This window comes from Rutidosis leptorrhynchoides, chromosome 1 (assembly GCF_046630445.1).
Source record: "Rutidosis leptorrhynchoides isolate AG116_Rl617_1_P2 chromosome 1, CSIRO_AGI_Rlap_v1, whole genome shotgun sequence".
NCBI lineage: Eukaryota > Viridiplantae > Streptophyta > Magnoliopsida > Asterales > Asteraceae > Rutidosis > Rutidosis leptorrhynchoides.
Genome location: NC_092333.1, coordinates 719,972,513 through 720,044,601, shown reverse-complemented (window position 1 = coordinate 720,044,601; position 72,089 = coordinate 719,972,513). Strand labels below are relative to the sequence as shown.

Sequence of the window (72,089 nt, the reverse complement as noted above, 5' to 3'; positions counted from 1 at the left end):
TAGATAAATAGTGACATCACCATCTCATTTCATGACATCTGCATCCACAAATTTGTTAAACTCTACACATGTGAATTTTTTTTGACTGACCAAGTCTATGAACTTAGAATCCATCACGTATTTTTTTAACTGTAAATATCTTCAAACTTGGATTCTGTCTGTTGCAACTTTGGAATTTATGGTTGGGCCTTGAAGTTATTGGGGCATCATAAGAACAGTTCAAGCCCATGTTTTGTGTTATTCGTTGTATTTTTATCCATATCCAAGATTCTACGAATTTTGTAAGTTTTTAATCTTTTGAAAGTTTAAAAGAGTTCAATAATGGTTCCTAAATATGTCATTATGTATTTATGTTACTGTACCAAAACCTAACATAAACCTTTATAGTACAAAGCTAGTCACAAACTTCTTTTGATTAACTTGTAAAAATAAAACATTTGTTTTCTTACTTTAATAGTTAAAGGATAAAGTCTTTTATTTTCATACTATACGAAGAGTGTAATATTTTTAATTAGACTATTCGGGCTATCACGTGATCGTCTTCTAACCTTTTCCCGTCAAGGCAGGAGATGCTGCTAATAAATTTGGAAAGTTAGTTTTCTTATAAGGATCTCAGAACGTGTTTAACAGCAACCAGTAGACTATTTTGAGAATGTTTTTAAATTTTAATAAAATAAACAAAAAAACCAATTAGCCTACGTACAAAAACAAAGCAAAACCATGTCATTTGTACATTTATTGAAGTTGCCAACAAATTGTTCAAAATCATGTGACGACCCGAAAATTTCCGACCAAATTTAAACTTAATCTTGAATGTTTCCGACACGATAAGCAAAGTCTGTATTGTTGAGTCTCGAAAGTTTTGAACTATTTCATATATCCATTTAACCTTTGACTATTCCCGACGATTCACGAACAAGTGTTGTATATATATATATATATATATATATATATATATATATATATATATATATATATATATATATATAAATGAGGGTATTGAAAATAATAAAATATAAATGAATCATTAGAATTAAAATGTAAAATAATAAATAAAATAATTAAGTTCTATTAGGATAAATATATACATAAATATATATATAATATAAACCTATATATGAATATATATATATATATATATATATATATATATATATATATATATATATATGATTTCTATTTATAACTATTATATTAAAAGAAATATGAAATATATAAATATTCAATATTCAATAAATATTATCATATCATATATAATATAATTATTACATAATTAATAAATTAAATGTAATTACAAGTTGAATTATAGTTGTTATATTATTTTCATCATTATTATTGTTAATATCAATATTAGTACTATACATATTAATAAAGATTATAATATGAAATATGATACATTTAATTTGTTATAGTATTATTATTATTAATATTATGGTTATCATGGTTAATACTGTCATACTCCCAAATAGGGCCGGGGAAAATATGACTTCACAATATCACAACATTAGTATGTATAAACGAGAACGACTCTAAATGAGACGTTTTAACAAAATTTAATTTGTTACATAATGAAATTCAAATGATAAGTCTAATATGTGGACTCCAATGCAACAGCTAACTAAACATCATAGGGCAGCACACAAGCTAATCTTCACCCGAGACAAACATGCTTAAAACGTCAACACAAAGGTTGAGTGAACATCATAGGTTAAACAATCATAATAAGTTTTAGACCACAAGATTTAATTCAAAATATCAAAATATCAATATGCCATGAGTTATAATATCGAACTAAACATTAACCCCTGACACTGTACGGGTGTCGGCAATCATTATTATGTACTCCCTTGACGATCACGCCAATGGGTAGAGACGTCACTCTCAATAGGCCTACTCACAATAATTAAGCTTGCAAAATTTCAATTCCAGCAATTAACGATATTATGGCTGGGATTTGCATGTAAAAATAAATACATGTTTAATAAAAGTCTCACGAAATTGAATATCAAATAGTTTAGGTACTTGTGTCTAAATTATAAATCATTTAAAAGCAAGCATGTGTCTCACCCCAAAGTTTATAAAATAATTAAGAAATAGTAGAAAGAGGGGCTACGAAGTTCACCTTAGTAGCAAGTAAGATATTCCACGCAAGAAGTATGAACGGAGTATGAAATCGGAGATCTCAACCTAAAGATATAACCTTTGATTAGTTAATGTCTAATAGACATAAAGTTAGTTTATTAATACAGCAAGCTATATTAACAGTGACGGTTTTCGAGAAATGTTCCTATTTCTCAAAAGTTTCTATATTTGGAAACTTACTATTTATGGAAAGCTTCCACTTAGTAATCTTCTAGTTTAAGAAGTCCGGGTTATAATCCTTAACAAAGATGTTGTACAATCTTGCCCAAAATTCGTTGCTAGTATGCAAGTCACTCGAATGATCTATTGTTACCGAGCGGCCCAGGACCTCTTGACCAGAATCTAAGTCATGGCATTCGAGATCCACAAGCGTCCCATAATGGTACCAAGGATCACCCTAGGCCACAAGTATCGGTGATGTTTGTAGTCTTTGTACGCTATCTTTAATTATAACCTTCACGTTATATGTGTATACATTTATCAAGTTATTATTATACTTATTAGTTATATATATATATATATATATATATATATATATATATATATATATATATATATATATATATATATATATATATAAGTGATAATATATTTAGTGTAATTAAGTGTTACTATATAGTTAAGTGTATAAGTTATACTAATAATAGTATTATTATTTACATTAATAATCAACTATTATGTTACATGTATGAATATACCTATATGATACATACATATATATTCTTTATTATTATTATACATGTTCATAACTATATAGCATATATATATTAGGTGTAGGTGTTACATATATATATTTATAACTAGATGATATATATATATATATATATATATATATATATGTAAGTGTTATATATACATAAGTGTAAGATGATACATATATAGATATACACTTATTACTTTTTATTATTATATTTACTAACTTTATATAATACTTTCATAATACACATTCATACATACATACACACGTACATATACATACATATATACACATACATATACACGTATGTATATATTTACATACACACACCATATACCTATAATGTATACATGCACATACGTACGTATGCATGCATGCATGCACGTACACCATGATCATAATTACTTTACTAAGCCATAATCATAACCTTTTATCATAAACTTAACCTAGTAACTTTAACATAAAATCATAAGTTTTTAACAAAATAACTAATCATGATCATTAACCCTAAACCTTTTTAATCATACATAAATCATCTTCATAATCTATATCATAAATTCAATTAACCTTAACTTTTTAATCAATTCATATCCAATAATCATGATCATACCCTTTATCTTCAACTATTATTATTAACTTGCCTTATAAACTTTACACATAAAATCATAAACTTTTTATTCATATTCATAACCTAAACTTTTTAATAATCATAATACTTTTAACCTGATCATACTTAATAGTTATCAAATTATTAATACCTCATAATCTTCATTATCTTTTATCTTTATTCAACTTGATTTTACATAATATGATACTTATGACAATATACATATAATCTTAAAAGTAATAAATTTAAAACAAAATCAAGCTAGGGTTTAGGCTACCTTAAGAAGACTAAGATCAACAATGATGATGATTATGAAAACTGAATAGCAGCAGCAGGAAACACGACCCAAAAGGGGGTCTGTTTGGGTCTGAATGGCTAACAGAAGGTAGCAACATAGCAGCAACCTTGATCCGATTCTGAAGCTGGTTTGGATCAGAAAATCGGGAGGATTAAAGGAGCTATTGATGGCGTAATAGAAGTAGCAAAACAGTCGACTATGGGCTGTTTATGTGTCACGATAGCAGCAGCAGAAACAAGCTGCAACAAAGGAAGTGTAACAGCAGCAAGAACAGCAGGTTTGATGGCTGTTTTAGGGGCTGAATAGAAGTAGAAACAATGGCGACTGAAGGACTGTTTTGGTGAGGTTATGAGTCGACTACAGCAGGCTGAATGGTGATGATGATTGGCGACTGCAGGCTAGGGGTTTTGAGGTTGTTTTAGTCGACTGAAAAAGCTGGATGAGGTGCAGTTTAGTCGTCAGGATTGGAGGGAAAACAAGCTGGATAATATCGACTAATGTTTGCAGTTTATTTGTGGTGAAAAGCTTGGAAGATCATGAGGGTTTTTATAAGTATGTTGGGTTTCCTAATCCTACACAATTTACTTGAAGAACAAGGACTAGAATTTGTATTAGGCTAGGATTAAGAAAGCTTAGGGATTAAGTTAATTATTTCTTACAAATGATACAGCCGATTACTTTGTTATTTTAGGTATTTTTATATATATATTTTTTACGGCATTACTTATTTATTTATGTATTTTATATTTTTTTTATTATCATTAATATTAATATTAGGGTTACATTTTATTTAAATATTAGACCCTAACTTTTATAAATTTTATTTGGTTCCATTTAGTTTATATATGTATATATATATATATATATATATATATATATATATATATATATATATATATATATATATATATATATTCTTATTTGTTTGAATCTTATAAATATTGTCACATTTTAATTTATGACATAATGTTTATATCATTTATTTAGTATTAGGGTTAGAGTTTAATATTCAATATTAAATGTTATTAGGGTTTAATAGTTAATAGGTAGGGTTAGATTTAGAGTTTCAAATAGTATTAGAGTTTTAGTATTAATTACTATATTAACTTTAACCGGATAACATCCCTAGTGCTAAAACACAGCATACGACAATGAAACCCTAAGGGCAGTTTAGTAAATTCAGAATGGAAATGTGAGGGTTGCTATAAATACTATTATAACCAGTAGTAAAATTTTAATTTTTGATATTATGATTAATATTAGAAATTTTTATTACCATTACCATTCAGAATCATTATTATAAAAGTAATACAATTTATTCTAAATATCATTAGTAATATCATTTTTTTATAAGTAGTGTTATTACTAGTATTAGTTATAATATTAGTGACATCATTTTTATTATGATTACTATTATTAAACTTATTAACATTATCATTTTTAGTATCATTATTCTAATATGAAAATAGAATACATGTAACTTGATATTTTTTTTTATATATCACTTGTATTATTAGATATTATTATCATTATTATAAATTAATATTATTATTAGTAACTAATACCTTTATCATTATTAACATTTTTATTATCATTAATAATATTACTATTATCATTTTATGATTTTAGTGGCATTGTTAATTATTATTATTAATATAATAATATTAATAATTATTAATAATATATTTATTAATTATTAATATTATTTTAATTAAATAAATTAGGAAAAGTCATGAACCAATACAATTCTTGTTTAACATCACGATCGAATATTTTTTCTTTTGTCTCATGCCTTTGATTTTATTTTAAGATCGAATTCAATCACAGTACGATAACAAATCTGTTAGCAGTCAACATCTGCTTTTAATTCTTTTATATATATTTTTAGATTCCTGTCTACTTGAAATCGGCTGTTGTCGATTTTTCACTATAAACAATTGTTTAAACTAGACATAGGAAAGAAAACCATTCAATTATTCGTTTTCCTTATCAATTTAAACCTACTACAGATTTCATTCGAGTGAATAAAACCAAGAAAGTTCAAAACGAACTCTTTACCTCTGTTCTTGCTTTATTTTTCCAAAATGCTTGAATTTGAAATATATTTCAAAAAGTATAAATGTGGTCTTGTTAAGAATATTTTGTTTAAGCTATCTACAAATTTACAACTTCCAATTTCCATTAACGAATCCAAATTTACGAGTCAAAGTTTGTTTTCAAAAAGTCAACCAAATTGTTCTTGAGAAAATTCGCAATCTTTTTTATGTTTCTGATGAAATTGATTATCCAAAAAGTTTCCATGAGGGATTTAAAACATATCTTGTGTAGGAATCGTGAGCTGAAAACATCTAGAAATCAAAAATCAAGTTTGAGTTCATCCGGGTTCATAATACGTTGTTCCAGTTTTTTTTTTTTTTTTTTTAATTAATTTCAAACACATCCAGTTGAATTCTGTTTCAGTTAGCATTCTAAAATAACACTTAAATTGTTTTTAGGATTGGTTTATTGTTTTTGGTCTCTGATCGATTTAGGAGATGAAGAAATAGAATAACAGATATGAAGGGTTAAGTAAATTTGAGTGAGGGTTTTAATCAGATATGACGAGATAGAGGAATGGTTTAAGGGGTGTGCGGGTGAGCGGGTGGTCACGGGTTCGAGCCCGGGCGGGGGCAATCTTTTTATAAAAAGCTTTCAACAAGGGTATAATCTGTTATTCTTTTATTATTATTATTATTATTATTATTATTATTATTATTATTATTATTATTATTATTATTATTATTATTATTATTATTATTATTATTATTATTATTATTATTATTATTATTATTATTATTATTATTATTATTATTATTATTATTATTATTATGATTATTACTATTATAATTAGTATTATGATTATAATTATTATCACATTTATATCTATAAGTATTATAACTATTATTAGTGTTAGTATTATAATTATCATTATTATTAATATTATCATAATTATAAATATCATAATCATTATTATTATTATTATTGTTGCTATAAAGTATTATTAATATGTGACATAGGATATAATTTCATTCCTCGTCCCTGAACTTTATATCAACTTTGACTCCCTGTCCTTTTTTTTTTTTTGTGCATTCCTCGTCCCTAATGTATTAAAGATCTACATCCCTCGTCCTCCCGTCTATTTTCTGTCTATTTTGCCGTTACCCTCCTATCTCGTGCACAACATGTGAGGGTAAAAAGGTCATTAAACTACAAGGACGAGGAGCGTAATTAAGTTTCTTCAATATTCAATTTAGTCCCAACATCATAAATCATAAACCTTAATAAAAAGGCCTAAACCAAATTTTAAAGCTCCTGAGCTGTAATTCTAATTTAAGAGGTTGATCACGGGAAAGTAGCAATACAATAACCAATCAGTCATAGTTACTGGAATCACACAAATTCACGGATTTCATGTTGAACAATTTTTAATTTTTATAATCACAAATCCATTTTTCAGATAAAAAAACTTTAACCAATTAATAACTACGGAGTACCATGTATTATGATTATTAGCTAAAAGCAAATGGGTATCACAAAGAACAGCTTTTTAAAAGGATCGATCTCCCATTCCTGTCTTTTAATTACGGCAGATTTAGACGGTGGTTTGACATCGGTGACAGTGGCGGTGGAGTCATCGAATACCGGCTTCAGATCTTCAAGTTTCGGCTTCAGATCTGAATTGAAGGTTCCCCAATTTCATTGATAATGACAGCTCCTCATCAGTAATTTAAAGCCTGAACTTGAATCCCCAATTTCACTCAATCCTTCGATCGGATTCATCTTCTCCGTCGAACTCCGGTGAACTCTACCACCGTTGTTATTGTTGTTGCACGTGAGAAACAAGATGACGATGAAGAAGACGAGACGATGTACGATGTTGAAGAAGATGAGATGACGTATGATGTTGATGAAGAAGAAGACATATGTTGTGACGATCGGATGTTAACTGATCTTGTTTTTGATTATATTAAAATTAAAGTATGTGACACGTGGATTACGCTCCCCATCCCTGAAAATTAATGACCTTTTTACCCTCACATGATCTGCACGTGATAGGATGGTAACGGCGAAATAGACAGAAAATAGACGGGAAGACGAGGGATGTAGATTTCTTATACATTAGGGACGAGGGATGCATAAAAAAAAGAAAAAGGACAAGGAGTCAAAATTGATGTAAAGTTCAGGGACGAGGAATGAAATTTTATCTTAATATGTTGATTATTGTTAAAATTTATCATTATGTATTATAGCTATTGTTACTAATATATGTATTAATATTATTATGATTAGGGTTATTATTATTATTATTATCATGAAAATAATACAATTTATTATTATTTTCATTAGTATTGGTATCATTTTATAATTATTAGTATTATTAATACCGACATAAGTATTATAATTATTATTATCATTATCATTACTAATAAACCTACCTTTTTATTGAAAACTACTATTATCTACTAAAATTATTATTTTGTTATCATTAAAAACTATCATTGTTTTTATTAAAAATTTTCATTATTAAAAGTAACATTTTTATTATTATTATTACTATCATTATTATTATTATCCTTAACTTAGTATTATTACAATTATTAATTTCTGCAAACATAAACTATTTATATAAAAATATAATTATGTATACTAATATTACATAATATTATGGTTTAACTAATATAATATTATTTATATGGATGTAACGTTAATTAAATCATATATCAAATAAACATTATAATATAGTATAAGTATTAATAAAAATCATATATAAATATTAATCATAATACATAACTAAATATATATATATATATATATATATATATATATATATATATTTGTTTGATTACGATTATATGTTTTAATATATATACAAATGATATAGGTTCGTGAATCCGACGCCAACCCTGCATTGTTCAGTATCGTCGTATGAATATTTTTACTACAAAATATTGTATCGTGAGTTTCATTACTCCCTTTTTAAATGCTTTTGCAATATATATATTTTTGGGACTGAGAATACATGCGCTTTTATAAATATTTGGCGAAATAGACACAAGTAATCGAAACTACATTATATGGTTGGATTATCTAAATCGAATATCGCCCTTCAAGTCTGGTAACCTAAGAATTTAGGGAAATGGCCCCTAGTTGACGCGAATTCTAAAGATAGATCTATGGACCTTGACAAGTCCCATTCGGGGTACGAATGCTTTAGTACTTCGAGATTATTATTATACAGACGAGATGTCTGTGGGGATATTCTATGCATTAAAGTTAACGTCGGTTACCAGGTGTTCAATCCATATGAATGATTTTTATCTCTATGCAGTTTGCGAAATGCCTGATATGAGATGTATATTTATAAGAAATGAAAATGAAAATCTTGTGGTCTATTAAAATGATTGAAATGATTGATTACGATAAACTAATGAACTCACCAACCTTTTGGTTGACACTTAAAAGCATGTTTATTATCAGGTTTGAAAGAAATCTTCCGCTGTGCATTTGCTCATTTTAGAGATATTACTTGGAGTCATTCATGACATATTTCAAAAGACGTTGCATTTGAGTCGTTGAGTTCATCAAGATTATTATTAAGTCAATTATAGTTGAATATATTATGAAATGGTATGCATGCCGTCAACTTTCGATGTAATGAAAGTTTGTCTTTTAAAAACGAATGCAATGTTTGTAAAATGTATCATATAGAGGTCAAGTACCTCGCGATGTAACCAAATGTAATGCATTCGTCCAGATGGATTAGTACGGGTCTTGACATGTGGTATCAGAGCGGTGGTCTTAGCGAACCAGGTCTTGCATTAGTGTGTCTAACTGATAGTTGTTTAGATGCATTAGTAAGTCTGGACTTCGACCGTGTCTGCATGTCAAAAGTTTTGCTTATCATTTTTAGTCGAAAATCATCTGCTTATCATCCTTAGCAAATTACCTGCTTATCATTCTTAGTCTAGACACATCTTACTGCATTGATTGCATGAATAGTGTATAGACAAAAATTCATATCTTAGCGTATATGTTACTGTAAACTTTGCCTGGCATATTCCATAATCCCTCTGTAATCGTAATCTACGAAATCTTTTATTCTATATATATATATATATATATATATATATATATATATATATATATATATATATATATATATATATATATATATATATATATATATATATATATATATATATATTCTATGTAACTAGAATATATATATAACTAGAATATATATATATTCTATGTAACTAGAATATATATATATATATATATATATATATATATATATATATATATATATATATATATATATATATATATATATATATATATATATATATATATATTCTATGTAACTAGAATGCCATCCGATAGCCGGAAATCATTTCATATCGAAAAACTCTTTACTCAATCGTACGAAATAGAACTCGCCACTAGTTCAAGTTCTTCGGAACCTGACAGCTATTTCGACATGGATGTTTACCTAAACTCCGGAAGCAGCGTCACCAGAATGAATCAACCAATCAGCCATTCCCAATTCATCTGATGGGTTCGTAGTTGACTTAATCAATGGAGACGCGAAGAAGGCGATCTCTTCCACCAACCAAATTCACCTCTTAGCAAAGAACCTGAAGCACTTACCGTCGAACCTGTTCGAAACACCATTTTCTCTCTCATTTCTAGAGTATCTCATCACGATTATATTCTATCCCTGTTCGAAACACCATTCTCTCTCTCATTTCTAGAGTATCTCGTCACGATTATATTCTATCTAAAATTCTAAATCTTATTCATTCGCTCGTTCTGACTGACAATAATCCCTGAATAATAGAAGAAGTCAACGAACTTCGCGCTCGGGTAGTGACTTTGGAGAATATTATGCAAAGGTTACAAGCACCAGCGGCAACACCGGCAGTAACAGTACCACCATCAGCAGCACCAGCAGCATAACCAGTACCACCAACAACAACATCCGCATTATACGCATCAACATCACAATCTACACCTCGAACTTAATCATCGTTCTACGAATCGTTCTACATCATTTATCTTCGTTCTGCATGACGATTATGTAATTTCTAGTGTTTTAGAGATTATATATGTAACAGACTCGTCCCACATCGGTGGGAGAGGAAAACAAAGCACTCCTTATAAGGGTGTGGATACCTCTTCTGGTAAGACGCGTTTTGAGGGTGTTTACCCGAGAAGCAAATCCGTGAGGTAGAAGTGCGATCCGGGGCAAGTTGGCCTGTCGGTGATTGGCCTGTGGCCCAGAGCGGACAGTATCATACCAGTTGTGCTGCGCACTCTGACATGACGCGTTTTGAGGGTGTTTACCCGAGAAGCAAATCCGTGAGGTAGAAGTGCGATCCGGGGTTGTACTCGTGCGCGGGTATCCCGTCGGTGATCGGCTTGTGTCCAAAGCGGACAATATCATACTACGGGCTGATGGTGATGTTACTTATGGTATCAGAGCTGGGGCCCGCATCGATTTTCACTGCGGGGACGCAGTGTCCCGAAGGGGGGGAGAGTTGTAACAGACTCGTCCCACATCGGTGGGAGAGGAAAACAAAGCACTCCTTATAAGGGTGTGGATACCTCTTCTGGTAAGACGCGTTTAAAGCCGTGCGGGTAGGTGCGATCCGGGGTTGTACTCGTGCGCGGGTAGCCCGTCGGTGATCGGCTTGTGTCCAAAGCGGACAATATCATACTACGGGCTGATGGTGATGTTACTATATATATTCTAGTTCTGATGAAAAATCAAATGAGATTAATATCATAATTGACTCATTAAATCCATGATTACATCTGAAGAAAATATATATGTATATATGTTTTCATAAGGATTATAATTAAAAATTCTTTTGTACAAACTGTTAATGGTGAAAATATTTTAACGGGTAGGTAATACCCGAGGAATATTTGGATTTCACCTTAATAAGTTACACTGTACATTCTTCGAAGCTGATTCAACAGTCATTTACTATCATACTTATATCCACAGATATACGAATCCGTTCACCACAGAATAACCATTTTCATTCAATTTCATATTTGGATTGTGACTTACCAGAAATCCAACAAGTGGCATAATGAAGAAAACATTGGACAAAATAAAATTTGTTAGAAACAAACAAATTAACTACGAGAAATTTTGTAAAGAATCCACGCTAACTATTCCTAGCTAACTGTTCCTAGCTAACTGATTAAATTTTATTTATCGCAATTTAATTATCACAATTTATATTCTCGCAATTTTATTTTTTGTCATTTAATTTCTGTTATTTATTTTACGCACTTTAAATATCGGGACACGTATACAAAGTTTTGACATATCATATCGACGCATCTATATATATTATTTGGAATAACCATAGACACTCTATATGTAGTAATGCTTGAGTTATCTATACAGGGTTGAGGTTGATTCTACAATAATATATATACTTTGAGTTGTGATCGAGTCTGAGACATGTACACGGGTCACGATACATATTAATTAATTCGAATATTATATATTAAACTATATATTAATTATTGAATTGCTAACTGTGGACTATTAACTGTGGATTACTAACATTGGACAATTAAAATGAATTAAAATATTGATTATAACATATGAAACTAAACATTTCTTCAAGTTTGCCACTTGATTTCATCTTAAACCTCATTTGTACTTTGACGATTACGATCTGCGTTCAAACCTTTCATGATTCTTGAAAACACCTCAATCAAGAGGGTGAACCAACCGCACATCATCTACAAAAGAAAAGATTTATGCATATAGTTATGTACCTGAAAAACACTCGGAACCTGAGTAAACGTTTAACACGTATCTGTGCTAGCTCCTTTGGCGTTGTTATTACTTAAAATAACTTTGCAATCCCTTTCCAAAGTAGCCAATTTTGTCACAGCTCCAGCAAATCAACTTCGACTTTCGACCGAATAAGCCTTGTTATAACCTTGATATATAAGATTACCCCTACGTCATCGTTACCGGAGAACCGTTTATATCCCACAACATTAGCAGTAAACTTACCAGCAACTTCATTACTCATTGGCCTAAGTCTTTCCGAAGAACCATTATATTTGTTCATTAAAACCTTATCATATACTCATTCATATCTTGTAACAAGAATTGCCATACCAATTATCTGGAATCAGCAATTAGTATTTTGAATCTCGCAACATTTCTACATCAACAGTTATATGTATACATATAACATCTATCCATTAGAATTATGACCTTCCATTCTGAAATTCTGAAAAGAACACAGTCTATGAACCAATACTTTAAATATTGAAAAAGTTGAATGAAGTAGCAAAAATTATAAACGACCTTAACAGCCAAAAGTTTGATGATAAAGAATTATGTGTTGACAAAGCTCAAAAGAAGGTTTGGAATTGGAAAACGGATTGAACAAACCATGAAGGAGGCTGTGGATAAATCACAAAGACTAAACCTGCCTTCAAAGAATCTAAATGATTTAATATCTACTGAAGTTATTAACGAATACCTTGCTCCTGACTCTAAACCTTTACTAACAAATCTTCTTCATCATCCATCGATATTAGAAATTCTAAGATGTCATCGTATCGTTCATTATAAATATCCTCGATATTTCTGAAGATAATTTCATAACTATTCCTATCTGAAATCATTTATCTTCTCGCGTTATCAGCGTTACATCAGAAAGGAAACTATTTTCGTTTATAAATTCTGAAAAATTCGAATCAAAATATGAATGTTTTTGAAGTAGTGTTGGGAATTGAAGCATGAATTAGTATAATATAATGACACTTGATCAACATGATTATATTACAGTAAGTCATGCTGAGTTTCTAATGAAACATGATGATTCACAGACCATAACGTCATCATGTGCCATTTTACACGACTCTTACATTCTATCTAATCTATAAACATATCAAGAACATATTTTCTATCTTTCCCGTGACTTTTAGTAAATTGACAAATCAAGAACATGCTACTTCCATTTCTTTCTTAGAATATTAACTATGTTCATATCTACGAATTCTGGATCATTATTTGCTACTTAAAGTCGAGAAGAGAAAATAAAAGTAGGAATTGCGGAAGAAAGTTTTAAGAGTGGTGAAAATAAAGAAAACGGAAGAGGTAGAGTTATAGTGAAATATCCGACAGAGCAATCAAAACAGATTATCGCATTAAACCAAAGAGGATCCTAATTTCTTATTCACCGAAGAATCAAATCTTATGGATTTCGAAGATTTTCTTTAAATCCTTGAAATTTCGGAAATCAATCGTGACTACGTCACCGGACAAGACGAATCTGCATTTATTCATTTCACTCTTTTGTGATAGCTTCATTTGTATGCTTCGAGTAATCTAATTGTTTTATCTATATTATCCAATGATGATAAAACTCTAATTACCAACTCATATTTGTCATGAAAACATTTTTATTGTTAGCCATGACCACCTCACTCAAATTTCGGGACGAAATTTCTTTAACGGGTAGGTACTGTGACGACTCGGAAATTTTCGACCAAATTTAAACTTAATCTTGAATGTTTCCGACACGATAAGCAAAGTCTGTATTGTTGAGTCTCGAAAGTTTTGAACTATTTCATATATCCATTTAAACTTTGACTATTCCCGACGATTCACGAACAAGTGTTGTAAATATATATATATATATATATATATATATATATATATATATATATATATATATATATATAAATAAATATAAATGAGGGTATTGAAAATAATAAAATATAAATGAATCATTAGAATTAAAATGTAAAAATAATAAATAAAATAATTAATTTCTATTAGGATAAATATATACATAAATATATATATATAATATAAACGTATATATGAATATATATATGATTTCTATTTATAACTATTATATTAAAAGAAATATGAATTATATAAATATTAAATATTCAATAAATATTATCATATCATATATAATATAATTATTACATAATTAATAAATTAAATGTAATTACAAGTTGAATTATAGTTGTTATATTATTTTCATCATTATTGTTAATATCAATATTAGTACTATACATATTAATAAAGATTATAATATGAAATATGATACATTTAATTTGTTATAGTATTATTATTATTAATATTATTGTTAACATGGTTAATACTATTATAACTAGTAGTAAAATTTTAATTTTTGATATTATGATTAATATTAGAAATTTTTATTACCATTACCATTCAGAATCATTATTATAAAAGTAATACAATTTATTCTAAATTTCATTAGTAATATCATTTTTTTTATAAGTAGTGTTATTACTAGTATTAGTTATAATATTAGTGACATCATTTTTATTATGATTACTATTATTAAACTTATTAACATTATCATTTTTAGTATCATTATTCTAATCTGAAAACAGAATACATGTAACTTGATATATATTTTTTTATATATCACTTGTATTATTAGATATTATTATCATTATTATAAATTAATATTATTATTAGTAACTAATACCTTTATCATTATTAACATTTTTATTATCATTAATAATATTACTATTATCATTTTATGATTTTATTGGCATTGTTAATTATTATTATTAATATAATAATTATTATTATTAATAATATATTTATTAATTATTAATATTATTTTAATTAAATAAATTAGGAAAAGTCACGAACCAGTACAATTCTTGTTTAACATCACGATCGAATATTTTTTTTCTTTTGTCTCATGCCTTTGATTTTATTTTAAGATCGAATTCAATCACAGTACGATAACAAATCTGTTAGCAGTCAACATCTGCTTTTAATTCTTTTATATATATATTTTCTTAGATTCCTGTCTACTTGAAATCGGCTGTTGTCGATTTTTCACTATAAACAAGTGTTTAAACTCGACATAGGAAAGAAAACCATTCAATTATTCATTTTCCTTATCAATTTAAACCTACTACAGATTTCATTCGAGTGAATAAAACCAAGAAAGTTCAAAACGAACTCTTTACCTCTGTTCTTGCTTTATTTTTCCAAAATGCATGAATTCGAAATATATTTCAAGAAGTATAAATGTGGTCTTGTTAAGAATATTTTGTTTAAGCTATCTGCAAATTTACAACTTCCAATTTCCATTAACGAATCCAAATTTATGAGTCAAAGCTTGTTTTCAAAAAGTCAACCAAATTGTTCTTGAGAAAATTCGCAATCGTTTTTATGTTTCTGATGAAATTGATTATCCAAAAAGTTTCCATGAGGGATTTAAAACATATCTTGTGTAGGAATCGTGAGCTGAAAACATCTAGAAATCAAAAATCAAGTTTGAGTTCATACGAGTTCATAATACGCTGTTCCAGTTTTTTTTTTTAATTGATTTCAAACACATCCAGTTGATTTCTGTTTCAGTTAGCATTCTAAAATAACACTTAAATAGTTTTTAGGATTGGTTTATTGATTTTGGTCTCTGATCGATTTAGGAGATGAAGAAATAGAATAACAGATAGGAAGGGTTAAGTAAATTTGGGTGAGGGTTTTAATCAGATATGACGAGACAGAGGAATGGTTTAAGGGGTGTGCGGGTGAGCGGGTAGTCACGGGTTCGAGCCCGGGCTGGGGCAATCTTTTTATAAAAAGCTTTCAACAAGGGTATAATCTTTTATTCTTTTATTATTATTATTATTATTATTATTATTATTATTATTATTATTATTATTATTATTATTATTATTATTATTATTATTGTTATTATTATGATTATTATTATTACTATTATTATTAGTATTATGATTATAATTATTATCACATTTATATCTATAAGTATTATAACTATTATTAGTGTTAGTATTATAATTATCATTATTATTAATATTATCATAATTATAAATATCATAATCATTATTATTATTGTTGCTATAAAGTATTATTAATATGTTAATTATTGTTAAAATTTATCATTATGTATTATAGCTATTGTTACTAATATATGTATTAATATTATTATGATTAGGGTTATTATTATTATTATTATCATGAAAATAATACAATTTATTATTATTTTCATTAGTATTGGTATCATTTTATAATTATTAGTATTATTAATACCAACATAAGTATTATAATTATTATTATCATTATCATTACTAATAAACCTACCTTTTTATTAAAAACTACTATTATTATTAAAAGTATCATTCCTACTAAAATTATTATTTTGTTATCATTAAAAACTATCATTGTCTTTATTAAAAATTTCCATTATTAAAAGTAACATTTTTATTATTATTATTATTACTATCATTATTATTATTATCCTTAACTTAGTATTATTACAATTATTAATTTCTGCAAACATAAAATATTTATATAAAAATATAATTATGTATACTAATATTACATAATATTATGGTTTAACTAATATAATATTATTTATATTGATGTAACGATAATTAAATCATATCAAATAAACATTATAATATAGTATAAGTATTAATAAAATCATATATAAATATTAATCATAATACATAACTATATATATATATATTTGTTTGATTATGATTACATGTTTTAATATATATACAAATGATATAGGTTCGTGAATCCGAGGCTAACCCTGCATTGTTCAATATCGTCGTATGAATATTTTTACTACAAAATATTGTATCGTGAGTTTCATTACTCCATTTTTAAATGCTTTTGCAATATATATTTTTGGGACTAAGAATACATGTGCTTTTATTAATGTTTGACGAAATAGACACAAGTAATCGAAACTACATTATATGGTTGGATTATCTAAATCGAATATCGCCCTTCAAGTCTGGTAACCTAAGAATTTAGGGAAATGGCCCCTAGTTGACGCGAATCCTAAAGATAGATCTATGGACCTTGACAAGTCCCATTCGGGGTACGACGAGATGTCTGTGGGGATATTCTATGCATTAAAGTTAACGTCGGTTACCAGGTGTTCAATCCATATGAATGATTTTTATCTCTATGCACTTTGCGAAATGCCTGATATGAGATGTATATTTATGAGAAATAAAAATGAAAATCTTGTGGTCTGTTAAAATGATTGAAATGATTGATTACGATAAACTAATGAACTCACCAACCTTTTGTTTGACACCTGAAAGCATGTTGTGATGACCCGAAAATTTCCGTCCAAATTTAAACTTAATCCTTAAATGATTTAATGTTTCTAACATGATAAGCAAAGTCTGTAAAACTGAATCTCAATATTTTGAACTACTTTCATATGTTCAAATACCCTTCGTTTGTTCTCGACGATTCGCGAACAATTATATGCAAATAGATACATATATATACTATAACTAGAAAGCGTAACAAAGTATTAATTGTATGATACTGTGCATTAAACTTATTGGTTTATATATCTATTTAAATATATATGATCAGTTGGAATATTAATTGTATGAATATATTGTGACGTGTATTTAAAACGTGTTTATGAATATTGAATATTTATTAACTTGGTCATAAAATGTTTTGATTTAAAACAATATTATTAAATATACTTTGATAGATAATGAGACGATGATTTATAGAAGTAAATGACTGATATCGCATATTTCATACGCGTTTTTCTTAGCGATATCGGGCACATTTTGGTCCTTTTGGATACGATTTGGTGTTATTTCGATAAGTGTTGTGAAAGTTCGAGTTCTAAGACTAAGGAGATGAAATTTGAAGTTATTTGATGGTTTTAGTAATTTTCTATGGAAACGAGTGAAAGAGATTGGTTCGATTCGATTTGGGTTCGAAAACGAGTGATTTTATGAGTTTTACAGTCCGGATTCAGCAAAAAGGGTTTGGAGCGCCGCTCCAAAACATGGAGTTCCGCTCCAGTAGGCAGGATTTTCAGTTCAAGGGGTTTTAGAAATCCAAAAACCAGTTTTACAGCATATGGAGCGCCGCTCCGTATTTGGAGCGCCGCTCCACCTTCAGTCGGTTTCAGATTTTACCTATTTAAAGGCCGAATTTATACCCTAATTTATCATTATTGCTTCCAGACGAATTCCAGCAGCTTTTTGACGAAAAAGAGTGATTTTTGGGGAACCTCAAGATCATTCTAACACATCAATCATTCCGGAAACGCGTCTCGATCCGTTCATCATTCAAGAACACAATTTTCATTAGGTTTAATTCTTATCATCATTATGAATACTCTTAATTGTATATTTGTGATTTTGGTTTTAGCCATGGTTGGCTAAGCACTTAAATGTTTGTCTAGATTGAATATTCGTATGTTTTTGGATGATACTTTAATGTTTGATTTGATTAATGCATGATAATTATGAGTTTTGATTAAGAACCATTCTTGTGGGTGTTGATTATTGTACTAGGTTGATTAGTGATCTTGTTTGAACAAAGGGAAACCTGTTTCAATTTAGTACACTAGTTTTTAATTGATTTGTCTTAACCAATTGGGTACTTACTGGACCAAGGGGGTAAACCGGGAAACAAAGATTAAACAAAATAGGGGTGAATTGTGTGGAGCGAACGCGTAACCAATTGAATCTTAATCTTATAATTAGTTAATTACTAAGTCACAAACGAAAGAGGTCTTTGGTGAAAGGGAACCCTAAGCCAATAAATCCTAGTTTGACGTGTTTGCTAAAAGAGAACTCTGGGTAAACCGACTCTGTAGTTGCATGTATTGATAAATTGAACTAGTGCTTAATAACAAATCATCCGACACTGCGAATAGGAGATCTAGGTGAACATTCTTTTATCTATTGAATTAAATATCTTTACTTTTCGTTGAGTCTGCATTTATTTCTTATAAACTTAAAAACACAAAAATATTGTCTTTTACTTTAAATCAATCTTTGATTTGGCTAATCGTTAAATAGTCACAAAACAAATTATCTCGTACTTTTGATTTTCATAGATTAACTTAGTTTATTTTATTAGTTGCAATCTTAATTCTCACGTTTAAACTGTCCTTGGAACGATTTCGGAATTACCAACTTTATACTATTGTACGATCGGGTACACTGCCCGTTAGTGTGTAGTAATCTTTAAACCGACATTTTCCAAGATAAATTATATACTAGATTTCACACATCAAGTTTTTGGCGCCGCTGCCGGGGACAGTTGTGTCAAAAATTAAGATTGTTATTTAATTGTTCCTAGTTTAGTTTTAGTTATAGTTTATTATTTCTTTTCGTTTATTCTCAGTTGAATCGGTGCGTTTAATCAGTTGTTAGTTGTGATTTCGCAGATAACAGTTAGTGCATGCCACATATGCGTTCTTCTAATTCTCCGATTCTTCAACCGTTTGTCGAACCCGAAAAAGAGTTATTCAGAGCGTTAAGTCAAGGGCAACAGTCTACAGTAGATTCAACTTTTTCTTCGAGTGCTAATATAATTAATTTGAGTAGTAGTTCTGAGACTGTGGTTCCCGATACACCACCTGAAATCAGAGAAGAAGAAGAAGAATCTTACGTTTCATTAGATCTTTTTGAGACTGGAGATATGGTTGACCAAGCTGATCAACCAAATCGTACTCAGACTATGGCAGAAAATTGAAGGCCACCCGAGCTGGCCAAGGCAATTCGATTACTCAACCGAACATCGCTCAGCCTTTTCAAATTACAGGTCCGATTCTGAGTTTGATTTCTTCTGACTGCCAATTTCATGGCAAGGATAGTGAGGATGCTAACGAGCATCTTCGTATTTTCAATGATGTTTGCAACTTGTTCAAGTTGCATGAGGTTGCCGATACTTCGATCAAGATAAGACTTTTTCCCTGGACTCTTAAGGGAGAAGCTAAGAGATGGTTAGATAAGCAGCCAGATGGAGCGATTACCTCTTGGGAAGTTTTGGTGGATAAGTTTTTAGCAAAGTTTTTCCCTGCGTCTCGAGCTGCTAGTCTTCAAGCAGATATTTCGCAATTCAGACAAAAAGAGCAGTGAGACATTGTTTGATGCTTGGGACCGTTATTCTAATATGTTACGCTTGTGTCCGTAACACGGGTTGAATGATTTACAAAAGGTCCAGATTTTCTATAAGGGGTGTGATATACCAACTCGTCAGAGTATTGATCAAGCAGCAGGTGGAACTTTAATGGATAAGACCGAAGAATAGGCACTAGAGATTATTGAAAAGAAAGCTGCTTATACTCACGAATGGCATCAAGATCATGAGTCAACTCGTTCAGCGTCAGTTAAGAGAACCGAAACCACTGGTGCGTATGATGATTATGGGTCTATTAATGCTAAGTTAGACAAATTCGGTAGACACTTGGAGAAGTTGGAGAAGGACATGCATAGTATTAAGGTTGGTTGTGAATTTTGAGGGGGATTATACTTAGGAAAAGATTGTGATGCGGGTTTGACTATGAATCAGAAAGAAGAGATCGCTTATATTAGTCAACAGAACAACAATCAGTTTCAGGGACGTGCGCAGTTTAATAGGAATTTCAAAAATCCCTATAATCCTCAAGGTAATCAAGATTCGAGGTTCCAGCCAGGATCTAGTAGAGGATATCAACAGCAAGCTCCCGGGTATTTTCAAAAGCCCCAAGTCGAAGAGAAAAAGTCCAACCTTGAAGTTATGATCGAAAAGCTTGTGATGTCTCAAACTCAGCTTGTTACTACTGTTACTCAAAACAATGAGAAGAATGATCAAATGTTTCAAAATCAACAAGCGGCTATTCAGAATTTGGAGAAACAAATTGGTCAACTTGCTAATCAGAATAATGAGAGGAAACTGGGGGAGTTACCGAATAAGACAGATAATAACTCGAAGAATGGGCAAGTTAATGCTATCACCACCCGCAGTGGTTTAGCATATGATCCACCGAGGAAGCCTGATGAGTATGATTTGCGAGTACAGTTGGTTAAGGTTAGTGAGCCAGTTGTTGTTAGTGAACTGGAGGGGGATAAGGAGCCGAAACAGGTGATTGAGAAAGTTGTGAGGGTACCGGAAACTGTTGCTGCTAAACCGGTAGTTAAAGAGTATCAACCACCGCTCTCATTCCCAAGAAAGCAGAGATTGGAGAAGCTGGAGGCAGAAAAGTCCAAGTTCATGGACTTGATTAAAAAAGTTAATATAAATTTGCCTTTTATTATTGTGATTGCAGGTATGCCCAAGTATGCAAGGTTTCTTAAGGAATTGCTAACTAACGGGAAAAAGCTGGAGAACGTGTCTTCAGTCATGTTGAATGCCGCATGCTCAGCGGTAGTAGCAAACAAGCTTCCCGAGAAGCTTGAGGATCCTGGGAGTTTCACCATCCCTTGTTTACTGAGTAATTTAGATTGTATGAGGGCGTTGGCAGATTTGGGGGCTAGCATAAATTTAATGCCCTATTCTATTTACTTAAAGCTAGACCCTGGGGAGTTGAAACCCACGTGTATGGCTATTCAGCTAGCTGACCGCTCTATTAAATTCCCTCGTGGAATTATAGAGAATATTCTAGTTAAGACCGGGTCATTGGTTTTCCCAACCAATTTCGTGGTGTTGGATATGGAAGTGGATGAGAGGATTCCACTGATTTTGGGTCGGCCATTTTTAAATACGGGTAGATGTATCATTGATGTTTATGGCCAACAGTTGATCCTTAGGATAGATGATTTGCATGCAACTTTCTCAATAGATCATGCTTTAAAATACCCTGCCTACACTGATGATACATGTTATTTTCTTAACACTGTGAATGTCCAGTCTGAGTTTTTACAGGAATTCCCAGAGTTACAGGGTTCAGGAGAGTGTTCATTGGTTGAAATTGATGAAGAGTTGCAGGTTAAGGAGGTGGATATTTTGACCACCTTGAAGGAAAACGACTATGAGCCGATTGAGGAGGAGTTCAAAGAACTCGAACGTGATGCGGATTACCGGAGCAAGTCTTCAATTGAAGAACCTCCCGAGTTAGAATTGAAGCCACTTCCAGATCATTTGGAATACGCTTATTTGCAGGAGGAATCTAAGCTCCCGGTAATTATTTCTTCTTGTCTTACTACAGGACAGAAAACTGAGCTTGTAACCATGCTGCAGGCCCATAAACCGGCCATTGCATGGAAAATTCATGACATTAAGGGTATTAGTCCCACCTATTGCACCCACAAAATCTTAATGGAGTATAACTCCAAACCTGTGGTGCAACGACAAAGGAGGTTGAACCCGCACATACAAGATGTCGTGAAGAAAGAGATCATTAAGCTCCTCGATGCAGGTCTGATTTACCCGATTTCTGACAGTCCGTGGATTAGCCCAGTATACTGTGTACCTAAGAAAGGTGGTATGACTGTTACCACTAATGATAAAAATGAGTTGATTTCCACTCGGACTGTCACGGGATGGCATGTTTGTATTGACTACCGGAAGTTGAACAATGCCACACGCAAAGACCACTTCCCGTTACCTTTCATGGATCAAATACTAGAGAGGTTAGCGGGAAATAGCTTTTATTGTTTTCTTGATGGTTTTTCGGGCTATTTCCAAATTCCTATCTCGCCCGAGGACCAGGAGAAAACTACTTTCACGTGCCCATATGGCACATTCTCATACCGACGCATGCCCTTTGGCCTTTGTAATGCTCTGGCCACTTTTCAAAGGTGCATGATAGCCATATTCCATGATATGATAGAGGATTGCATGGAGGTATTCATGGATGACTTTTCGGTCTTCGGTGACACTTTTGATTCATGCCTTCTTAATTTAGAACGGATGTTGGAAAGGTGTGAGAAGTCTAATCTTGTGCTCAATTGGGAAAAGTGCCATTTCATGGTTCAAGGGGGCATAGTTCTCGGGCACAAGATTTCTAAGAACGGTATTGAGGTGGATCCCGCGAAGGTAACAGCTATTAAGAACCTTCCACCTCCCACCGATGTTAAGGGTGTTCGGAGTTTTCTCGGGTACGCCGGTTTTTACCTGCGGTTCATTAAGGATTTTTCTAAAATTGCTAACCCGATGAACAAACTCCTCGAAAAGGACACGCCTTGGAATTTCTCCGACGAGTGCCAAAAGGCATTCGATCTTCTTAAGGAGAAACTGATCAATGCACCCATCTTAATTGCTCCGAATTGGTCCCTTCCATTCGAGCTTATGTGCGATGCTTCTGATTTTGCTGTTGGCTCTGTTTTGGGTCAAAGGGTCGAGAAACATTTCCGACCCATTTATTATGCAAGCAAGACCTTGCAAGGAGGGCAATTGAATTATACTACCACTGAAAAAGAGCTCCTTGCGATGGTCTTTTCGTTTGATAAGTTCCGGTCCTACTTTGTCTTATCTAAGACTATTGTTTTTACGGACCATTCTGCTCTTAAGTACCTATTTTCGAAACCAGATGCAAAACCTCGACTGCTTAGATGGATCTTGCTTTTGCAAGAATTCGATATCGAGATCCGGGATAAGAAGGGTGCTGAAAATCTAGCGGCTGACCACTTGTCTAGACTCGAGAATCCAAATCTCGAAGTCCTTCACGAGTCGAGTATCCATGATGATTTTCCCGATGAATATCTCATGGTGATGGACAAGGTGGACGAGCCATGGTACGTGGACATTGCTAATTATCTCGTCGGGGGATTCTTGAAAAAAGGGTGGTCACATCAAAAGAGGAAGAAATTTTTCAGTGACCTTAAGTACTATTTCTGGGAGGACCCCTATCTTTTTTGTTGTTGTCCCGATGGGGTTATCCGCCGGTGTGTTTCCGGTGAAGAGTGTATGCGTATTTTGAACGAGTGCCATAGTGGGCCTACCGGTGGGCATTTTGGACCCCAAATCACGGGGCGTAAAGTCTATGATGCTGGTTTCTTTTGGCCGACAATTTTCAAGGATGCCCACCGGATTTGTAAATCGTGCGATTCTTGTCAAAGGGCCGGTAAAGTCACCAAACGGGACGAGATGCCTCAACAAAGCATCCAAGTTTGCGAAGTATTTGACCTTTGGGGGATTGACTTTATGGGGCCATTTTCGAAATCTCAGAATTATAGTTACATACTCATTGCCATTGACTACGTGTCTAAATGGGCCGAAGCGCAAGCTTTGGCTACAAACGATGCACGAGTTGTGATTTCTTTCCTTCAACGTTTATTCTCTCGATTTGGAACTCCTAAAGCTTTGATTAGTGATAGGGGTACTCATTTTTGTAACGCCCAAATGGAGAAGGTATTGAAGCGATATGGAGTTCTCCATAAAGTTTCTACTTCGTACCATCCCCAAACGAGCGGACAAGTTGAGAATACCAATCGAGCTCTTAAAGGAATTCTTGAGAAAACTGTGGGTTCGAATCCGAAGGAGTGGGCGAATAAGCTCGACGAAGCTTTGTGGGCGTTTTGAACCGCCTACAAAACGCCAATTGGTACCACTCCTTATCGGTTGGTTTATGGAAAAGCGTGCCATCTCCCGTTGGAAATTGAGCATAAGGCGATGTGGGCACTTAAAAAGTGCAATTTGGATTTGAAGGAAGCCGGACACCTAAGGGCGGGGCAATCGAATGAGCTTGGTGAATTACGCCTTGATGCGTATGAAAATTCGCTAATTTATAAAGAGAAAACCAAGCAATGGCATGATAGAAGGTTAAAGGGTCCGAAAGAGCTTAATGAGGGCGATCGAGTGCTCTTGTTTAACTCTAGATTGAAGCTTTTACCGGAAAAACTTAAGTCCCGGTGGACGGGACCATTTGAGGTTGTTAAGGTATACCCATACGGTGCGATTGAGTTGAAAAATGCGAGTGGTACTACCTTTAAGGTTAACGGACATCGAGTAAAGAAATATTTCGATGGACCGTTGGAGATTGATGACGGGGTTCACGTTGAACCCGATCCTAACATCACTTGAAGTTGGTAACGAGTCTTGTGAATGACTCGGTAATAAACTTCACATTGTTGTAGAGTTTGTATGTTTTTGTGCTTGTTTGATGATATGTGCAATATGATCGTGCTCGGTTTTTTGTTTGGGTCGTTTGTTGGTTTTTAGGTTGAGTAAATGGGTTAAAATGGCTTAAAAATGCGAAATTCTGGATTATCAGCACTTGGAGCGCCGCTCCAAACCATTGAGCGCCGCTCAGATGGTACGTACCTGATGTACCAGATGTTTAAAAGCCCTCGACATGATTTTTTAGTGTAATGGAGCGTCGCGCAAGCTTTTTGAGCGCCGCGCCATTTCTTGAACGCCGCGCAACACCTGGAGCGCCGCTCCATTTGACTGACGGGCTGGGCTGTTTGCGTTTTAATATTAAAAAAAATATTATTTTTCCCAACCACACAATAGAAGTCGGGTTTACAGCTTTTTACACACCAACCTTTCATTCTAATTCATTCTATCTATCTTTTCTTCATCTACAAACACATAGATCTAAAAACCCTAAATTCTTAAACTTCAATTTCTTGACTAATTACTTCCACATCTTGCAAGAATGGCTCCCACTAAGGTCTGAATTTGTTTTCTATCCTGCTAATTTCATCTAATTGTGTGTATTTACTTGCTTAATCTTTGATTTACATGATGAATTAGTGTGGGGTTTCTTTAATTGGGGTTTTGTGTTCTAATTAGTAATGGGTTTTGTTAGATTATCATTGTATGCTTTGAATTCATGATTAATCTTGTGTTTTTAGAAGTTATACTTGAACCTAGGGTTTGTGTGTTTGAGAATCCGAATTTGTAAGTAAAAAGGAGTTACTTGTTTGAAATTGTTCTTGTTATTGAGTTGATGATATGTGTGACGATCGCTCCAAATCCATATGGACGAACACGTCATTCATCGATTTCATTGCGAGGTATTTGATCTCTATATGTTACGTTTTTTAAACATTGCATTCTTTTGAAAAGGCACACCATAAATGAATGTTTAAATCAAAGGTTTTCGTCATCTGATGATTTCTACATATAGACAATCACCGTAAATAATAGTTTACAATAGTACTTCCATTGACAATGCAGTCAAAATAAGATACATGATGATGATTTGGTGAATGCAACGTTTCCTTGAAAAATATGCCATGTAAGACTCCATGCACATAGCTTGTCTAACATATAAGCAAACAGCGGAAGACTTCTAGGGAACCTGAGAATAAACATGCTAACAAGTGTCAACACAAAGGTTGGTGAGTTCATAGTTTTAATGTTTTGCATAATCTGTACATAAAGGTGGATCACAAGATTTCAGTTGTTTCATCCAGAAACGTTTATCAAAATATTCTACAAAATTGAGCACCCTGGTAACTAAACTTAACGTATATATAATTTGTACCCTTTGTATAATCATCTTAATAATACACGCAAACCAACGTGTACGCTTCTCAAATAGCATACGTCCGTTAAAAGGCTAGTGCCCTAGCTTGGACGAGGATATCAAGCCCTATGGATCCATATACTACTACTCGCGCCCACCAGTTCTTATAATCGGCAGTTACTAGTTACCAAAGCTAAGGGATTTTCGGTTCAAACTCAGTATAGAATTTAGTATGTACTTGTGTCCATTGCGTTTAAAATAAAGTGCATGTATTCTCAGCCCAAAATATAGATTGCAAAAGCAATTAAGAAGGAAGCAAATGAAACTCACCTTAGCAGCATATAAAGTCGTTCACCAAAATGTGACTGAAACTCGGATTACCAAATAACCGTAGATCTCAACCTAGAGAACATATGTTGGTCAATAAATGTCTATTAATCTAGGTCAGGTCATAGTGTATCACAATCCTAATGCTCGAGATCGACATACAAAAGTTATCCAAAGTTGTTTCAAAAAGTCAATTTTGACAATAGTTTAACAAAACGAGACGTGCCTTATATAAGATTTCATTTACTCGGCTGGTAATATTTAAAAAAATCCATTTTATCAATCTTGTAAACAAGTTGTTTAAATCTTAATTGCAGATTCAAAAGCAATTTCAATTAACATCAATCATAATTCAGTTGATCATATCTTTTAATCCATTCATCGAAACTATTCGATATCTAAATGAAAAGTTATTGATTTTTCGCCAGCTTTCCAAAAACATGCATAACATATACCTTTTATCAGTAATGTATGTATTTACATCATGATTCATCATAACTGTTTAACGACGAAATTTAGCATACAAGCATGTATAAATATATATACTCGAGCACTAGACATGGATACACAATTAATATATAAAAGATAAAATATGAGTGCTTACGTATCAATATTGAGATTCAATATTGTAGGAAAGTATGTAGACGTAACGGAGATGATAAACACTAGGTTTGACTTGCGAATATTACCCATAACCTCCATAATTATAACCTATAATTTCCTTAGCTCTATCCCGCTCGAAACTCATTTTGAAAGTGATACGCTCATGACCTCGTCGTAGTATTTTATGTATAATACTAATTAATAATACTAATAATAATAAGATTAATAATAATATTAATCTTATTAATAATAATAATAATAATAATAATAATAATAATAATAATAATAATATATGTATATAAGTTATACGGAGTGTAAGATTAAAGAATTATGAATCACAAAAACTGAATTCGATCGCTTTATAAAGACTTGGCCTGAAAAAGTACCCCATGCGATCGCATGGGTCTGAGGAGCATTGGCCATGCGATCGCATGGCCTGAGGATCCAGCTCACAAACTTTTGTATTTTTGTTTGTCGACATATTTATTAATAATATATATAATATATATAATTTAAATTAATTAATTATATATTATATTATATTCTCGTGTATAGGTGACTTGTAATTTTTGTTCCGATAAGTCGTACGTCGTCACTCGACTTATGTCCCGATTCTGGTTTTTCGAATATCCTTTCGTACACTTAGAAAACTTGCATTTTACGTTTCGTGACACGTACCTTTGTCAAAATATAGCCTTAAGTTATCCATAAACTATACCACTCAAAGTATATCTTAAACTTTCGAGTGTTTTGGTCATTTACTTCTATAAATCATCGTCTCGCTATTTGTTAATATATATATAATATATACATTTTCATTTTGAAATAGTGTTTTACTGTAGCAAAGTTATTGTAGCAAAGTTTTTTTTTACTGTAGCAAATAGTGATTTTCGAAAACACTGTAGCTTTTCGGGTACTGTAGCAATTCGAAAATGCTGTAGAAAATTAGTGTTTTACTGGTTCATCTTAAACATTTTAGTTAACTTATCTAAATATTAATCGAATCAATAATCGAATGTTAATATCGTTTACTAAATAACTTGAAATCATATATATATATATATGTATATATATATATATATATATATATATATATATATATATATATATATATATATATATATATATATATATATATATATATATATATATATATGTATATATATACATTAAGTTATATATATTGTTCGTGAATCTTCGAGAACAGTCAAAGAATAATTGATTACATGAATATAGTTCCAAAACTTTGAGACTCAACATTACAGACTTTGCTTATCGTGTCGAAAACATTAAATCATTTAAAGATAAAGTTTAAATGTGGTCAGAAATTTTCGGGTCATCACAATATGTTTTTGCACTAGTGTGGGGTTGTGTCATATGGGCGGGTCATGTTGGTTTGATTGACTTGTGCTATATTGGGTTTAATTATTTATGATGCCATGCTAGAAGAGACATAACTTGTGTTTTGTGATGAGATGAGTAGTTTGATAGTAGTTATTTGAATTGGTAAAAAGTTAGCAAACATGATGAACTTTATTGGATTTGAGAAAGTTAAAAGTGTTATGAGTAGTCATGTTTGACATGTTTTGGTATGGTTGTTGTGTGCTATGTTTTAAGAGATAATTTAATATGCATAGATTTGAGCTCTTGGCATGTTTACATGTGTTACTCGGTTAACTTGGTGATTGACTTTAAAGTGACTTAGCATGTAACATGTTTTGGTTTTGCTGGGACTTTGGTGCTTATTATTTTGACTAACACTAACTTTTGAGTTTGGTGTTTTGGTTTCTTTATTTGTTTCATGTGTGTAGAGATCGCGAGGCAACACCGAACAACCAAGACAACCCACCAAATAATCCGGAGCTATGGTTGTCACAAATATATAATGATGAGAATTTGGAAGAACGATTCACGATTAATAGCGCCCGTCCGATCGAAAGAACTTATTATTTGGATTGGACACAACTCACAGCTTTGGGTAACAATATTGTTAGGAGATTGCGTGGGTTTTTGTGGGTGACATATGCGGGTGAAGAATTGAGGCCATACGAACGGTTATTTGAAATTAATGAGGATATCTTTGAGCCATTAACTATAGAGTTCTTTTCCACTGTTAGTTGTAGACCGCGAGCCTCTCCGACTGAGACAAATTTCTTGACATTCAGGTTAGGAGGGTTGGAGCGCAGCTTGAGTAAGATTGGGGTAGCTCGGGCGTTGGATTTATATCCCGAGTTAAATGACAACAATTTAAAGTGGTTCTTGGTACAGGGGAAGGTGTTTGGGCAGGAACCGTTTAGTGAAAGTGATTATTGGTCAACGGTGGTGAAAGGTGATGCGGGTCCTTTTATTTCAAGTAGGAGTGTTCAGTCAATGCTTCGACTTCCAGAGGACCGGATGATTTTTAAGATGATTGCCCACATGTTTATGGCTAGAGGAAATGCAAATAAGATTTAGCGAAGAGATCTTTGGATTCTTCAGCAGATTAAATTGCGAGAGTGGATTGACGTCCCTTGTATGTTAGGAGCATGGTTTCAAGAGATTGGCACAGATAAACGAACATAACGCCCGTTGTTACGTGGGCACTTGGTGACTAGATTTGCTCGGGTGTTTTCTGTCCCGACTAATAGGTGTAGTATGTTGGGGGTTGAGGCTATGCCCACTAATATTTTGTTTTTCTCAAAAGCTGAGTTTATCCGAAGAGGTCCACAAGGTTGGGTTTTGGTGGATGATGAGCAACAACAACCAGGAGACCGGGCTGGACGTGGTCGTGGATGTGGTGTTAGTCGATCCACGTATGAGGCAGGTAGCTCGAGTGCTGCGAATGTACATGGTGCGTGGACACTTGGTGAAGAGAGTTGGAATTCGTTGGTAAACAGTGTAGACGGTATTCATCTGGAGTTTCGGGACAGCCGGTCAGCATATAGTGCTCAGGTTGAGCATAATCAGAGAATGCAAGTGGGAGGTATGGTTGGTATTTACTCCAAATCGTGCCCATACTAGATGATGGTTTGTTAATTGTTCGTTTGGTTCTACATATACTTTTGAAGATGTTACTTTATGGTAGAAGATTATTATCTAGTTTAATTGCTTGAGGACAAGCAAAAATCTAGTGTGGGGTTGTTTGATATCGCATATTTCAAACGCGTTTTCCTTAGCGATATCGGGCACATTTTGGTCCTTTTGGATACGATTTGGTGTTATTTCGATAAGTGTTGTGAAAGTTCGAGTTCTAAGACCAAGGAGATGAAATTTGAAGTTATTTAATGGTTTTAGTAATTTTCTATGGAAACGAGTGAAAAAGATTGGTTCAATTCGAGTTGGGTTCGAAAACGAGTGATTTTATGAGTTTTACAGTCCGGATTCAGCAAAAAGGGTCTGGAGCGCCGCTCCAAAACATGGAGCGCCGCTCCAGTAGGCAGGATTTTCAGTTCGAGGGGTTTTGGAAATCCAAAAACCAGTTTTACAGCATATGGAGCGCCGCTCCACCTTCAGTTGGTTTCAGATTTTACCTATTTAAAGGCCGAATTTATACCCTAATTTATCATTATTGCTTCCAGACGAATTCCAGCAGCTTTTTGACGAAAAAGGGTGATTTTTGGGGAACCCCAAGATCATTCTAATACATCAATCATTCCGGAAACGCGTCTAGATCCGTTCATCATTCAAGAACACAATTTTCATTAGGTTTAATCCTTATCATCATTATGAATACTCTTAATTGTTTATTTGTGATTTTGGTTTTAGCCATGGTTGGCTAAGCACTTAAATGTTTGTCTAGATTGAATATTCGTATGTGTTTGGATGATACTTTAATGTTTGATTTGATTAATGCATGATAATTATGAGTTTTGATTAAGAACCATTCTTGTGGGTGTTGATTATTGTACTAGGTAGATTAGTTATCTTGTTTGAACAAAGAGAACCCTGTTTCAATTTAGTACAATAGTTTTCAATTGATTTGTCTTAACCAATTGGGTGCTTACTGGACCAAGGGGGTAAACCGGGTAACAAAGATTAAACAAAATAGGGGTGAATTGTGTGGAGCGAACGAGTAACCAATTGAATCTTAATCTTATAATTAGTTAATTACTAAGTCACAAACGAAAGAGGTCTTTGGTGAAAGGGAACCCTAAGCCAATAAATCCTAGTTTGACGTGTTTGCTAAAAGAGAACTCTGGGTAAACCGATTCTGTAGTTGCATGTATTGATAAATTGAACTAGTGCTTAATAACAAATCATCCGACACTGCGAATAGGAGATCTAGGCGAACATTCTTTTTTCTATTGAATTCAAATATCTTTACTTTTCGTTGAGTCTGCATTTATTTCTTATAAACTTAAAAACACAAAAATATTGTCTTTTACTTTTAATCAATCTTTGATTTGGCTAATCGTTAAATAGCCACAAAACAAATTATCTCGTACTTTTGATTTTCATAGATTAACTTAGTTTATTTTATTAGTTGCAATCTTAATTCTCACGTTTAAACTGTCCTTGGAACGATTTCGGAATTACCAACTTTATACTATTGCACGATAGGGTACACTACCCGTTAGTGTGTAGTAATCTTTAAACCGGCATTTTCCAAGATAAATTATATACTAGATTTCACACATCAATGACCAAAACACTCAAAGGTATAAGTTATATTTCAAGTGATATAGTTTATGGATAATTTAAGTCTATATTTTGACAAAGGTACGAGTCGCGAAACGTAAAATACAAGTTTTCTCAGTGTACGAAAGGACGTACGGAAAACCGGAATCGAGGCATAAGTCGAGTGACGACGTACGACTTATCGGGACAAAAATTACAAATCAACTATGCACGTGAATTTAATATAATATATAATTAATTATATAAATTAAATATATTATAAATATAATATAATAATATGTCGACGAGGTAGCAAACAAAAGGTTTGTGAGCTGGTAACAGGGGCCATGCGATCGCATGGATCCCCCTCACATATACCATGCGATCGCATGGAAGCTGGAGGTAGGAGAACATGTATAAAGCTCGAGCATTTCGGACGATTTTCTTCACCAATCATTCTTGCATTCTCTTTACTCTCTCTCTCTCTCTATATATATATATATATATATATATATATATATATATATATATATATATATATATATATATATATATATATATATATATATATATATATATATATATATATATATATATATATATATATATATATATATATATATATATATTAATAATATTATTATTAAGAAGATTAATATTATTATTATTAATCGTATTATCATTATTAGTAGTATTATTATTATTATTATTATACATAAAATAATACGACGAGGTTCCGCTCGCATGTTTTCAAAATGGGTTTTTGAGAGGGATAGAGCTAAGGAAATTATGGGTTATAGCTATGGAGGTTACGAGTATTGTTCGGAGGTATAGCTCATGAGTCAAACTAGTGTTTATCATCTCTGTTGCGTCTACGTACTTTCCTGCAATATTGAATCTCAATATTGATACGTGAGCACTCATATTTTATCTTTTATATATTAATAGTGTATTCCTGACTAGTGCTCGAGTATATTTGATTATGCATGCTTGTATATTTAATTTCATCATTATATAGTATATGTTGAATCACGAATTTAATACGTATATTACTGATATAAGGTATATGATACGCATGTCGTTGGAAAGCTGTCGAAAAATTTATAACTTTTCATTTAGAAATCGCGTGATTTCGATGAACGGATTAAAAGATATGATCAACTGAATTATGGTTGACGTTAATTGAAATTGTGTTTGAAACTGTAAATTAATATTTAAACAACTTGTCTATGTGATTGATAAATTGGATTTTTTAGATATTACTAATCGAGTAAATGAATTTCTATATAAAGCACGTTTTGTTTTGTTGATCAATTGTCAAAGTTGACTGTCTTATCATGTTTTAAAGCTTTATAAACACTATAATCTGATTTTTCAAATATTGGAAAACTATATGAAAATCATGTTCGAATGCCACGATAATTCAAGTATAATATAGCTCCTGAACTAAATAATATTTTGAGTTTGATAAACTATAAATTCGTTCAATTATCAAGACTTATACTATATTAACAAACATGTATAGATTAAAAGATCATTTTGGGTCAGGTTGACTTTTGAGATGACTTTTGTTAACTTTTGCATGTCGGTCTCGAGCATTAGGATTGTGATACACTATGCCTTGACCTAGCTTATTAGACATGTATTGACCAACATATGTTCTCTAGGTTGAGATCTACAATTATTTGACATTCTGAGTTTCGGTCACATTTCGGTGAACTACTTTATGTACTGCTAAAGTGAGTTTCATTTGCTCCCCTTTTAATTGCTTTTGCAATCTATATTTTTGGGCTGAGAATACATGCACTTTATTTTAAACGCAATGGATACAGGTACATACTAAATTCTACACCGAGTTTGAACCGAAAATCCCTTAGCTTTGGTAACTAGTAATTGCCGGTTATAAGAACGGGTGGGCGCGAATAGTTGTATATGGATCCATAGGGCTTGACATCCCCGTCTGTTCCAGGTATAGAAACCTTAGCCTGAACTATAAAGCAGACGTATACTATTTGAGTTTAGTACACGTTGGTTTGCGTGAATTGTACATGTTGGTTGCATGTATGTTAAAATAGGGGTACATATTATAGACTTTAAAGTTTAGTTACCAGGGTGCTCAATCTTGTAGAATATTTTGATAAACGTTTCTGGATGAAACAACTGAAATCTTGTGATCTACCTTTATATACAGATTATGCGAAACATTAAAACTATGAACTCACCAACCTTTGTGTTGACACTTTCAAGCATGTTTATTCTCAGGTTCCTAGAAGTCTTCCGATGTTTGCTTATATGTTAGACAAGCTTTGTGCATGGAGTCATACATGTTTTATTCAAGAAAATGTTGCATTCACAAAATCATCATCATGTATCTATTTTGACTGCATTATCAACGGATATATTATTGTAAACTATTATTTACGGTGATTATCTATATGTAGAAATCATCATATGTCGAAAAACTTGGATTTAAATATTCATTTATGGTATACCTTTTCAAAAGAATGCAATGTTTATAAAACGTATCATATAGAGGTCAAATTCCTCGCAATGAAATCGATGAATGACGTATTCGTCCATATGGATTTGGAGCGATCGTCACACATGTTTATTCTCAGGTTTGAAAGAAATATTCCGCTGTGCATTTGCTCATTTTAGAGACATTACTTGGAGTCATTCATTACATATTTCAAAAGACGTTGCATTCGAGTCGTTGAGTTCATCAAGATTATTATTAAGTCAATTATAGTTGGATATATTATGAAATGGTATGCATGCCGTCAACTTTTGATGTAATAAAGTTTGTCTTTTAAAAACGAATGCAATGTTTGTAAAATGTATCATATAGAGGTCAATTACCTCGCGATGTAACAAAATGTAATGCATTCGTCCAGATGGATTAGGACGGGTCTTGATAAATCATCGGTCTTTAACCATATCGCCTAAAAATAGAATGGCTTCTTAGGGTGCTCCCAACAGCTCGTCTAGGAGCCAGCCCAGGAGTCCGCCCAATAAGAAGCTGATGGCACGAATCTGCCCACCACCCCGCCCAGCTCCCTCGACTCTCCGTTCGTCTGTTTTAATCACATTTCAGGACGTAAGGGGCTGAATTTTGTGGTACTTTTTGCTAGTGGTCTTGTACAATTGATTAATTAATTAATATAGTGGGTGGAAGGAGTGTTACTGTTGTGAGTGTTTAGTCCTGGGAAGGAAGTGAGATGAAAGTGCTGATGTGGTGCTGAATGGTTGGTTAGTCCTGGAGGAAATCCTGTCATGGTTGGGAGCACTTTTACAAACATGCAATAAAATCAACAAGCATCATCATCATCATCATCATCATCATCAGACCAATCCCAACCATGACGCCGTCATGGACATTTCCTCAGCGACACATCAGCTTTCTCTCTCCTCCTTTCTCACCACTTCCTCCCATAACACTCCCATAACACATCATTGCCAACCATGACATATTTCCTCAAATTATTATTATTATTATTATTATTATTATTATTATTATTATTATTATTATTATTATTATTATTATTATTATTATTATTATTACATTTACAGTTTTTAAAAAAAACTAGTGTTCGAACCCTAGCTTCGCGCCGGGGTTCGGTTTTCAATGTATTATATTGCGTTTAGTTTGTAAAATTATTTCGTGGCTAACGATAATATCGTTGAAGTGCAACTCGAGTCGAACTAAAAGGTATAATCCGTGAAAGATTTAAATGTTATTTTAAATTAACAATATATGCACATCTCCGCGTTTCACTATGGAATTGTCGACTTTTAAAAATTTAACGCAAAATCGACGTGTATGAAAAGTAACTCAAATATTTAGCATTTTTTAAAAAGCGTCTATATTGCGTATAGTTAGTGACAGTGTGCTCCTAAAATTATTTCGAGTTTAACGATGGTGTCAGAAAAATTTAACTCGTTGCGAGCGAGAAGATATGACCCGTTGAATTTTTGGGTGGAGTTTATTTAAATTTTTTTTATGAAAATGAGTATTTGACACTATACCCCCTGTTTGGGGGGTCGATTTTAATATTTGAACAAACTATGGGGCCTTTTTTAAAAAAAAAATATGGAAAATGGAAAAAAAAAGTGAAAGGACGAAAGCGCCCCTGGTGACTATTAATCGTTTTTGTCTATTAGGTAGTATATAAAGTATGTGGTCGCTTTATAATGAATGAGAAGTTTAATGGTTAAAGTATAAAATGTTAAAAGTTTGTGGTAAGTTTATAAAAAACATAAAGTTAACGATTATATACTTTGGGGCTAAAATGTAAGTGAGTAAAAGATTGGAGGTAGTTTGTGAAACTTGTGAGGTTTACTATTCAGTTTGCTATGCCTTTTAGATATATAGATATAATATCTAACTCCACTTATTGTAGACCACTCATGTATATAGTATAATATTTAAATATTTATAATCTATTCTAGACCACTCATTTATTTATATAGCATAGTCCGTAATATTATTATTTTTTAATTTATATATATCTTGCAACTGCAACTTTCATCCTCTTTCATTTATATATATATATATATATATATATATATATATATATATATATATATATATATATATACACACGATAGATACTCTATTGAAGGAGCTTGAAACTCAAAAAAGAAAACAAATGAAAATAAGAACAAGCCTCTCCATTTGGGCTAATTTATTCCAGTACGTCGCCCTGCAACATGCTTGTGGATGAAAAATTCGAGGGCGATGGGAGTGAGGGTGGGGGAGGATGGCCGAGGGCGGCACCAATGCCATCGGCGCCCTCCCGTGACGGTGTTGATGACATCCCCTATCACATGCCGTTGGGAATGGTATCATAAAGCCTTTGTGTGTCAACTTGCAAGTCCCATGAAGGAAGAAGACATCTTTTATAAAGTGAATGCCTATGAAGATATCGACACTTTCCTCACCTTATTATGTGTCGACAATGATGTGAAACAATTAAACGAGTTTTTCAAACTCTTTTTCTCATAGTCTGAAACGTCTGATTCAATTTTAGCTGCAGAACCCTTGATGGCTTTTGGTAGTATGCAGTGACAACATGAGCCTACAAAACACGTACAAATTAAATTGTAAAAAAAAAAAAAAAAAAAAAAAGGCGATGAATTTAAGTTTTTAAGTACCTAATCTGGCTAGCCGGTTGACCCATTTGGGAATATTGTTTTCTGTTAATTGATAACACATGTTTTCACAAAAATGATTGCAATTTTTCCTAAATACGTGATATATGTCACCATAGTAGTTACTAGATTGAAGCTCAATGAATCTATGAACTTGACTTGGGGTTAATTTCGTGGTACCGATCAACATTGACTCCCTAAACGTGAAACCGGGACATTTCTTAGGCTCGATTTCAAACACACCGCTTTCTGATTCTTGATGACTTCCAAAACCATATTCCACACCATGAACTGAAAAAAAAAATAAAAAATAAAAAAAAAATCACAACAAATTAACTATTCGGAAAGGCCTTTTTTATCCAATTCATGTGAAAATAAAAGTGAAGAACAAATTGACCTTCTAAGCCTGTGTGAAACGCACCAAGACCTGTCCATGATATACAACTATTGATACTAGATACTATATCATATACATTAAGGTAAACAGGGGCGGTGCCAGGTGGACAGAAGCGAGAAGAATCGTCTTGTGGCAGGATGCAAAAAAGACTCGATTGATTTCCGTTCATATGGTAAGGAACTATTTTCGATTTCATGCCTCTGAAGGATGTGAAACTATTAAATATGATGCAATGACGATGGACTTAAATATGCAGCATTGAGTTACACTAAGCAGCAGATGTACAACAAACTGATCATGGAACTAATTGTTGGGGTGACCTTCACCCCATTCTCACATCGGTTGGAGAGGCAAAAACAAAGGCCCTTATATGTGGCTTGATACCTCTTCCTCACAGGACGCGTTTTAAACCCGTGAGGACAGTTGAGTCGCTGGTGGCTCGCTGTTCCCAAAGCGGACAATATTCTGTGGTGGTCCTGGCTTCTGTCTCCGTTGCCATCAACTGGTATCAGAGCCGCGGTTACCACACCGATGTTGGGGGGGGGGGATTGTTGGGGTGACCTTCACCCCTTTCTCACATCGGTTGGAGAGGCAAAAACAAAGGCCCTTATATGTGGCTTGATACCTCTTCCTCACAGAACGCGTTTTAAACCCGTTGCCATCAGTTGAGTCGCTGGTGGCTCGCTGTTCCCAAAGCGGACAATATTATGTTAGGAAATTACGGTTTCACTAATTCCCACTACCCAGCCCAACAATAATAGTAAAGAAATAAGAACAATACACAACACAAGATTTAACGTAGAAACTCCAAAACAGGAGAAAAACCACCGGCCCCCAAAGAGAGAAAATACACTATATCACAAATTGTTACAATGATATAGACGACTCTCTTAAGCCAACTACACTCTCCAAAATATTTAACTAATACAACTCTCAAACAAGGGTAAGAAAGAAAGAAATAATCAAATACTTAAAGTGTATTGATTGGTGCGATTTGGAATGAAGACTTAGCCCCTCTTATATAACCAAGTCACTCACCCCTCACATCTTCCTCCCACCTATGTGGGATACACATATCTTCTACTAGCCAAAATAAACCAACAAATCTCCACCTTTTGGCTAGTAGAAGATATGTGTATCCCACATAGGTGGGAGGAAGATGTAAGGGGTGAGTGACTTGGTTATATAAGAGGGGCTAAGTCTTCATTCTAAATCGCACCAATCAATACACTTTAAGTATTTGATTATTTCTTTCTTTCTTACCCTTGTTTGAGAGTTGTATTAGTTAAATATTTTGGAGAGTGTAGTTGGCTTAAGAGAGTCGTCTATATCATTGTAACAATTTGTGATATAGTGTATTTTCTCTCTTTGGGGGCCGGTGGTTTTTCTCCTGTTTTGGAGTTTCCACGTTAAATCTTGTGTTGTGTATTGTTCTTATTTCTTTACTATTATTGTTGGGCTGGGTGGTGGGAATTAGTGAGACCGTAATTTCCCAACAACTGGTATCAGAGCGTCAGGTTTGACGGGGGTCTCGGTTATAGGAGTCGGAGTATGCTCTGTGGTTGCCACGGGAGTGGATCGTCCACATCAGAAACGAGTTCTATTGATCGTATAGGGTATCTGGTTAGACAATTTTTTTTCTGATTCGTAGTAATAGTTGGATTTGTTAGTGGCGAGTTGTGGATTTCCGATTTAAAGGGTCCTGGCTACCTGCTACATCTTTTGGCTATTCGAAACGTGAGCAAAATCAGAGAAAGTGTTGTTTATAGGATACGTATACGATGTCGAAGTTCAGTCCAATGAGGTTTGATGTAGAGAAATTTGATGGGAGGATCAATTTTGGCTTATGGCAGGTTCAAGTCAAGGATGTGTTGATTCAGTCCGGGTTACACAAGGCATTGAAAGGTAAACCCACCTTTGTTTTCGGCAGTGATTCTAGCAGTAAGTTCGATGAAGAAGAATGGGATGATATGGATTTGAGGGCAGCAAGTGCGATTCGTTTGTGTCTTGCAAAGAACGTGCTTGCAAATGTGCACGGGTTATCAACGGCAAAGGAGCTTTGGGTTAAACTAGAGCAGTTGTACCAGGGCAAGGGCATCTCAAAACGGTTGCGTCTTAAAGAACAATTTCATACTCTGCGTATGGATGGGGGTTCAAAGATTTCAGATCATCTAAGTATTCTTAATGGTATTGTTTCAGAACTTGAAGCTATTGGAGTTAAAGTGGATGATGAAGATAAAGCTTTGAGGTTGATATTATCTTTGTCATCGTCTTATGAACACATGAAACCTATTTTGATGTATGGGAAAGAAACTCTGAAGTTTGAAGACGTTACTAGCAAGCTCCTATCCGAGGAGAAAAGACTGGAAGGTAACGGGGTCTCGTCATCAGGAGATACGATAGTGTTGTGTTCGGATAGGCGAAAGAGAAACTCTGGGAAGAATCTGGTATGCTGGAGGTGCGGGAAGACTGGGCATGTAAGGGTTAATTGTCCAGGTGGAGCTAATCCGGCAAATGGCTCCAAAGACGCTAACATTGTCTCCGTTGTTACGGAGAGTGACGAATTCCTCTGAAGTCACGTCATCCTCATGGTGTGTCCGCGCCACCATGGAAAGAGATGTTTGTTAGCGGTTCCACAATTACACATGGGCATTGGTTTGGCATTTATGCAGGTTGTGTGGTGAAAACTGATGTTGTAGCTGATGGGACTTTCGGGAAAGCCAAACAGGGAAGTTGCACCATAAAGTTTCAGCTGGTTGTTCAACAACATGTGCCGAGGTGAAATGCTTGGAATGTGATATTCTAAGTGCTATACTCTTAATGGTGGAGTATGATAATTCTGTTAATAGTTATGATTGTCTGTGATGACAATGATTGTCGGGTATTGACAATGTTTGATGAAGATGCAAATTTTATTTCTTGGGTTAGAGATAATGTCAACGGCATGAAGATGAGGATCTTGAAGTTGTCGTCGAGAAAGCATCTACGTCGGTTATCTTCGCAATGTGGAAGTATGGTTATCTTCTTCTATCCAAAAGGTGGAGATTTGTTGGTTTATTTTGGCTAGTAGAAGATATGTGTATCCCACGTAGGTGGGAAGAAGATGTGAGGGGTGAGTGACTTGGTTATATAAGAGGGGCTAAGTCTTCATTCCAAATCGCACCAATCAATACACTTTAAGTATTTGATTATTTCTTTCTTTCTTACCCTTGTTTGAGAGTTGTATTAGTTAAATATTTTGGAGAGTGTAGTTGGCTTAAGAGAGTCGTCTATATCATTGTAACAATTTGTGATATAGTGTATTTTCTCTCTTTGGGGGCCGGTGATTTTTCTCCTGTTTTGGAGTTTCCACGCTAAATCTTGTGTTGTGTATTGTTCTTATTTCTTTACTATTATTGTTGGGCTGGGTGGTGGGAATTAGTGAGACCGTAATTTCCCAACACTAATTGCAAATCATATCATCATAATTCATACTTTATGAAAATGTAAAGATAGATTTTTTTTTTTTTTTTTTAATTGCAAATCATATCATCATTTCATGTAAAGATAGAAATGAAATATGCCATTGGATTAACGATAAATGAGCAACTTGACAGCCAAACCAAAGCTGTATATGAAATATGCCATCGGATTAACAATATGTATTATTTGGATTCATGGAAACTTTAATAAACAAAGAATCATATAGTCAAAAGTTGAGAAATGAACAAAGTTGAAATATGATCCCCAATTTGGATATCTATTGTAACATTTCTTACCCAATTTTGTTTTCATATGCAGACATAATAAGTTCTGAACTTTAATGTAAAACCTAATTTATATTTATATTTATGTTAAAAAATGATAAATAAACAGGTTCAAACCCCAATGTCCAATGCACACCATTTCGTATTTTAGGTGTTAGATGATAGGTTAGTAGTCTAACCAGATTGTGGGTTGGGTAACAAAAAATAAAGATACAAAACAACGGAGATAAAAGGTAGAAGCAACGGCTGGGTTTTGATGGTGGATAAGCAAATTTGACGGGTGGCTTAGAGCAGCGGTTCAAGATAGCCGACTAGGTCACGGGATCAACCTAGCCGTATCTTTCTTCTTCCTATTTTTTTCTTCCAGAGTCAAACAATGTCTTCTTGTTCTAAATTCCACCTCATTTTTTTGTTCTTACTTTTACGTTTGCGCCGTCACCCAACATTCAACCACCCAACATTCAACCGTTTGTTTTCTTGTTTATTCGTCTACACACAACCATCTTCTACACTATATTATTGTTTATTAATTCATGCGCATGCGTCTCTACTATATTCTATCACATCTATATCCAGATTTTCATAACTATCAAACAGCCGCCTATCCTTTGCTTCTATATTTTTCTTTTATTATTATTATTTTTCTTTTTTCCTTTCTACCAAGCCAATCTCAGAATATGTGGTCTTTTTAACAAAATAAGATCATGAATGAAAAAAAATACCGTCGGCTTTCTTTATTAGTTTTTCTTTTCCATCAATAATTGGCGTGAGACTGAGCCGCCTAGCATGACTAGGTTCCAAATCCCGAAAAAAGAGAAAATAGTCAAAATTCTTATTTGCAGCGTTCAAGAATATTGCTATCGTCAACATATGTTGCATCCCAAAGTTTTACTTGATCCTTAGGCACAGCAAGCCACGGCGTAAAAAAAAAAAAACGCTACGGAAAAGGAGAAGCCATCATCGAATATGCTACTCTACAGGCGAATATCAGTCGATTTAATGTGACAAATAAGGAAAAAAAGTTTACACTTTTATTTATTTCATACGGAGTATTTAGCTTCTTCTTTTCAGTCCGAACTTTCGCGATTTTGCCGTTCGGACTGCGAGTGAGTGTTAGATGATAGGTTAGTGGCCTAACCCGATTGTGGGTTTGGGTCCATTAGGGTTATAGGTGTATTAGGGTTCTTATGTACTATAAATATCGTATGAGTGTTGAATAATAATTATGGGGTTTTCATAATCTTACATTTCGTACATATTTCGGGTTTTAGGATTTTAGTATTCTCCCCGTCCCCATTTATATGTCCGGTTTTAAGCTATATATAGAATATATAGATATAATAGAAATAATAATAATTGTTGGAGCTATTTGGATCTTCGGATCGATGTTTCTAGCGAATTAGAACTTTCAGGTATCGATTTAGTCAAACCGGATCGAATTGATCGGATTAGATCGATCCGTAGAGTCGTTAATTCGACTTGGTGGGTTTTGGGATCAGTTTGGCATGCGAGAAAACGTCTAGAAGGAGATTAGTTGATTAACCCTAAATTTGAGACATTAGGGTGCACATGTATCAGTACGGATGCACTATAATTGAACCAATAAGATGAAAGAAAATAAAGAAACATGTTTGACTGAATGACTCCACTCCATCACTTATGAGGGGTTTGGTTTAAAAGTTTAATAACGTTTGTAAAAAACCAAATCATCGAGCTACAACATTTCATTGACCTTTTTTGATCAAAATCTTGACGCATGAACAACATCGAGTCGTTATATCTTACATTACTTAAACGCTGCAAATCCCTTAAATCCATCAACCAACTTCACTCTCATATCATCAAATCTGGCCACATTTCCAATTCATTTATCACCGGAAACATCATTCTTCATTGCGCCACACTCATCTCAAATGCTCTCCATTACGCCCAGTCTCTCCTACACCATTTCCCAAACCCAGATGCATTCATGTACAACACCCTCATTCGTGGTTTCACCGACTCCGATCACCCACACAAATCACTCACAACTTTCATCGATATGCGTCGTAACATACAACCCGATAGTTTCTCGTTTGCTTTTGTTCTTAAAGCGGCTGCGAATATACAATGTTGTGATACAGGTATTCAACTGCATTCGCAGGCGGTAGTGTGTGGGTTGGATACTCATTTGTATGTTGGGACTACACTTGTTAGTATGTATGCAGAGTGTGGGTTGATTGATTGTGCACGCAAGGTGTTTGATGAAATGTTTCAACCAAACATTGTGGCGTGGAATGCCATGATCACTGCGTGTTTGAGATGTTGTGATGTTAATGGTGCCGAGAGGTTGTATCAACAGATGCCAGTTAAGGATTTGGTGTCTGATAATATTATGCTTGATGGGTATATGAAAGCTGGGGAGATTCACCTTGCTAAGAAGCTGTTCTTCAAGGAAATGCGTGTTAAAGATGATGTTTCTTGGAGCACAATGATTGTTGGGTTTTCTCACAATGGGTGCCTTAAAGATGCTTTCGATCTGTTTATACAGTTGCATCGGGTTGGGTTGAAACCTAACGAGGTGAGTTTGACGGGAATACTTTCAGTGTGCGCACAAGCTGGGGCTTTTGAGTTTGGGAAAATACTACATTGTTATATAGAGAAATTAGGGTTTGTTTGGATACGTTCTGTGAACAATGCATTACTGGATACATACTCTAAATGTGGGAACGTTAACATGGCCCGTCTAGTTTTTGAAAGAATGCCCGGAAAAAAGAGTATAGTTTCATGGACGACGATGGTGGCAGGGTTGGCTATGCAAGGGTATGGTGAAGAAGCCCTGAAACTGTTTCATCAAATGGAAGAATCGGGTATTAAACCCGATGGGGTTACCTTCATTTCGATTCTGTATGCTTGTAGTCACGCGGGCTTAATTAAAGAAGGATGTCGGTATTTTGAAATAATGAAGAATAAGCACAACATAGAGCCGAGTTTTGAACATTACGGTTGTATGGTTGATTTATATGGTCGAGGTGGCGAGCTTCAAAAAGCTTACGACTTTATAACTCAAATGCCGATAAGAGCAAATGCTGTTATTTGGCGAACACTTTTAGGCGCGTGTAGTATTCATGGTAATGTAGAGTTGGCTGAAGAAGTTCAAAAGAGACTAGCTGAACTCGACCTTAATGATTCGGGTGACCATGTTTTGTTATCAAACATATATGCTTTTGCTGGGAAATGGAAGGATGTTGTGAGTGTAAGAAAGTCAATGCATAGTCAACAACTAATGAAAAACCCGGGTTGGAGCATGATTGAAGTTGATAAGATCATGTACAGTTTTGTTGCGGGTGAAAAAGATTGTGAAATAACAAAGGAGGCGTATACAAAGCTTAAAGAGATTATGTTAAAAATTAGAGTTGAAGGCGGGTATAAACCAGAGGTAACTGGTAGCGTTTTACATGATATCGAAGACGAAGAGAAAGAAGATTCAGTAGCTATGCATAGTGAGAAACTTGCTCTTGCATTTGGGATGTCAAGATTATGTAACGGAAGTGCGATAAGAATCGTCAAAAATTTGCGCGTATGCAACGATTGCCATTCGGTTATGAAGCTTGTTTCTAAAATCTTTAAATTGGAGATTGTGTTGAGAGATAGAAGTAGATTTCACTCTTTTAAAGATGGTATTTGTTCTTGTAGAGATTACTGGTAATTAATAATAATGATAAAGTAATTCACTTGATGACTAAAATAAGTAAATGACAATAAATATTTACATATGGAATTCATAAGCTGATAAAAGATTCAGGTTTGACTGATTTTGTTGACCATATGTTAAGTTGCAGGGACAGTTACATAACCATCTTCATCACCATCAGCAGCATTATTGTCATTAGATTCAGAGTTCTCTACTTGTTCTGTTTGGACTATGATTGTTCTTCCCTCGGGTGGTGGGACCGGTGGGACTGTTTGACTGCTATCGTTGACAAATTGCTTTGCTGATTCAAGTAAAGAAGATAAAAATATACAAGTAAATTCGATTGGCATATGAATGTATAATAACATTCATGCTCTATACCTGACATCAGAATCTTCCTCCCAACTGCCTTAACGAATCGAATTTCTCCTTCGTGGGCACTAATGAATTTACCCTGGAATACAGTATTTGTGCGATAAACATTATATTGACCAGACAATTGATTATGATCTTTAATTTAACTGAAGAATTTAAATAAAACACACGCATCTATATATCGACAACTGCACATACATCTAGGCCCGGATCTGTGCATACATCTAGGCCAGATCTGATAGCTTTGTTGTAAAAACTTATCTTTGTTCTTCCTTTAGGTGTAAGTAAAGTGGCAGTTCAATATTTTTATAATTGTAAAATCCAATCCATAAAGAAGATTCGGTTCTCAATATTTGTTTTATGATGTAAATGGCAGTCACCGAGTTTCAAGCATTAAAATGAGGAAAGGGACTTTACCGTTTCGCTGTATAACAATGACACAATCATATCAAGGTTAGCTTGATGCTTCAAAAGGAAAGGGCGTAAGTGACTCATGTATATGAGTTTAGCACCCTGCAAAACAACACGAGAACTGAACATGATTAGGACTCACGATAGTAATTTTTACAAGTTCGAAATTCATATCCCTTGTATTAACTGACAATTAGAGATAAAGAAGTGTAGAGAACACATTAATTTAAAATCCTAGTTACGAACAGAAGAGTATGAGTTATGCATTACCCTAAGGGTCAAAACTCAAAAGGGTAAACAAAAAAAAAAATTGTTTACAAAGGAAACGGGTCAAACGGCTGAAAGTCGCCAAAAGGGTGTTTCTTGATGCATACAATTCCTAAAATACTTTACTAATATTAAAGGATTACTATATAGACATATAGTAGTAATATGGAGTTTGTAAACATATATGAACACTATTATTTATTCATGAATAATCTTTTTCTTTTCTTTGGTAACATCCGGACATCCAAGTTGACTCGTACAAGAAAATTACATATTTCGAACTGATTCCCTGACCCTAGATTCTGCCTCTTCTAGTCATAGTCACTTATAGAGTTACAGGCATAACTAACAACTAAGTAATAGACTCGTCAAGTTAAAACTACAGTTTAAAAATTTAGTTAGGCGCTTTTAATTTACAAAAAAAATGCCTGCTTACATTCGTGGTGGGAAGCTGAAGCCAGACAAGAAAAGCAAACTTTACGTGATAGTAAAGCGGAACCCTGAAAAAACATTGATTGGTTTATATCAATCAAATTAAGAATGAAAAGATAAAGCAAAATCCCATTAAAGATTATACCATGATATAAGTTTATCAGTAAACATTTCTGCAACACTAAAAGTACCATATGCTGCAAACGAAAATTCATTATTAGTATATACAAGAGAACATTGTATATAAAAGTTGATGTAATACCTAATAACAAGTAAGTCTATATATTACTGACATTATGTAAAACTTTAGGTCACATTATCACTAACCTGCCCAATATACAAGCCACTTTTGTTGATCGATTCTATTTTTCGACTCAATCGCTTTATAAGTAGAATAAACAGGCAAAACAACTCCCACAGAACAACTGCAGACAAAAACACGCATTAAATTACAGTTAAAATTACAAAGTTAATATCTTTTTGTTATCAGCATAAATGCCGCTAGCAAAGTTCTCAACTCAAGTAATTCAATCTGTACGACTGTGTTAAAAGCTTACCATGCTGTTTTTAAGACAATGTTGGAACCGAGTGGGCTTAGTAGCAGCTTCAAACCAAGCTGCATTAGCAATTTAAAACATACATTACATAACTAGTACCTAAATTTATACTCTATGTATTTCAAGCTTTTACAGCTTGTTATGTTTAGGGCACACAATATATGGGTTGACCAATCAATGATCTTATGGGTATACAACTATACATAATTTTACCCCCACCCTGTTCATGTATTCGTAATTAATCAATTCTTTTAGCCTAATATTAGCATCACATAGCAGTTTACCTTTTCAATAACCAAAAGGCACTTTAGAGTGTATTGAATTTTAATTTAGCTCAATACAGGGGAAAACACATTAAAAAAATTGTATAAATATCTACTGTTTCAATTATTATAGTTTTGATTGATTTTTCTGGTTTTTTAGATAAAAATCAGAACAAATTAATGGACCAGCAAAAGTCAAACATGTTGGTATGTTGAAAGCAAAACAATATAAAAGGTTTGAATAAATATATCAGATTATAACATATGAAATCACCTATAGATTAAAGATTAATCATTATCAGTATCGAAACCCTTGATATAAAACCCTAGTTTGAGAGGAATTGAGATTAATTACCTCGCTTGGCAGATTTGAACCTAAAATCGACATCTCGAACGCAATTGAGATCTAATTCTGTAAACGGGATGTTGTTTCCTTTTTATTTTGTTGTCGGAACCTATTGTTTGATAACCAACTTTTTACATTATAGTCCATAAAGTATAATGTATCTACTTCAAGGCCCTTATACTTTCTTTTATCTCCATGCCATATTGTTATTAGCAGTCCTTTGCCCCTCAATGTATCAGTGAGTACCGAGTAGAGAGCGTTTACATAGTTACGATTTACGAAGCCTAGTTCACGAGAGCAGGGTACTCTTATCTTTTAATGCCGATGAATGTGAGATTTTGTTTTTGAACCTCGTCAATTTTATCATTATTTTTTGACGATGTTTGGCTAAATTACCAAACCATCAATAGCAATTTTTATGTGTACATAAAAATGATACAGGTCGAATTTTTATATCATTAGAAGATAGAATATCAGATGCACTTTATAACCGAGTTGGTTTGTGATATGTTGTATAATGAATTCAACGAATATAATTATTTTGGTAACTAAGAGAGATTCAAGTAAAATAGTGTCACAAGTTGATTATATATATTTTCTGTAACATATATACAACTACCATATTATCTATAAATATGTACAGTATTTAATTAATGGATGAAGTGTTTGAAAAACTCAATCCGATTTGTTTTGTCCCTTCCCGTACAAAAGATGACTCATTTTGACACATCAACTGACCCGCCTATTCTGCAACCTCTTTGATCAACAAGCATCTAGTTCAACTCCACACAACATAATCCATGCTCTTAAATAACACAACAAACTTCACTAACATTAAAAACACAATTGAATATCTTCTTTATCATTCATTTCCATGGTCAAAAAATCTAAAATACCATAAGTTGCTTCAGCTTCTGAGAGACACGTGTCACCAGATGTAAAACTATGAACTTTACTCCCTACATGAACCCAACTACAACCAGCATGTTTACTAACATCATTCCCTCTCATCTTTCTTCTTATTCTTCCCATCTCATTCCATTGACCCTCTGCTGCATAAACATTAGCCAGCTGTACATACCGGGTCCCACTGTCCCCACCAATTCTCAACAATTTTTCTTCTACTTCTCGTGCCAGGTCAGCATTCCTATGCAGCTTACAAGCACTCAAAATTGTTCCCAATATAACCACATCTAGTTCAACAGGTATATTTTTCATAAACTCCATTGCTCTATTAAGTTCATTCGCTCTCCCATAAAGATCAATCATACACGCGTAATGATCGAGTTCAGGTGTTACATCGTACTCTTCTGTCATCAATTTGAAATAACTTTCACCCTTTTTAACTAACCCGCAGTGACGACAAGCTGACAAAATAGCAATGAAAGTTACTGTATCAGGCCGAAAACCACTTTTTACCATCTTATCAAACAGTTCAAATGCTTCATGTTCATAACCATGATGAGCAAAACCAGCCATCATTATATTGTATATCACTAAATCTCTAAACTTAACCCGTTCGAAGAATCTTAGTGCATACGTTATGTTTCCACATTTCGAGTACATGTCAATTAACGCGCTGATTAATTTCCCATCTATAAAAATCCTCATTCTTAATATATAACCATGTATCTGTTTTCCAGGATCAATAGTAGCTTGTAACGCGCACGCACCAAGTACGGTTGCAAGGACCGAACCATCACTAGCCGTTGTTTCCTCAGCCTTGAACAAGTGAAACAATTCGAAAACTTTTTCACAACAATGGCAGTTCAAATAGCCAGAAAACATAGCGGACCACACTACCAAATTCTTTGTCGTTAAAGAATCAAAAATCTTTCGGGCTTGTAACATGTTGTGTTGTGAAGAGTATCCTACAATCATTGAAGTGGTTGAAAACTGATTATCGACTCCAATTGTTGAATGGATCGATTCAGCATATGTCATGTTACCACATTTGGAATACACATCAACGATTCCACTACTAATGAACTGATTCAAGCTCGATATCTCCTTCAAGACTTTAGCATGTAGTTCTTTTCCCATTTTTAAATTCTTTAAAGACGAGCAAGAACTAAAAACGCTAGCAAAAGTATGTTCGTTCCATCTAACTCCTTTTTTTGTCATACAAACAGCCAATTCAATGGCATCTTTATCATACCCATTTTGAGTGTAACCTGCGATTATTGTATTCCAAGATACCACGTCATTAAACTCCTGTTGGCTTGAGAAAATTTCTAAGGCCATATCTAACTTTCCTTCTCTGCAACACGCAGCAACAACTGCGTTTTTTGACACCACATCCACCGACCCATGTTCGCAGCTGTTAAAGGCCTCATAAGCTTCATTAAAGCACCCACTTTTCGAATACATATCGATCAACGCACTCACTGCGAACCCACTTATATTATTCCCAGTTTTCACCATAAATGAATGTAACTGTTTCCCAAACCACGAATCTTTCATCTTTGCTGTCAAGTTACACATTCTTGTGAGAGTAAATTCGTCGATTTGCACATCATCCCCTACAGAATACATCTGCATAAATAAATCAACCGCCTTTGTTTCATATCCATCACTGTTTGCATACCCCGATAACATCGAGTTATAAGTCACTGAATCTTTACACGGGGCAGCTTCAAACAGAACTTCAGCTTGATCCAAGTTATAGGACTTTATATGGGTTGAGATTATTGCATTCCAAGTGAAAATATTTCGTTCAGGCATTTCATCGAACAGTTTGCATGCTTCTTTATTTAGCCCATGTTTGGAGTATAAATGTATAAGCTGATTGCATGCAAACACAGCAGTACTTTGACCGGATTTAATAGCGTAGCCATGAGATCTGAGACCATCGATTAGTAATCTCATTTGTGATTGACATTTGAAGATAACAAGGAGTGGTCTAAACCCCGGGCATATATCACATTAATCACATTAAATAATTATATTATTATATTTAATAAATAAATAAAAGACAAAATTGCTGAAATAGTCCCTGTGGTTTGTACCAAAATGCTGATTTAGTCCTCGTAATTTTTTTTGATGGATTTCATCCTCGTGATTTGCAAATGGTGCTGATTTCGTCCCTCTGACCGACGGATGTTAAAAAAGTCCGTTAACTCTAGTCACATGCCACTCACATGAGGGTAAATTCGTCATTTTTATTATTTATTTTCCTTTTATCTTTTAATTTTATCACTTGAATATATTCATCTTCCCCAAATCAACACCATTTAAACCCTAAAAACTAAAACCAAGTTAAAATCACTAGATCCATTAAGTAAATTCAAATCACTTCAATAAAAATAAAAATAGAACCTGGTATGTATTTAAAGATTAAAACCCAACAACCATAGCTCTACTTGTCTTTCTTTTCATCTAATTTTTTTTTCCCTAATTCAATCAATAACATTAATAAACAATTAAACATGAAAATAAACCCATTAAACAAAGAACATTTGAGGTGCTGTTACTCTAATTTAAGAAACCCACTTATATAACACGATCGGTAGTGGTATCTCATTTTCTCACCCTTTTTCTTTCATCTACTATCCAGATCTCAAACCTAAGGCTTTGTTCCAGAGTCTTATTTTGGAGAGAAAAGAAATGAGATGGAAGGAAAATAAAACGAATTGGTGTTCCAGAGTTTTGTGTTGGAATGAAGGGAAAGGAAGGGAAGTGATTATTATGCCTAATTTTCCCTTCTACACTTCCTTCCAAATTAAAAAGATTCCAATCCCCTCCCTTTCATTCCCTTTCACTTTATTTCATTTCTCTTATTAATAAACTCTGGAACAGAGCCTAAAAGATCAAGCAAGTAACCCAACCATCTTCAAAACCCATAACCACCACCGCCAAACCCGTAACCACCACCGTCCCCCGGGGACCAATCATCAATCTTTCAGAGTTGATTCCGGTTATAATACCGCAAGTTCATCCCTAAATCTCGCTGTTGCAGAAATCGAACCATAGATCAAACTCTAAATATTGAACTATCGTTAACGATGGGAGTTCCGGTTAGTGGTATCTCCATCGAAAATCTGATTCTGTCTTTTCCAATCATCTCCGCCGAAAATCGAACTGTGTTACCCATGTTTCAGGTTTGCTTTTGGTTTGGAAAATAAAGTGAGGTTGGTGTTATAAAGAAAAATTGAAAGCGAAAGTGATAGTAAAATATTTATGTAGATCTGGTTTGAAAAAGAGTTGGAGTTTATTTGAGATGTATTGAATTTGTTATTGTTTGTGATGTTTTCTACTGTCCCTCTCGAGAAGTTCTCACAAATTAGCAGAAGTTCAGTTTGAGTTCAATTAATTAAATTGAGATGTATTCAAATTAGCCGATGTTTTCTTCTGTTGTAAAAGAATCATGTTAGGATATAATGTAAACAATGGATCTTGTTTCTCAATTTTATAATGTGTTCTTTTTTTAATGTATGGAATGGAATAGATGGGTGGATTTGTTAACCTCAATATTTGTTTTCAATATGAGATTATTTTTTAAATGTGTTAATGAATGTTTTTTTTTTTTTTTGATTACATATGATTTGGTGTTGAATCTTGGTTTGATTACGTGATGAATTTGGATTTAGTTTTGCATATGTTTTTTTAGTTTTAATTAGATGATAGATTGAAGATTGATTTATGGGTTTATGTAATATGAACTTGAATGATAGATAAAAAATGATGCAAATTAATTTGAGGGACATGCAATTTATTTTGAAGGTGCTGTGAATTAATTGATGCACAATATTATGGTTCATCATTTTTGGGTGGAGAAGGTTTAGAGAAGAGGAAGAAAGAGTTGAAGAAATCACAGGGACCGTTTAAGCAATTTTGGTACAAACTACAGGGACGATTTTAGCAATTTTGTCAATAAACGAAAGAAACAGACGAAAATACCCTCACATGTTTGGCACATGACTGGAGTTAACGGAGTTTTTTGACGGCCGTCGGTCAGAGGGACTAAATCAGCAACTTTTACAAATCACCGGGACCAAATCCATAAAAAAAAGCATAGGGACGAAACCAGCATTTTGGTACAAACCACATGGACTATTTCAGCAATTTTGTCTAAATAAAATATACTTCGTACTAAATAAATGTAAACATACTAAATGTGGAAGGCCAAGTCACTCTTCATCTAATTTTTTTGTTTTTAATTTTTTTTTTTTTTCATTTTAAACCTCTTTAATAATTTTTTTTGTTTTTATTTTATTTTATTATTATTAATTAACCTATTTTATAAAAACTATTTTGAGGTGTATATACTTTTTTTCTTACTTATCATTTAATAAAATATTTGTACAAATCGTCAATGTTCATATCGTAATTATGAACCACTGATAACCACCGATACGGTGTTTAAAATATAGAGTAAACTAATTATCGCGACAACGCGCGGACATCTCTGCTCGTTTATGCTAATTTTAAATGCTCTCTAAAAGGCCAAGAGTCCGTATTTGTATTTTAAATGCATAAAATACGCCCGTAATGGCGTGAATTTTTTTTATAGTTTATTTCATATTTTCCCATGTTTCTTACCCCTTTTTAGCAAAAGGTTTAACTCCTACTTTGTGTTCCTCCATTAAAAAAAACAGTTAATGTTAGAAGCTTAGAAATTGTAATCTATAGTTACTTTATTAGCATATTCTGTAGTATAACATTTAACGGTTGACATATTTATCAAATCTGTAATTTGTTTGAAAATCCTACTACCAATTTGTATTTTACTTTTAAGTATAGCACTTGATGAATCTTTAATGTTGAGATTTTAACTGGAAACTTCGCATCAACTTGTGGGATGTGTTTTGGGTGGTGTATCAGCTTGTATCAAGAACAAATTTCATGAGGCAGAGATAACAAAACGGTCATCTTGGCTAAAAGTGTTTGGTTGTAACTGTGGGACTATATCTCAAGTGGTGTATGGGCTTGTATTAAGAACATACCTAGCTATGGGTTGTGTACGCGTCTGTCAGTCTGTGGGGCTAGGGTGTCAATATACGTTAAGATGCAAGTCAAAGGTTCAAAGTTCAAACATTCAGCATTTTGATTAGCAAGTATATGAAAAGATGTTGAAATAGGAAAGAAAGCAAATATAGGCCTAGCTTCTTACAAGCCCTAATTAATTCTTAGAAAAATCATTGCATTTATTCATTTAACTTCAAACCATTGGAATACTTTGTTTCAACATCATCTAACAGCTAATTGATCAAGGGTAAACCAAATGCGCAAAAATCAATGAATGTGAAAAATATAAGTATATACACAAGATATGTTAGGGACTACAAAGTACAATCATTCCCTTCACTGTTGATCTCCACAGCACAATCACACGCTAGTGACCACAACGTGGCCATTTCAAGCAATATTGTCACATTCACAGTACAGTAAGTATTTCCATCGTGGCCATTTCAAGCAAACACATTCCAAATGAATAAATATCCACTACGGAGCCATATACTCGGGTGTACATTTCCCAATAATGTAAGAGCAACATGGTTCGGCTCTTCCCTACTACTGCTACTAAACCCAAGTCACCAATCTTAACCAGAAAACATATTAATTGTTTCTCAAATGTGATTTTAAGTGAATATACAGAATCCCTATGAATAATACACGGTTCATGAGTATGGAGATGTTCAAACCCTTTCAAAATCTCTCTAGACCAATTCTTCATAGTCTTGAGTGATACACGTCTATGCTTCTTCCTATAATCCCGCAAATTACACGATGATGCACACGCCTCGGTGATACTAAATGCTTCTTGAATATCCAATTTGAGAGATTACAAGGGAAATGAATATGAGTTAATAACTAAACTACAAACCCTAACTCGCCTATATTAACAACGTGCCTTCTTGTTTTCATATATTATCTTTTCTATCTTTTCTTTTCTAATACCACTCTCTAGAAATTGCAGCTTTAACGCTTTGTATATTATGATATATGCACTTTAGAAGTTCTGTCATAAGCAGTTTATAGACCATATATGATACTCCGTAACAAATAACTTGTTGACATTAAGTAATGTAAATGTACACATCATAGGCCACGGATCGTCATGTACGTTTTGGTTGCTTGTATAACTTTTATACAGAACCGTTAACAATCTAAAATTTGATGTTCTAGAGTTTTTGGTTGTTCTTTTTATGCAGTGACCTAGAAATTCTTATCAATAAAACAATACTGTTTGAAATGGAGTGAAAAACATACATCAAATATCAAGTGTTTCCTGGTGATGATCTATATCATAAGAACTCATAAAACAGACTACAAAATTATAACTCGAATTTAATTCCCTTAAAATAGCCTATTCCTGACCACATATGTTCTTTAGGCATACATGGATCTCCCCTCAAATCACCCAAATTTGATTATATTCAAACTTACAAACATTCCCTTCAAAACAACAAATGAAACTTGCATAGCACGGTGTGTCTTATGTCGTGACTCCCCAAAGTGGAGGTACGTTACTTAAATATACATGTATTATTAAAATAGTTTATGTTCCAAAATTTCCACACTATGTTATACATTGGTGGTCCGAAAGCCGGATAACATAGTGTGGAATGTTTAAGGATAATAGATGTGTGGATATTGTACTGTGAACATTTGCGCTTGATTCAAAGGGTACAGATGGGCGTGAACCAGAAGAGGGAATTTGGTTTAACTTTTTTCTTTTAAAATATTATTGTTGTTATGTTCAATTATTGGTTGGTTATTTTATTTTACTTTTTGGGTCAATTTTTTTTATTTTAAACCAATGGTTATTTTAAACTGTGGTTTAATTAGTTGACTTAAAAAAAAAAATAAATAAATAAAAAATTATAACCAACCAATAATTAAAATAACAACAATAATAAATTAAAAGAACAAAAAATAAACCAAATTACCTCTACTCGCTAACATCCATCTGCACCTTCCGAATCAAGGACAATTGTGCACGGTTCAATATCTACACATCTTGCTATCAAAATACCATTGGTGGTCCGAAAGCTGGATAAGAAGAAGCGATAAGTGAACATAAAAGTTACATGTTGATTCGAACCACAATCCGGACCAGATCCTTTCGACCCATTCAAAAAATGGTCCGTTTTACCTAACCTAAATACTCACCCTTCTTGACATGTCTAAGCTCTAATCACTTTAATAGTTTTTTATGCTAATTTTTTTATATATATATTTTTTAAATAAAAGTTAGTTATGAATGTCAAGATCACGTAAAAATATAAACATTTAAAAAAATACACTTTGTGATGAATGTTATTATATTAACCAGAAAACGCTCGAGTAATAACATTTATCATGATGAATGTTATTATTATTCTATAGTTCTGTGATGACTGTTATTGTATATGTATGTGTAAATGTATTCCAACTAGAGTTGAAGTGAAGTCATCATCGATTTTTGTGTTTTCTTCTATTTACATATTAAGACACCTTAAAAAGATAAATTTTTTCAACAAAAAAAAAATAAAAAATTGAAATTTTGATTATGTGTGTGCGCGCGTGCGTACGTGCACGTGTATTCCCTCTTGATTAAAACACTATATATATATATATATATATATATATATATATATATATATATATATATATATATATATATATATATATATAGTAGGATCAAGAGGGAAGTAACCAATCGGGGGGATGATGTGCGTAGAGGTGTATACAAAATAGTTATATTTTTACTACGAAAAACTATTTAATACGATACAATTTTACACAAGTTATTTATTTATTTATAGAATGGATATACCTAAACCTTGCTACAACACTTATAGGCAGTGTACCTAATCGTACAGTAGTGCAGTTTTTAGTAAGTCCGGTTCGTCCACAGGGAACTCGCCAAGTTTAACGCTATATTTTTAACTTATAATTGTAAAAATACAAAAATATATATAAGTAGTATTATTATTATAAAAGGGGGTTTTACCGTTTAATGACCGGTTTGTCGATTTTAAAACTTAAGTCGCAGTTAAAACCTAATGTAAAATATTAAAAATAACTTAATTTAAAGCGTAAAATAAATAAAGATAATGAAATTGCGATAAATAAAAGTGCGATAAATAAAATGACAATAATTAAAGAGTACGATAATTAAAAGTGCAATTAAATACAATGACAGTAAATAAAAGTGCGATAATTCAAAGTGCAATTAAATATGAAATAAAGAAATTATGCTTATTTAAACTTCCGTAATCATGATGTTTGACGTGTTGATTTTAGTTTATTTCCATGGGTTAATTGTCCTTTATCCTGGATTATTTAATATGTCCGTCTGGTTTTTGTCCATAACAGTCCATCAGTCATAAATATAAAGTGCGAGTGTCCTCGTCAAATTATCCTTATATCCGAAGTCAAATATTCCAACTAATTGGGAACTTAAACTATAATAAGGTTTTAATACTTTGTTAACAATTACGCCAAGTGTCCTTGTACACAATTCACCCCTGTTTTAATAAGTCCATAGACTATTAATTCATTCCCGTGTCCGGTTAAATGAACGATTATTAGTACTTATAAATATCCCGCCCATCGTGTCCGATCGAGTGTATATGGTTATTTATAGGTACGTCCAATTGTAAATCTTTATATTAAATTAACAAACTATCATTTAATTAAACAAATATAAAGCCCATTAATAGCCCATAGTCTAATTTTCACAAGTGTCGTTCTTTTGTCCAAACCCCAATTATGGTACAAAGCCCATTTACCCCGTCTTAATATTTTAGCCCAACATCATGATTACTTCGTCTTAAATAAGCATAATAATAACTTAGTTACGAGACATTAATTTAACAATAAAATTAAACATAACTTACAGTGGATATTAATAGCGTAGTGGTACACGGACAGAGTTTCAACTTGCAAAACCTTAAGACATTCGACTAACCTAACCTTATTATTATCACTAACTTAAAATTAAAATTACAAATTGATATTAATACTTGGAGTGATATTTGATACATAGGATAAGAGAAAAGAAAAAGATATATATTTTTTTTATCAACCAAAACTGCGAATTTATAGAAATGTGGCCTGCTACCTACTGCCATGTGATCGTATGGAAAATGCACCTCCAGGCCATGCGATCGCATGGCCATCTGGGACAGCTCAGATTGATTTGTTTTCTTTCTTGTCGACGTTATTTTTAAATATATATAATATATAAATAATTTATATAATTATTTAAATATTATATTATATTCTTGTGCATAGTTGACTCATAATTTTTAGTCCGTTGCGTCGAGCGTTGAGAGTTGACTCTGGTCCCGGTTCCGGATTTTCGAACGTCCTTATGTACAATTTAATATCTTGTATTTTGCATTTTACGGCTTGTACTCTTGTAATTTTGAGACGTTTCTCACCAATAATTTGAACCACTTTGATTGTACTTTGTACTTTTGAGCTTTTTGGTCATTTGTGTCTTCAATTCGTCGAATCTGTCTTTTGTCTTCACCTTTTATTATTTAAACGAATATCACTTGTAAATAGAACAATTGCAACTAAAAGCTTGTCTTTCTTGAGGGATAATTCTATGAAATATATGTTCGTTTTTAGCATTATCAGGGGAAGCGGGGGGAAGCAAAATCTTTGGCTCAGGTGACCTAATGAATTCCAGGTGAATTCCTAGGATTTTACGTTCAATGGTAATGAAAGCATTAAAAATGGGTTTTTCAGAAAACAAATCGGTTTATAATTTTGATCAAAATATTTTCTCGTTCAAGCTCGAGTTTAGATATCATCGAATTCCATGAGTTTGTAATTCTCAATCTTTAAAAGTCAATCTCAAGGATTGAGTAATATCAGTCTTAAAAGCTGATTTTTGATCTTTTAAGGAGATTATCCTTTCTGGGGATCTGATTCATTAGTCTTATCAAGCTAATTTGCACGGCGCCCTCTCCATTTTACGAGACAGATCCTCTCATGGTTAGGATAAGTCTGACCACTTGGCGACCCTGTTTGATGCTGAGGTCCGTGGATTTCCTACTGATTTTAGAGATAACTTTTCAAGGTTTTTCGTCAACCTACAGCTGGTCTGGACGACAACTTCCTGACCTAAATCATGAAGCGCGTTTCTTTTTCGGAAGACTTTACTTCCTTTTAATGATGAAATTGATTCATCGTGTAGATCCATCTTTCTTTCAAATATATTACAGTAAATCGGGTAAAACTGTTTAGTTTAGTCTAAAGCAAAAGCATCTTCAATTATTTGTTACAAAAATATGTGACATATGTTTTAAATGAGTTGGTAAATTTTTCCCACACTTGGATTTTAGTTAAATTTTTCTTTGTCTTTTTATTCTCCACTATTCCATTCTTAAATGAATTCAAGCGTTTTGGGTTGTTTCTCAATTTATGTCCTTTCCGAGGTAACAATATTTTCGGTGTTAACACCTAGTTTTATCGTTCATAAATATGTATAAACATGATTTTGAGTTCATTTAATTGAAAATTTTGAAAATTTTTACTAGAATTGGGTAGTCAGTATATAAGACTAGGGCTGTTCTTTATTATCAAAGAGCACTAGATTCTAATACAACTACTGCGTTACTAGTATTTTTAATGGTAACCAAGTGTATAAATTTAAAATTTTAAAAATCCGAAAGAATTTAACCCCTTCCCACACTTAAGATCTTGCAATGCCCTCATTTGCAAGAAATCAGTAACAATTTAAATTATTGAGGGTGATTAGCGTAGAAAAATGATTAAATTTTACCAAAGTTTCCAAACATATTGGCGTTTGTTTGCTGAATGATAAATGGTGCACATCATTTGTTCATTCCGTCTTGTTGTTACATCACATTTGTTTTTCGTTTTGTCGTCAAAAGTACTAGCTTTTGTTGAACTTAATGTCAGTCTTTGAAAATGCGATGTTTTACCCTGTTGTGTACAATTGAAAATATACATACATACAAATATAAACATGCATGGTAATTTGAAATGGGACTTTAAATCCCACTTTCAAATCAAATATGAAATATTAGTACAACATAATAAAAATATTAAACTTACATAAAAGTATCAAAATATAATGTGTTCAAACATAAATAAATAGAAATAATAAATAATAAAAATCATAGAAATCACCAACGGAACTATATCAATCTGGATAGGGGTTCCAGTTCATGTTGTCGTCCGGGTTCCATGGTTGGTGATAGGTGTTCTGGTATGCCTGGTTAGGGTCGTAGAGAGTAAATGGTGGTCTCATCTCGGGTTGGTGTGGAGGATAGTAAGCGGGTCGGGTCGGAACTTAGTGATCCTGAGGTGAAAGCCGGCTCATGATCTGACGCTGATGATAGTCCCATCTATCATGCCGTCGTTGCCTGAAATGCTCGTAATCATTCCGGGCTTGCTGTAACATCCCGCCTTTTTCCATTTACTTTTCCGTTTAACTATTTAAGATCCGTTATATGTTTATAACACATCTCGTTAATACGCGTTTGAATTATCTCGTTTAGGTAATTCCCGTACCCGTTTCCTAAGTTGAGGGACTAAAGTTGCCAAATGGAGAAAGAGATGACTAGGTCAACTAGTCAACTCTTTCCTCTCCATTCATTTTATCACCTCCCAAATAATACTTCACCTTTTTCTCTCAAAACCCTCAAACCTTCAACCATCATCCAAATTCGTTCAAGAAGGATTCGATCAAAACAAATTGCATATTTGAACTCCTCGTGATCTCCTCTTCGTTTCCATACCGATTTCATCAATTTTGGGTAACTTTCTAAAATCACTAATTCTTGTGTTCTTGAGATTTTTAAGTTATAAGGTTGTTAATTAGTGTCTATGGCTCGAGTCTAGTTTGTTTATGTGATTTGTATGCTCGTTTTTGATATTTTGATGTAACTAGTTCATATTGAAAGATGACATGCTTAATCTTGAAATTTGAGTGTTCATATGTTGTTTGATGCTAAGAGATCATGTTTTAATTGTGTTTCTAGTGTTACTAGCTTCATTATGATGTATAGTTTGATTAATGAAACCTCCTAAACTTGATTATGAAATTTGGTGAATTTAGATTAAGGTTTCATGAACTTAAAATGGACTTTTAATGATTTGAATGACATGGAATGTTAGTTGTAAGTGTTAGGTTGTGTTGTATGCTTAATTACCTTCAAAACGGCATATCATATGTATAAATTGGATTCCCGAAACTTAAATTAAAATTGATAAACTTGAAACTTGAAAATAAACCTCTATTGATCGCTTGACGGGATTTCGGTTATAGTATATGATGTTTTTGCTTGATGAAAAGTGCTTAGTTGCGTTCCTTGTCGAAAGAGCTTTCCGATGATATAAAATACATGTTCTAATTGTTTGCGGTTTGTAAAATGTGTTGGTTTGTGTTTTGGTTCGTGCAATTGAGAAATTCAGCAAACAGGGCCTGGAAGGCATTTGGGACGCCGTCCAGAAACTCAAGACGCCGTCCCACTCTTCAATTTGGGACGCCGTCTAGCCAATTAGGACGCCGTCCCACTCTTCAATTTGGGACGCCGTCTAGCTATTTGGGACGCCGTCCCATTGTGCTAAAACTGGCTGTTCACTTGGTCATTTGACATGAAAATGTTTGCTGTGCTACGGACCTCCGATTAACATGAAACTTGGCCAACATGCTCATATATGATTATATAACTTAGAAAAATTGTCGGATATCCAACCCGACCCAGTTGACTTTTCCGTTGACTTTGACCCGACCAAGTTGACTTTTAATCAAACTTAACCAAATAATTGTGCAATCGTTCTAACATGTTTTTATACTTGTACCTTGCATGAAACATGACAACTTGACTCACATGCTACATTATTGAGTCGTAACGAGCCATAGGACTAATTGAACATCTTTGACCTATCGTGTTTACCGTTATTGATACGACCTATTTGTTTAGGTCAAGACTAGCACTATCCTTCGCACACGTTATTTTGTGAAGTACTTTACTACTCGTGCACTCAAGGTGAGATCATAGTCCCACTTTTACTCTTTTTGAACTTACATTTGGGATGAGAAAACATAAACATTTCTTTACTAAGTGAACACAAGTACAGGAAAACAAACATTCTACATACGAGTTTAGAACAAAATCCTCAATTCGATTATCATTAGTTACACTTGCCGGGTGTAAGCGAGAACTTATGTTGTATGGATCCATATGGGTTTGACAAACCCTCATTTAAACGGTTCGCTACCGTTTACGAATGAAATATATTTTCGAGAAACAGTGTATGTTCTAGCACTAAGTGATGGGGTTCTATGGAAGGAATGTTAAGCATTGATAATTGGGTGCTCGTGAAACAAACTTTTGGAATGTATTACTATTATTTCATTGATGCAAATCTTGTGGTTCACTTGTACTTACTTACTTAAACCTATGATTTCACCAACGTTTTCGTTGACAGATTTCTATGTTTTTCTCAGGTCCTTGAACGATACATGATACATGCTTCCGCTCATTATTTGATACTTGCATTGGATGTCGAGTATATGTGCATTTCATGGAGCGTCTTTTGACTTTACTTTAAACCGTGTCGCCTAGATTTCATTCGTATTATAACGTTGTAACTTAACTATTGGTTGAACAATTCTTGTAAACTTTGGGAACAATCTTTATTTTGAAATGAAGGCGACATATTTTGGTCAAACTTTGTCTTAAAGACTTATGACCACGTAACGGGACCTAAGTAGACGGCGCCGTCAAACATGATTTGGTCGGGTCGCTACAGATGGTATCAGAGCGTTGGTTGTAGGGATTTAGAGTTCATTAGTGTCAACCCCGAGTCATAGGGTACATTGGTGAGTCTAGACTACAACCGGCATATAGACTTGAAGTAGGAATTACTTGACTACTTGTGCATTTATACTCGAACGTTTCTACTCATATCTACTCCTAGTTCATCTTAATCTCACGTTGTTTAATTTGATTGACACGCCACCTTGACTATATGAAATGATGTCGAATGCACATATGAATCAGGGTAATATAATTTCCGGGATTATATTACGGTGACTCGTATGAACGTTCCGACATTATGACATAAAGAATTTAAGGCGAGTCGAAAAAAAAAAAAAAAAAAAAAAAAAAAAAAAAAAAAAACCCTTCTCTTTATCTTTATTCTATATCACGGTTAGTATTATTGAGAATACTAATCAATGATATTCTTGTGTCTTGAAGGAACAATGGCTCCTCGTCGTGTACGCCGAAATGAAACTCCCGAACAAGCTCTCGAACGGATGATAGCTACCGCCGTAGATGCGGCCATGGCCGGTCACTCATCCAACAACAATAATAATAACAACCACAACAACAACAACAACAACAACAATGGAGCCGGAAACTCAAACGAGGGATGCTCCTATAAAGCTTTCATGGGGTGCAAACCTCACACTTTTGATGGAACCGGGGGACCGGTCGTGCTCACCCGATGGTTTGAGCAAACGGAAGCCGTCTTTAGCATAAGCGGTTGTCGGGACCAAGACAGGGTCAAATACTCCACTCACACTTTCTCCGGAATTGCTCTAACATGGTGGAACACCTATGTTCAATCGGTGGGTACCGATGAGGCTCATGCCCTCTCTTGGGCCGATCTAAAGGAAAAGATGATTGTTGAATATTTTCCGCGCGAAGAAACCCGAAAGCTTGAGGAAGAACTAAGAGCTTTGAAAGCAGTCGGAAACGATCTTAAAGCTTATAATCAACGCTTCGCCGAACTATCCTTGATGTGTCCTAATCTTGTTAACCCCGAATCTCAAAGGATTGAGCTCTACATGCTCGGTCTTCCAAAAAGCATCAAACAAGGGGTGATGTCATCCAAACCCACTACTCATCAAGCCGCTATGAACATGGCTCGCCAACTAATTGAAACGGTTGACGAAATCGTAGTTTCGGCACCTAAAGCCGAGGATAAATCGGGCGGCAACAAAAGAAAGTGGGAACCCTCCCAATCAAGCAACAACAACTTTGCTAAGAAGCCTTACACCTCCGACGGCAAGAAAGGTTATGCCGGGAACCTACCTCTTTGCAACAAATGCAACAAACATCACTTTGGCGAATGTAGTAAGTTAATTTGCCACCGGTGCCAAGGAATTGGTCATAAGGCCAACGATTGTAAAAGTGCCACTCCCGTCGCTCGAAAATGGCCCAATGCACCAAGGACGGGCACTTGTTATGAATGTGGCCAAACGGGCCATTATAGAAATGCATGCCCGAAGAGGAAAGATAACCCCAATACGCGCGGTCGAGCTTTCAACATAAACACCGAGGAAGCCCGGGATGACACTGAACTAGTCACGGGTACGTTTCTTCTCAACAATTCTTATGTCTCTTGCTTATTCGATTCGGGTGCCGATAAATGCTTTGTATCCAAGACTTTGACTCATTCTTTTAGCACTCCACCTCTTCCATTAGATACCACTTATACCATTGAAGTGGCTAACGGAAAACTATTAAGTGCCGACACATATTACCGGGGGTGTACGTTAAACATTTTGGGTAGGGAATTTGAAATTGACTTGATACCCATGGAACTAGGAAGCTTTGATGTAATAATCGGTATGAATTGGTTAGTCAAAACGAAATCTCACATTCTTTGTGATCTTAACGCAATCCGAATTCCTATCGAGAATGGTGATCCTTTGATTGTTTATGGCGATAAGAGTTGCACCAGACTCAACCTCGTTTCGTGCCTTAAAGTTAGAAAACTACTCCGTAAGGGTTGTTTTGCGATCCTTGCCCACGTTAAGAAAGTCGAGTCCGATGAGAAGCACATCGATGATGTGCCAATTGTTAGTGACTATTCCGATGTATTTCCCGACGAATTGCCGGGTCTTCCGCCTCATCGACCGGTTGAATTCCAAATCGATCTTATTCCGGGAGCCGCACCCGTAGCACGTGCACCATATAGACTCGCTCCATCTGAAATGCAAGAATTGCAAAGTCAAATCCAAGAACTACTTGATCGAGGTTTTATCCAACCTAGCCATTCACCTTGGGGCGCTCCGATTTTATTTGTTAAAAAGAAAGACGGATCCCTACGAATGTGCATTGATTATCGTGAACTAAATAAATTGACGGTTAAGAACCGATATCCTCTTCCTCGCATCGATGACCTCTTTGATCAACTACAAGGGTCTTGTGTATATTCGAAAATCGATCTCCGCTCGGGTTATCATCAATTGAGGGTTAAGGGGGAAGATGTCTCCAAAACCGCTTTCCGGACTCGTTACGGTAGTTATGAATTCCTTGTCATGCCATTTGGTCTCACTAACGCACCGGCGGTGTTCATGGATCTTATGAACCGCGTGTGCAAACCGTATCTCGATAAATTCGTTATTGTGTTCATCGATGACATATTGATCTATTCTAAAAATGAAGAAGAGCACGAACATCATCTCCGACTTGTGCTTGAACTTTTAAGACAAGAACAACTCTATGCCAAATTCTCCAAGTGTGAATTTTGGTTAAAGGAAGTTCAATTTCTTGGTCATGTTGTAAGTGACCAAGGTATTAAAGTCGATCCCACAAAGATCGAAGCCATTAGTAAATGGGAGACTCCTACTACTCCTACTCACATTCGTCAATTTTTGGGTCTCGCCGGGTACTATCGTAGATTCATCGAAAATTTCTCTTTGGTTGCACGTCCTCTAACCGCATTGACTCACAAGGGAAAGAAATTCATTTGGGCGACCGAACATGAATCCGCATTCCAAATCTTGAAAACGAAGCTAACCACCGCTCCTATCTTGTCACTTCCCGAAGGCAATGATGACTTCGTTGTATATTGCGATGCCTCAAAACATGGTTTTGGGTGTGTATTGATGCAACGAGCGAAAGTCATTGCTTATGCTTCTCGACAACTCAAAATTCATGAACGAAACTATACGACACATGATCTCGAACTCGGAGCCGTTGTCTTTGCACTTAAAATGTGGAGACACTATCTTTATGGAACCAAGAGTACTATCTTCACCGATCACAAAAGCCTTCAACACATTTTCGATCAAAAGCAACTAAACATGAGACAACGACGGTGGATTGAAACTTTGAACGATTACGATTGCGAGCTTCGTTACCATCCCGGGAAGGCAAATGTAGTAGCCGATGCCTTAAGTCGAAAAGAAAGAGCGGTGCCTCTCCGTGTCCGAGCTTTAAACATCACCATTCATACCAACCTTAATAGCCAAATTCGGGTAGCCCAAGATGAGGCTCTCAAGGATGAAAACATCTCTCTCGAACACTTGAACGTCCTCACCTCTCGATTCGAAGTTAAAGAAACCGGACTCCGATATTTCGCCGGAAGAATTTGGGTGCCTAGTTATGGGGACCTACGAAGCCTTATTTTAGATGAAGCCCATAAGTCACGATACTCGATTCACCCCGGTGCCAATAAGATGTACCACGACCTTAAACAACTATATTGGTGGCCGAACATCAAAAGGGACGTAGCTACTTATGTTTCCAAGTGTTTGACATGTTCCAAAGTCAAAGCCGAACACCAAAGACCGTCCGGACTACTTCGACAACCCGAGATTCCACAATGGAAGTGGGAAAGGATAACGATGGATTTTATCACCAAGCTACCAAAAACGACGGGCGGTTATGATACCATTTGGGTTATTGTTGACCGTCTCACCAAATCCGCACACTTCCTTGCCATGAAAGAAACGGACAAAATGGAGAAACTTGCGCAACTTTACATTAAGGAGGTCGTAGCCCGACACGGTGTACCTTTATCGATTATCTCCGACCGAGATGGCCGTTTCGTTTCTAGATTTTGGCGTACATTGCAAGAAGCGTTGGGAACGCGTTTAGACATGAGCACCGCATATCATCCTCAAACCGATGGACAGAGCGAACGAACAATTCAAACCTTAGAGGACATGTTACGAGCTTGCGTGGTTGATTTCGGAAAAGCTTGGGACAAGCACTTACCTCTCGCCGAGTTCTCTTACAACAATAGTTATCACGCGAGTATTAAAGCCGCACCCTTTGAAGCGCTATATGGCCGCAAATCTCGTTCACCTCTTTGTTGGGCCGAGGTAGGCGACGTGCAAATCACCGGACCCGAACTCATTCACGAAACCACCGAGAAAATCGTTCAAATCCGAGATAGGCTTAGGACGGCCCGAAGTCGTCAAAAGAGCTATACCGACAAACGACGCAACGATCTTGAATTTCAAGTCGGTGACCGAGTAATGTTAAAAGTCACGCCTTGGAAAGGTGTAATCCGTTTTGGGAAACGCGGGAAGCTAAATCCGCGGTATATTGGTCCTTTCGAAATCTTGGAGCGTATTGGAACCGTTGCTTATCGTTTAGATCTCCCGCCTCAATTGAACTCCGTTCATCCTACCTTCCATGTATCTAACTTGAAAAAGTGTCTTGCCGAACCCGATATCGTCATCCCTCTCGAAGAACTTACTATTGATGACAAACTTCATTTCGTGGAGGAACCGGTTGAAATTGTGGACACCTCCGTCAAGACATTGAAACAAAGCCGAATCCCGATTGTTAAAGTCCGTTGGAACGCCAAAAGGGGACCCGAGTTTACTTGGGAAAGACAAGATCAAATGCGAAGGAAGTATCCTCATCTATTTGTGAATTCAGAAACACAAGATCTCGAGAAAGAAACAACGACTACTACGCCTACTTAAATTTCGGGACGAAATTTCTTTTAAGGAGTAGGTAATGTAACATCCCGCCTTTTTCCATTTACTTTTCCGTTTAACTATTTAAGATCCGTTATATGTTTATAACACATCTCGTTAATACGCGTTTGAATTATCTCGTTTAGGTAATTCCCGTACCCGTTTCCTAAGTTGAGGGACTAAAGTTGCCAAATGGAGAAAGAGATGACTAGGTCAACTAGTCAACTCTTTCCTCTCCATTCATTTTATCACCTCCCAAATAATACTTCACCTTTTTCTCTCAAAACCCTCAAACCTTCAACCATCATCCAAATTCGTTCAAGAAGGATTCGATCAAAACAAATTGCATATTTGAACTCCTCGTGATCTCCTCTTCGTTTCCATACCGATTTCATCAATTTTGGGTAACTTTCTAAAATCACTAATTCTTGTGTTCTTGAGATTTTTAAGTTATAAGGTTGTTAATTAGTGTCTATGGCTCGAGTCTAGTTTGTTTATGTGATTTGTATGCTCGTTTTTGATATTTTGATGTAACTAGTTCATATTGAAAGATGACATGCTTAATCTTGAAATTTGAGTGTTCATATGTTGTTTGATGCTAAGAGATCATGTTTTAATTGTGTTTCTAGTGTTACTAGCTTCATTATGATGTATAGTTTGATTAATGAAACCTCCTAAACTTGATTATGAAATTTGGTGAATTTAGATTAAGGTTTCATGAACTTAAAATGGACTTTTAATGATTTGAATGACATGGAATGTTAGTTGTAAGTGTTAGGTTGTGTTGTATGCTTAATTACCTTCAAAACGGCATATCATATGTATAAATTGGATTCCCGAAACTTAAATTAAAATTGATAAACTTGAAACTTGAAAATAAACCTCTATTGATCGCTTGACGGGATTTCGGTTATAGTATATGATGTTTTTGCTTGATGAAAAGTGCTTAGTTGCGTTCCTTGTCGAAAGAGCTTTCCGATGATATAAAATACATGTTCTAATTGTTTGCGGTTTGTAAAATGTGTTGGTTTGTGTTTTGGTTCGTGCAATTGAGAAATTCAGCAAACAGGGCCTGGAAGGCATTTGGGACGCCGTCCAGAAACTCAAGACGCCGTCCCACTCTTCAATTTGGGACGCCGTCTAGCCAATTAGGACGCCGTCCCACTCTTCAATTTGGGACGCCGTCTAGCTATTTGGGACGCCGTCCCATTGTGCTAAAACTGGCTGTTCACTTGGTCATTTGACATGAAAATGTTTGCTGTGCTACGGACCTCCGATTAACATGAAACTTGGCCAACATGCTCATATATGATTATATAACTTAGAAAAATTGTCGGATATCCAACCCGACCCAGTTGACTTTTCCGTTGACTTTGACCCGACCAAGTTGACTTTTAATCAAACTTAACCAAATAATTGTGCAATCGTTCTAACATGTTTTTATACTTGTACCTTGCATGAAACATGACAACTTGACTCACATGCTACATTATTGAGTCGTAACGAGCCATAGGACTAATTGAACATCTTTGACCTATCGTGTTTACCGTTATTGATACGACCTATTTGTTTAGGTCAAGACTAGCACTATCCTTCGCACACGTTATTTTGTGAAGTACTTTACTACTCGTGCACTCAAGGTGAGATCATAGTCCCACTTTTACTCTTTTTGAACTTACATTTGGGATGAGAAAACATAAACATTTCTTTACTAAGTGAACACAAGTACAGGAAAACAAACATTCTACATACGAGTTTAGAACAAAATCCTCAATTCGATTATCATTAGTTACACTTGCCGGGTGTAAGCGAGAACTTATGTTGTATGGATCCATATGGGTTTGACAAACCCTCATTTAAACGGTTCGCTACCGTTTACGAATGAAATATATTTTCGAGAAACAGTGTATGTTCTAGCACTAAGTGATGGGGTTCTATGGAAGGAATGTTAAGCATTGATAATTGGGTGCTCGTGAAACAAACTTTTGGAATGTATTACTATTATTTCATTGATGCAAATCTTGTGGTTCACTTGTACTTACTTACTTAAACCTATGATTTCACCAACGTTTTCGTTGACAGATTTCTATGTTTTTCTCAGGTCCTTGAATGATACATGATACATGCTTCCGCTCATTATTTGATACTTGCATTGGATGTCGAGTATATGTGCATTTCATGGAGCGTCTTTTGACTTTACTTTAAACCGTGTCGCCTAGATTTCATTCGTATTATAACGTTGTAACTTAACTATTGGTTGAACAATTCTTGTAAACTTTGGGAACAATCTTTATTTTGAAATGAAGGCGACATATTTTGGTCAAACTTTGTCTTAAAGACTTATGACCACGTAACGGGACCTAAGTAGACGGCGCCGTCAAACATGATTTGGTCGGGTCGCTACACTTGCCACTGCTCCATCCGACTAAATCTCTCCCCGTTTGTCATATCTACTTCATCTACACGCTGGTAGACGTCAGTCATAGCCTCCCTAATGACATCCCTAATGTCATCCGCTTCCTCCATTTCCTCATCTGATCCTCTCTCTACCTGTGGATGACGACCTTCATAGGGTACTGCCTGCTTGCCTCTGCTCTTTAATACCTTAGCACCCCCTTGGTCCCTATCTACACCCAAATAATCTCCAATGAGAGTAACAAAAATACCTCCTCCTATTATTCCCCCTTCCTGTATTCCTTCCACCATCTTAGACAAATAAAAACCAACACAGTAAGGGATATTAACAAAGTCTCTTGGGTCTCGAATACACTTAAGGTAAAATAAATCATGTAAGGTCATTTTCTCCTTATTGTGACCTCTCTGTGTAATCGAGTTAGCCAAAAATCTATGAATTATACGAAGCTCGGCTTTGTTAATATGTAAGTAGGAGTGTTTTCCTCCCAGTGTGAAAACATTATAATCTGACATACGCCTCCAGACGACGTTCGCGTCAAAATTCCTATCTACCCTTTCACCACGATAAATCAAATTCATACAATCGGGTAGTAGTAATTCACAAGGAGTATATATATGCAAAGCCCTGGCCATGTCCAGCATGGACATCCTGTACATCCTACTGCCAAGTATAAACCTAAGAAAACTTCTATCATGTAACCTATCTACATCTGCATTTAATGCTATAGTACTCATAAGCTCAATGCACCATTCCTTATATACAGGTCTACGAATGGTGAATAAACGTTCCCAATCGTGAAAAGAAGAGCCGCCATACCTTTGGATCAAATGCTGTCTAACTGAGTTAGCAAGTTGGACCCTTTCTAAAGGCTCCCAATCGATTACCCTTGGCACTTCTATATTTTTCGGTATCAGTTTGAATTTGTTACTTTGATATGTTGGGTAATCTCTCCAGCTTCTATCGAATCTCAGATTAGGATGCAATGTGTGTTCAGGAATCGTTGAGTATTCTACTGGCGGATGCATTGGAAATACTATAAAGGCATCAACAAATTGTAGCGGATCATAATATGGAACGTGTTCATCAGGTTGTTGTTGTGGTTCCTGTTGTTGCTTCGGTTCAGGTTCATATTGCATTTCTGGTTCAGGTTCTGGAGCAGGTTGCCTGGATGATGATGTTGCACCATCAGTATCTGTAAATCTCTGCAAAACACATTAAACACAAAATTTGTGCATCCAAATATGCATTAGTGTTAGCAAAATAACAAATTGAAACAATTACAATAACATGTTAAATCAAAACTAAACTTATACACATTTTTACAATTTTTTACAATTCTACATTTTTTCAAATAAGCATATATGAAAATGTTTACAAAGTTCATAAGCATTTAAATCAAATAACATGTTAAAACAACCATTACTAGTAATTAAACAAGTTTCAAATGGCATTTACATCAATTTAATCAAGTTCATGAATTTTATACCTAAAAAGTCCACTTTAATTCTCAAAAATCATGTTTAGGATCAAAGTTTGGATCATTTAACTACCTAAACATGTTACACTACTTAATTTAGCAATAATTCATGATAAAAATCGGCCATAACCTGTTTATATCAAAAAGCCCCAAATTGCTCAAGAACACAATGTAATAACCCGTCCTTATCCACCTGGACGAAATCATCAACATCTGGTTCCATTGCAAGGTACTCTCCTAAATATGCCAGGCATGACTCCATGTAATGTCTTTAAAATGAGCAAAATGCACAGCGGAAGACTTAATTCATACCTGAGAATAAACATGCTTTAAAGTGTCAACCAAAAGGTTGGTGAGTTCATAGGTTTATCATAACGATCATTTCAATATGTTAATAGACCACAAGATTTCCGTTTATAAATA

At 34.2% G+C, this 72,089-nt stretch overlaps 4 protein-coding genes across 4 annotated transcripts; 1 reads left to right on the top strand and 3 right to left on the bottom strand.

The window, feature by feature from the left end:
• Window positions 1-37,195: 37,195 nt before the first annotated feature.
• Window positions 37,196-38,254, bottom strand: LOC139854704 (uncharacterized). The gene is made up of 4 exons (XM_071843994.1): window positions 38,059-38,254; window positions 37,842-37,952; window positions 37,452-37,588; window positions 37,196-37,330 (listed from the first exon to the last, which is right to left on the bottom strand). Exons 1-4 carry the CDS (start codon window positions 38,252-38,254, stop codon window positions 37,196-37,198), a joined length of 579 nt encoding a protein of 192 aa, XP_071700095.1.
• Window positions 38,255-43,560: 5,306 nt separating this feature from the next.
• Window positions 43,561-45,529, top strand: LOC139898964 (pentatricopeptide repeat-containing protein At1g74630). The gene has a single exon (XM_071881801.1). It carries the CDS (start codon window positions 43,561-43,563, stop codon window positions 45,490-45,492), a length of 1,932 nt encoding a protein of 643 aa, XP_071737902.1. The 3' UTR covers window positions 45,493-45,529.
• A 2-nt stretch (window positions 45,530-45,531) lies between these two features.
• LOC139899240 (HVA22-like protein k) lies at window positions 45,532-48,187 on the bottom strand. The gene is made up of 8 exons (XM_071882083.1): window positions 48,138-48,187; window positions 47,520-47,578; window positions 47,290-47,387; window positions 47,108-47,159; window positions 46,967-47,030; window positions 46,270-46,365; window positions 45,859-45,931; window positions 45,532-45,778 (listed from the first exon to the last, which is right to left on the bottom strand). The coding sequence occupies exons 1-8, from the start codon at window positions 48,168-48,170 to the stop codon at window positions 45,615-45,617; spliced, it is 639 nt and encodes a 212-aa protein (XP_071738184.1). The 5' UTR covers window positions 48,171-48,187; the 3' UTR covers window positions 45,532-45,614.
• Window positions 48,188-48,746: 559 nt separating this feature from the next.
• LOC139898878 (putative pentatricopeptide repeat-containing protein At3g18840) lies at window positions 48,747-51,025 on the bottom strand. The gene has a single exon (XM_071881705.1). It carries the CDS (start codon window positions 50,994-50,996, stop codon window positions 48,963-48,965), a length of 2,034 nt encoding a protein of 677 aa, XP_071737806.1. The 5' UTR covers window positions 50,997-51,025; the 3' UTR covers window positions 48,747-48,962.
• Between the last annotated feature and the right edge of the window lie 21,064 nt (window positions 51,026-72,089).

Bases quoted from the DNA above. Each gene is read 5' to 3' on its own strand.
- LOC139899240 (XM_071882083.1), bottom strand. From the start codon at position 48,170: ATGTCGATTTTAGGTTCAAATCTGCCAAGCGAG. The intron at 47,160-47,289 runs GTTAGTGATAAT...TTTCGTTTGCAG, and splicing joins GTGGCTTGTATATTGGGCAG to CATATGGTACTTTTAGTGTT. The intron at 47,031-47,107 runs GTATAATCTTTA...ATGTTTTTTCAG, and splicing joins ACTGATAAACTTATATCATG to GGTTCCGCTTTACTATCACG.
- LOC139898964 (XM_071881801.1), top strand. From the start codon at position 43,561: ATGAACAACATCGAGTCGTTATATCTTACATTACTTAAACGCTGCAAA.
- LOC139854704 (XM_071843994.1), bottom strand. From the start codon at position 38,254: ATGAAATCGAAAATAGTTCCTTACCATATGAACGGAAATCAATCGAGT. The intron at 37,589-37,841 runs GTACCACGAAAT...CGTGTTTTGTAG, and splicing joins TAGGGAGTCAATGTTGATCG to GCTCATGTTGTCACTGCATA. The intron at 37,331-37,451 runs GTGAGGAAAGTG...GGCATGTGATAG, and splicing joins CATTGTCGACACATAATAAG to GGGATGTCATCAACACCGTC.
- LOC139898878 (XM_071881705.1), bottom strand. From the start codon at position 50,996: ATGAGATTACTAATCGATGGTCTCAGATCTCATGGCTACGCTATTAAA.